This window comes from Cinclus cinclus, chromosome 4 (genome assembly GCF_963662255.1).
Source record: "Cinclus cinclus chromosome 4, bCinCin1.1, whole genome shotgun sequence".
NCBI classification, from domain to species: domain Eukaryota; kingdom Metazoa; phylum Chordata; class Aves; order Passeriformes; family Cinclidae; genus Cinclus; species Cinclus cinclus.
In genome coordinates, this window is record NC_085049.1 from 36,495,107 (window position 1) to 36,567,195 (window position 72,089).

Below are 72,089 nucleotides of genomic sequence, written 5' to 3' on the forward strand. Positions count from 1 at the left end.
TTGATTCAAACGAAACGGATCTCACATCCTTTCTATTAAACTGAGAGTTGGCATATATTTCTCTTCCCTCCCTTCACCATTCCCAGTTAAGAAGCATTTGCACTCTGGCACCAATTTCTGTGGAATTTCAATATGGCTTTGAAATAAAATTGATTAACATTTTCTCTTCTGAAAAACTTTCTTAACATCCCAACAATTATGGGAAATTAGATTGTATAAAAAATACTTTTGGTTTATTTCCCAAGTAAAGTAATAATGCAGCATAATGAGGGGTTGCGCAAGGGATGTCTAGGAGTACTTGGGAAAAGCAACAGTCAGTGAAGTAGAAAAATGAGGGAAGAAAGACTGGATTTCACAGCAAACTGCTTCTATCGGATTTCATCTCTAGATATTACATTGATATTTTATATGCATAAAAATTATGTTCCATGGGAACACTATGGGGTGAATTAACAGTGCATTGCACGTGGTTTTAGGCATGCAAATGACAAAAAATATCAGATAAATATGAAGAAATTGTGTCCCTAAACCACCATGTACTTAAATGATTGACAAACAGGAACTTCAGTAAAGAATTTTAAAACATACTACATTTTTCAGGAAGACACATATGTTTTGCTAAAGGTGCTAGTAATGCTCTTATTTTTGGTAATGCCCTTATTTTTCAATTATCTTACAGTGGTATTAATCTTCAGTGTAAGAGTGATAAGCTTTTTTTTTTTCTTTTTGTTTTTTTTTTTATTTTTTTAATATGAAAAAAGCTAAATCCAGGGATTGCATGGTTCCAGGGACAAAGTGCCTCTCATGTAGGTTAGAATTATACCCTTGCACCATGTCAGTGAACTTCCAGTGAAATGGGAATTGCAGTTATTTCCAAAGCTTCATAACCATGACACCAAAGAAGCACAACACTACAATTTGCAATGAAGACAGCCCTCATTGACAGTTCTAAGCAAGTGACCAACATTTGAAGGAATGGAAGCACTGATGCTACGAAAATCTGGGGAAAGGATGAGGTTATTACACCGCATGTGCAGTTCCCCCATGCAATATGAATTGCATCCATTTACACAGATTTGCAAGAGAGCTGGAGAAGGACTATTTACAAGGGCATGTAGTGACAGGACAAGGGGTAATAGCTTTAAACTGAAAGAGGGTAAGTTTAGATTTAATATTAGGAAGCAATTCTTTACTATGAGGGTGGTGAGACACTGGAACAGGTCGCCCACAGAAGTTGTGAATTCCCCATCCCTAAAAGTATTCAAGACCAGGTTGGACAAGGCTTTAAGCAACCTGGTCTAGTGTAAGATATACTCTTCCCTGACAGGAATGTAGGAACTAGATGATCTTTAAGATTCTTTCCAAAACAGATAGTTCTATGGCTCTGTAAGGTACTTGCAGAGTAAGCTCTGATTTAGACTGTTGTCAACACAGACTGCCAGCATCACTCAGTATCTGGTTTCATGCACAGTCAATGCACAAAACAGTTTAATCTTCCATCTCAGTCTCTTGTGTCAGTCTTGTGTCACTTGCCTCTATGAAGAAGACTGATATAAGGCACAACTTGGGATAGCAGGATGCTACTAATTCACTAGACCAAATCAGAGCCTCAGAAAGATTGACCTAGCATCCCCTCTTTAGAACTATTGCCAACCAACCTTCTGCTTCTGAAAATATCTCATTTTGAGCTGAGTATCACTGCTGAGAGGACTGAAAAGCATGATTGTACATGCTTTAATTAAAGGTCACAGGTCTGACAGGCTGTGACGTTATCTAATATATAGCTTTTCCCTTAGAGTTGCAGATCACCCTTTTGTGAGGCTGTGCTTTTTCTGAGTTCTGAACACTGCTCCCAGTTCACTGACTCACGCCATTGACGTGATGGATCCAAAGTAGTGCTGAAACTTTGTGAGAATGCAGTAGCTCAGCTCCTGCTTGTGCCGGGTCACTGCCACTCTTCTTTTTTTTTATTTCCTCCTGACTGAATCAGGTTTATGAGACGCAGCTGGAGTCTGTGATAAGTCAGAGTGAGAAATCTCTCTGATACAGGAATGAACAGACTTTATGCCAGAACTTATCCCTCTTCACCCCATTGTCTGTCTTCTCCTTGTTGAACAAGTGGCCCTGTCCCTTCCACATACTCAGTGTGGTGACTTCATCTGTGTAAAATCTTGTTTTTTCAGAAGTCCTGTTGGTTCCCACAATTTCCCTTACACTGGTGTGAAAATTGCATATTTAAAACAAGCAAACAGTAGAAGCTTGTGGAGCCTTCCAAATCCAAGTCCAAAGTAAAGAGAATTCTCATAGACAGCAATTCAAAGGACACAGAAGAAAGGGGGTGAGCTCTTCCACTTCTCACAACCTCTTTGGGCAGGTAGCTGCCAGAGAAAGAAGGTAGGACTAGAATCCTGACATGGCACAGAAAAATTCCACAAAAGGCCAGAAAGATTCTAAGTCAGATGATGAGATAAAATTAAGGAAAACTTAGGAATGTGTACCCACATGCTGCTGTTGTCTTCTCTCTCTCTTCACTTCAGCATCCCTGGAAAGTCACATTAACCTTGACCCTCACTGGTTCATGTTCTACAAATTTGGGAGCATTTCTTTTGTTATCAGCCTTCAATATACATGCTGTTCTTACTTCTCTTTCCTTCGTAATGTGTCCTTTTGACTCCTCCAATCAATCAGTGTCATTGGATGCTATTAAAATATTCTGACCTGATCTGAAATACCTGTAAGAGGCTAGGATAATAAACAGCTGTTGGATGATCTGCACTGAACCAGGGCTAACACATTTTGAATTCTTCTTTTATTCAAAAATATGGTATTGGCACTTTTAGGAACATGGACATGGTTTGTTTCACTTGTCAAATGAAGTATTTGTCAAAATGCCAGGTATACTGAATGTGTTGGATGAATTTCTGCCACTTAGTTAAGAAAACAGGCAGTTCAACGTAGCAGGTACAGGAAACCCTGCATTTAGTCTGTTTCGTTTGTAAGTCACAGAACATAAAAATTCATCAAAGTATATTTGAGGCTGTTGTCTTCACTCATATAGGCACAGAGGGCCATATTTTTGTCCATACTGGCTTGCACTCTTCAGTAAATCCTGGATGCCATTATTTTGCAATACGTATGTATAGGTACTTTGCCAGGAAGGGTCAATCATTAATATGGAAAAGTCTTGGGTATTTTGTTAAGATGCTACAGAGAAGTTTTCCATTCTGTAAACAAAAGGACAGCTTTGTTTTCAGAGTAGTTGTAATAGTTTTCTGGAAAAAAAGTTACTTTAAAAAAAATTCTGCTTTCCAGAAGAATTAAACTTTTGTTTCTTCTTTCAATATTTTTCTGTTGTAGGGTACTATTTAAATCACAGCATAAATTCACAGTAACATCCACTGGCCATGTTAGGCCATATTTCTTCCTTGGTTTTTCAAGTGACAGTATTCTGTGGAAGTGCAGTTAGAAAAATTAGCCGTTCCCATTGCTTTTCGTGTGCATACATCAACCTGCCATTCTAGGAAACAATTCACTGGTGTGCTGGATGCTGGAAACTTGCCTTTGCTTTTGTTTGCTAATAGACTACTTTATTAATTCCAAAGGTTTAGCGAGCACCTTGGTTTTTTTCCAGCAGAGTTTAATTCATCTGTTCTCATTCTATGTGATAGATGTCTTCTGGTCACTGAAACATAGGACTGTGCTTTTACATTCATTGCCCATACTAATTATTTTAAATGTTTGATACCCCAAATGTAGAAAATGTCATTGGTCTCTGTGGAGTTTGTCAGATTGCACACTGATGGTGGATATTAAAAAAGCATTTGGGCATGTTCTGAGTCTGTAAAACAATGTATTCACTGTTACACATTGAGCCTGTTTTCTACTGCCTTTCACAGTCATTTACATTGGCATGAAAGGTATAGCTGATGGCCATAAGTTAAGAATCATGCTATTAAGGAAAAAAATAAACCAAAATATGAATTTGACAAATGAAATTCCAGTTTTTGTTCTCAGAGTTATGACCAAAGTGGGTTTTTTCTGCCTTTTTTTTTCAATTTTCTGTTTTTTAGGTTCTTTTCTTAACAAGCTACAGTGCTACTACACTCATACATTCAGAAAGTCAGGTGCCTAGTGGACCAAATATTGTCCTGAAATTGACTATATTCTGAAACAAAGAGAAAAGAAAATAGGAGAAAGGAAGAGTGACAGTCTGAGTGTGTTTATGAAACTCATTTGAGAGGCAGAGGAAGATCTCTTATCTGGCCCCTGACATATTATGTATTTGGAGTGAATAGAGAAGGGTGTAAAAGTTTAGCTTTTACTGACTGTGAGTTCCAAAGCTTTTCAGAGAGAGCAGCTTATGCAGATCACCATGCCTGGGAAATATCACATGACCTTCTGGGTGGTACATCTTCATTAAACTGAGGTTTAAATATTTTGGATATAATAGGAATACAATATAATAGGAATAAAATATAATAGGAATATAATAGTCAAATGCTTTGAAATGGGTAGAAATTATGAATTTTAGTTTAAATGTATACACACCAAAAAAAAATTTGCACTATTTTTTCATCTTACCTTAAGGTACAACAGGTTTACTAAAGTCTTAATGCCTCTATGCTTGTGATGCACAGTACTCATCAAGCTGGCTGCTGAATTATTTCCTTATAAGATCATTTAACTTCAAAACTTCGTATTATACAAGTCACGTGCTATGGTGATATTCAGAAGGGAATTGTCACTTTCAGGCAACTAATATCAGTCATTCTTCTATCTATATTTGGATTGCAGGCTCAGGAAAGTGTGATGGCAGTTATTAACTGCTCTCAAGAAATCCACTTGCAAGATGGATTTATTTCTTGATTAATGATGGAGATTATTCAAGTATTAATTCCAGTTTTTTATATCGCAAACTTGATATCATCCTTGTTCTCTCCACCCTTAAAATTACTATGATTACTCTAATTGTTAGAAAGCTATTATTTGATTCAGATTTGCAAAGTAATTACCAGCTAGTAGCACATCTGCCATTTCTCACTAAATTTTGGTATGTATTGTTGTATCTCAATTAACAAAAGATCTACTAACTGAAGCATTGCTGTACGAATTCTAGTAAGGCTTTCAAGCATGACATAAATTTTGTCCTGATTGATTCTGACTCTCACTGTGTGCTCTTTAATTTGTTGCTTTGCATTTCAGAATTGTCTGTGAACCTGGTGCTTGATGTTTTAAACAATGATTTCTTCATCTGCAGCAATCAGATGTACATCTAGAGGTTTTAACTGACGGAGTATCCTTTATGACATTATTTCTACTTCTGCTTCATGAGTTGTATTCTCATTACCTTTTCTCTTTGATTGTGTCACAGACTACATGGATTAAACAGAATTACAGTTTTTAATCTCATCTTTTAGTTAGTACTACTAAAATGATGGGATAATTATCTGTACATATCTAAGTTTTCTGCCATGAATCTGAGGAGCAGTCAACATACCAGCTATTAATACTGGAGCATCATTGATGTGCTTTTTTGCACCTGCTGTACTTCCTATATAGATTTTTCACGTGGTTGCAAAGTTATGCAATTTTAAGATGAGATTGTGAGCAATCATAAATATGCACAAGTGTTTGTGTGCACACCCAAATACACACACACATACTTCAAATGTCTGAAAATATTTCAGTATTAGATAAACAATCTCAAGAGCCTAGTATTGAGATGCTTAAAATGTATCTTGTACTGAAAATATACTTAGTTCAGTTCATGTGCAATATCACTTGGTTAACGCTGTAAAACTCTTCCAGATTACCAAATTCAGTTGACATAGGTTTTCTCTAAAAATGCTCTCATAACTATTTTTAGAAACTATTATTGAGTTAAGTTTACTGTAGGTTGAGCTAAGAAATCTGTCAGGCACACACTAAAATTAGTGCAGAAATAAAGCCTGCAAGCCTCAGTCTTACTTACTTTATGGTCTGTTTTTTCCAATGAAATTAGTTACTTTTTTCATGACAGTTGATAGAATCAGAATCAGTAACTATAGCTTCTTTCTATATTGTTCTTTCAGGAGTTAAAGTCTTATTCCTGTATGTTGACACAAGCATCACTTTGTCTGTGATGAACTGGGAATACTGGGATCCAGGGTTCTTCTCTGACAGTGTTAGCTGAGCCATACATAAGAAAGGAGCACAGTAGAGAAACAGGAAAACTTAAAGTGGGAAATTCAGATTGGAACTGAAAGACAACAGAGGAACACAGAAGCAGAAAGACAAAGTAAATGCTGAAGGAGCACAAGGAGAATGAAAGGCTGACATACCTAATGCCAATGACCAGATCTTCAGTTGTACTGGGAACAGATAAGACACATAAGAGGAGTCATTCAGGGACATCATACCTCATGTCCTATTAAACAGTGTAAATACAGACTAAAAGAGTTTTAAAGGTCTCGGGAGTCTGACCTCCAACTTTTTTCAGTCACATCATCTGCCTCAACATATCACAGCAGTAGGGTGGTCTATGGCTTCTATGAAGGCTTTCAACCATTTCAGTAGCCTCTCCCAGGACATTTCTCACATGCTGGGATGCACCTGGTCAGGAGTTGGTATTGGAAGAAAGGTTCAAAACTTGGTCTATAGTACAAAAGTTCTGTAGTTTGACTGCCTGCATGATCCATTTGGCATGACACTACCCCTTACACAGAAAGAATTAAATTTGCAAGTGGTTATTGCTATTTCAGGTGTAATAGAGATCAGGAACATTTTTTACTTTTTTTTTTCATACTTTTAACATACTCACATCAGATTATACCAATCTAGGAAGATCCTAATTAAAAACACACTTCAAAGAAATTAAAAGAATTAGGTACAGGGGGGCACTCTTAAATCAGTCAACCATATCTCTGTCTTTTATTGATCCCAAAGTGTTTCTGCATGATTGGGACATTTTCATAATCTCATTTCTGATTACACCATCTCTCAAAGAAAGTGTGTTTCCCTTTTTTTCTTTTTTTTCCCTCATGGTGTCACTACAGGCCAAACCTGACAAATTCTTTATGCATCGATGTACCTGAGCCTCAGCACACTGGATGAGGCATTTCTGTTCTGCTGCCTCCAAAGGTAGTGTTCTATAACCTGTTCAGGGTTTACAAGAAATGGATAACTGTTGGATGAGCATGAGTCAGTGTGCATTAAGTGAGTGGTTGGAGGGCTTGCAGGCTTCCCTTTCAACAAAGCTTTCATTTGTGCCCCTGGACCGTGGCTATTTTCAGTATGAAAGAGGGCAAGACTCAGAGTCAGAAGTCTTGCTGGGCAGCAAATGTACCAGAAATAAAACTGTACTAAATTTCTGTGCTTAGCAGGCAGAGCTATCTTAAAATTCAGTTTTAGGATAAATATTTGCATAATCTGGTAGAGGCGAACTGCATAGTTAGTTGTTATGTGGCTTAAAATTGTTACCTGTGTATTGTTACTTGAATAAAAGGTTCTCATGTTCAGGCCCTGTTCTCTTACTGCTCCTCATTAAGGCATAGTTTATTTAAAGTGTTAACAAATGTTCAAAATTTTATTTAGTGCACAAAGAAGATGAAAGCAATTTACAGTTTTTATTTGTGAAAGCATATGTGACCTCCATCCCAGCTATTTATGTCATACACTGGCATTGTATCTGTGGACTCCTAAAGTAGATCTGCCATAAAAAGATGACCTCTGTCTTATTTATGAGTGTAACAGAGGATTATAGTCAAAATACTAAAATTCTGGTTTCCTGATACTTTTATCAACCCCAGTAACACATTTCAACTGGAAAATGCTGAAGTTGTCAACATGCAGTTTTTATATATTGTGTTCTTGTTGGATTTTCTGTAATTCTGCATCTGTAACTGTTGGTTTTGCTTCTTAGGGAGTCTCTTATACCATAAGTACTGCCTCATAAATTCCTGTACAAGCATGTAATTAATCTGTTTAATTTTCAAGAACATTTCTGTCTTCTCATTAAATGGTAATTTCCTGTATCAGAAATATAATGTCCTCTCTAATCGGAGGATTATATTTCAAGATTAGAAAATTACTCATTTTTCTATGCTAAGTGTATTTAGGGGTTTAGAATTCAGGTAAAAATACACAGCTTGATTTTTTCTTATTTTTTTTAAATTTTTACATCAAGTTGTTTTCAAATTAGTACTTTGACATTTTCAACACAAAATGACATACTAACCCTACTCCCTCAGCTGAAATGAAAAAAAAAAACACTATTAAGACTGCAATATCGAGCTTTCAGACACTAGGGCAGGGGAAAAATAACATCTTTTCTCAATAGTTTATTCATAACTTGGCCCTTATCTCAGTTGAAGGTATTAAAATATTGCCTCTAGTTGTATGAAAAAATCTGATATTTTGCCATATTTCATATCCAAGGTGGGCCTTTTTTCTATATTAATTAAAATCATGCAATGAGGAAATGATGGGTATTGGTTGTTAAATAACTTCAAATTCTATTGGGGTTTACAGGAAGAAATAGTGCTTTCTATATTATGGCAGTTGCAGTTTGCTTTGGAGATACAGATTTGCCTCTTTCAGCTGCTGCAGGACAATTTATCAAAATTGAACTTATCAAGATGGTCACGTGTCTCCATGTTGCTTTGTGTCTTGGGAAGATTCTGAACACTCAGAGCTGAAAGCCCGGGCAATGGGAGCTCAGCTGCTGGGCTTTGAGAACAAAAGGTGCTACACAGTGATGTCACAAACCTGATGTCCAAAGTGAATGTGTACGGTTGACCTTAGACTTTTAGGTCTGTGCTTCAAGAAGTTCCTCATCTCTCAGGTTATTTCGAAAGTAAATTATATTATGGCTTTGAAGGATAATAATATAATAGTGATGGGGTAATTTTGTTTTCAGAGCAGTATTTGAACTGTGCACAGTTAGCCATGTATACCTACTGATTGATGAGGACAAAATAACTGCATATTACTTTAAAAGAATCTTCCTCCATTGTGGCCTGCAGTTGCTGTACAAACAAACAAAAAGTTAAAACACATTGAATAAAACAAAAAATTTAAGAAAGCATATGGACAGCTATATAATCATAGTGGAAATATCTAAGATGGGAGTTCTCATTCTATGGTATGTGTATCACTAGTGGTATGGAAATTATTTCAAAACAGTCTTCCAATAAAATCTCAGCACCTGAGCAGAAGAATGTCTCCTTCGTATTAGTTACTATTATTGCATTCCCACAGGAAACTGGAACAAACTGGAAGCGCGTGTAGGGATTGGTGCATGCCACATTTCCACCATCATCACTAATCTGGTAAAATACAACTTTTTTTTCCTGAGCAAACTAAAATGGTTAGTTCAGGCATAAAGGATAACCTGGTAAGTGATAGGTCACAATAGCTCACACAGAGTGTCATGTTATACACTTCAATACCCTTCTCCAACTCTTGCTTAGCAGGGAAGATGAAGTTAAATGACATTGTGTCATTCTGGGAACATCCTCAGGTGTACTTCACAAGCTTTTGCCAAGTAAGCCCAGTGAGAACAAACAGGAAGAACTTGTTGTCTTGTGTAATTTTAAAGCAATTTGCTGACAGCTAAAGAAATATGAATATTAGATTTTATCAGATACATGAACTATAGCAGGCAGAGACTTTTCCCACCTACCACTCATCAAACCTGCCCCCTTATCCTTAGCTTTCATTCTCGTCTGGTTATATTTGCCTGGCATTCACAGTTTGTGTTCCTTAGGCTTCTCACAGCTCCTTGATCAACATGTCTGAGGTCCTTGTCCCAACTCCAGTTATCTCTATTTCCTCTAGCCAGTCTCTTCATCCCACCTTCACCCCATCTCTCTCACCTTTGTCCAGTGCTCAGGTTTTGTCCACACACAGGGACATTTCATGACTGAGGTCCTGCAGTGCCTTCATCTGCATTTTCTGTCAACAAGTGTTTCAAAGGAAGTTCTAGTTTTATAATTCAACATAGCTGGGTGTTTTTCCACAAAAATGCTTGTTACACTTCCCTGTGTGAAACTTCAAAAGTTTCTGCTACCATGAGGTTTCGGGATAGATACATACCTTTTTAAAAATGTATTTAAGTGAGCACTTTATGACATCATATACTCTGTAGCTATGTACAAATGTATGTATAAATAGGACTACGTAAACTAAAAATATAGATATAAGCCTAAGCAATAGGTAAAAATATCAGAAAAATTAAAATTTCTTAAATAGATTATACCCAGCTAATGGGTAAACTGGTAATTAGCCATGTTGCCTTTAAGTAATAATTTAAGTAGGTTAATTAATATGTGGCCATGCATTTAAAAAGCAGATTTGAACTTAAAAACATATTTTAGATAATATTGCAATCCTATTTCACTTGGAATATTTTTTAATCTGAACAATTATTCAAACAAGAACAAGTATGCAACTTAACAGTTAAATATATATAAATGTACAGAGATTTTTTATCAATACAATACATCAGAATTAATAGTGGCAAGTGAGTACTAATCAATGTATAATATTAAATTAATAGTAGAATAATTCAGTATTGCCAGCAGTATGGGAGGTGATAAGTATAATTTCAAAGATATTCTCAAATGACAAAGGAAAAATGTATTAATCCTTCCTATTCAATATAATGTAAAAGTAAATATATGGTTGTACATATTTGAATATATGATTATAAATACACATACATGTGTATTAATTTGAATCCAATAGAGCAGTAGTATACAGTAATATGATTAATACATAACAATTAAAAAATAATTTCATAGGGCAGTCAGTGTGAATGGATTTGTTTTTATACTGAGGTCATCTATGCATGGCCATTGACTAGCAGAATTATTAAAAATTCATTATTATGATTTCAAAGCTAATACACTTAGGTAATAATCATGGATAATCAGTGGCTTATATAAGTAAGCAAACTCTTCTTCTGTCATACACATATACAAAAATTCAAAATTGTGCAACAAATATTTTGTATCTTAACAGAGTCCCAAGCTACCTGTGAAGTTATTCAAGCACTTCAAATCTTTCTAGTACTTACAGATGTGTCTGAATGCTTCACTTTGGTCTTGTTTTCGAGAAAAGGCTAAAAGGGAGTTAGGGAAACCTGGCTGAATATTTAGGAAAATATTCTGCTGCATAACTGAAGTGACAGGAGATCCATAAAACCAGTTCCCAGAAGTGCCATGGGGTTTATCAGTCTGTACTTGAGGTGAAAACTTCCCCATTATTAAATCACTGCTTACATTTTGATATTCATGCACAAACTGCAGTCTGCCAGCATACAGAAGTTTCCACAGTGGATCCAGAAAATAATGTGTCTGGTAAAGCCAATTTGGTGCTGGGCAGGAAGGATAGTGTCCCCATGGCATGAAATAATTCCCAGCAAGGCAGTGCTCTACCTCCTTTTGGCGCCCTCGCTTTCGTGACCTTCGATGTTGCCTGAAGTCCCCATGAACAAAGTCATCCAAGTTTGATGGATGAATACTCCAGTAGTTTCCTTTGCCATCCTCGCATCTTCCCACCTTGATGAAGCAATCATTTAGTGAAAGGTTGTGCCTTACACTGTTCCTCCAACCTCGACCTTTGTTCCTGTAAAAAGGAAAATTATCTTCAATATATTTGTAGATAGCAGCTAAATTCAGTTTATTTGTGGGGGAAGAAAGTATCGCCTTTGCAATCAAAGCTATGTATGACAGAGGTGGTTTATCCAGAAATTTTCTTTCATCCACAGTCACAGGAAGATGCTTTTTGGCATGTATATGAGAGCTGGAAATTCGGGGTGGAATCCCTGGAGCCAGTTTTCCTTCTTCTCCTTCTTCTCCTACTGTACAGATGTCTAGACTTCCTTCATTGTTTTCAGAAGAGTCTTCACTCATAGCGGCCTGAAACCCAGCATTTATTTTAAGCGTTCTGATATTTTACTGCAAGTAACCTATGGAATAATTGTTCCACTGAATATAACCAGCAGGAAAAACGAAAATTGGACTTCAAATGTGCTGCTCTCACATACCCAGATTTCTATTTTATACTCAGTTAAGTCAACATCCTTAACAACGAAAACTGAACTGCCTATGTTTACAAAAGTCAAGGTGCAAGTCCTAACTGAATGAGAAAAAAAACCAAACAAAATAATTATACTATGTTAAGTATGAAGATAAACAGACCATGACGTTAGCCTCTCACTTCATTACAATCTGAGAAAACACCCTTCAGTGTTCCCCATTGAAACATAATGATTAATGAGAAATTTATGGTGCCTAGATAGAGTTGCGAAAGGATCAGACTCTCCAGTGATATGCAGAACAAACTGAAACCAACATGTTGGTTCCTGTGTTCTACACTTAGTCAAACATGTTGCATTTAGTACAATAAACATTTGTTTTACCTGCTAATAGCAAGTACGGTGTGAAAGGAAACTACCTATCAAATTTTATAGCTACAGTGTAGCTATTCTTGGTGAAATTGAATTAAAGCACAAAAAATAAAAAACCCCAAACACAAATTGCTCCCCTTTTTTTTCTTATTAATTCTCTGACAGCAACTAGCTTTCATGCTGAGTTTGCAAGTAACCAGTTCTGCCAACCCAAAAAACTGCTTGAGAGAGCAACTTCCACTCAGAGCTAGAGTGTTCTGTGCTCACCCCCAAAGCACAAACTCTCAATTGAACTTTGACATGGCCCTGAGTCTCCTGAGGTCTGACACTGTCAAGGAAATACAGTCACCTCATCTTGGGAAAGGTTGCCCTGAGAAGCTGTGGATACTCCCTCCCCTTAAGTGTTCAAGGCGAGATTGGACTGGGTTCTGAGCACCCCGGTCTAGTGGAAGGTGTCCCTGCCCATGACAGTGGGGTTGGAACCCCGAACCTTTCCATGATTCAGTGATTCTATGATCTCACAAGATTAGTCTTGGAAGGTTTTTAAATGTGTTGAATAACATTCTAAAGCAGAACAAAAGAACATGGTGGAAGCTTTGAAAGAGGATGTATCTTCTTTTGGATCACTTTTGATGTTCAAAATATGTATTAAAAATGAGGTCTATGTTTTGAAGTATAAACAATGCCATCAAAGATTTAACTTTACAAGGCTGAAATTAATGCTGTTGTTCAGGCTCTTTTGGGTTCTGGAAATAACACTTGGTTGCTCTTTTCAGATGCTAGTTCTGTTAAAGAGAGAGGGACATTAGGCTATTTATTAAAATGATCCCTTTCCCCTGATCTTGAAGTTCATACCCTGACTGATCATCTTGATTGGGCCCTTGTAAGCCTTGCCTCAGGGTTTCAAATTGACCAACCAATGTTTCAGCTGGTAGTGTGATGTTTGCAGATTAGAAAGCAAGACTCATAATGCAATGCTATAGGTCACATGGGTTATCTCATATTTCTGGCCCAGAGTAGAATTGCCACCCCCTTGCTTCCAAGATCTAATAGAACACTTTTCCAGTAATCATTGTGAATGGGGTTTATCTCATATTTTAACAGCCTTGGCTGTTCAAAAATCCTAGTGATGACATGATGAAATATTTACCATTTTTTTTTCTTGGTCTTCAATCTCAGCAAGCATTTATTTTGAAAGCATTCATTTGACCTGCTCTATCCCTACTAGAAATTACCTGCCTGGAACATCCTAAAGTTGCCATCATCTTTCTGTTACAGGTAGTTTTTCATAACCTTCTGATGACTAATTTACCCAGTTTTTTCTCCTCCTCTCATATTTGCAGATGAATGGTTGCCAGGTCATAGCAGAAATTATTGAGATTATCTCTGAAATGTATGATCTGGCACATTCGACTTTTTATGACAATAATGACATTTTTAATGTTTCAACTTTAAGCAGGTTATACCTAAAGGGGTTTCTAGAATAATAATATAAAAAACATGATTGTAATTCAGAATACCAGATTCTCTGTATCAGATTGTTTCTTCTGAAATTTGTGTTTTCATGAAACACTGCAGTTGTAGACTGCAGAACGAATGATGCTACTGTGGCAAGGACTGTGTGTTCTTTTCCCCATATCTCCAAGAAAGAAACACAAAATCAACCACATGTTCTGATATTTTAATAGTGACTTTGTAAATTGAAGTATTATAAAGAAGGACAAGGCACAGAACCCAAATTTTAAGTGCCTACAAATATCCAAAATAAATTTAGGATAAAGAAAGCAATCTTAGAGTTTTCAATTTTAAGGAGATGCTTTCAGAAACTGAGGAAACTGAGGTTATTAAAAGAAGCCAGTCTGAAGAGTTAGAAATCTAAATACAGTAAATACCCAAAAGTCAAATGCATGATACTTGAACTCAAATTCTATATAAGAAGAAAAATTGTGTTGAAAGGGCTCCATTTCTGAACAGATGAACAGTTCTTTCAGTAAGTAAAGGAAGATCCTACAGGGAATGAAAGATAAGAGGGTGAGCAAAAACCCCTACATTTGGAAGGGCTGCAAGTCCTCCAAGATCACAGTTTTTGTTTTTCAGATATGCCCCCAAGGAACGTATTAATCCCATACTCCTGTGTGTCTTGCTTGTTCCTTCTTTCTGCACATTATTTCTGGAGTTAGCTTTTATTTTCCTCTGAGTCTTATCATTAAAGATGAAAATTCTTCTCTTTGCCCAAAACAAGATTCCATCTAAAAAAGTAAGGCAAGTTCCCTGTTTCATCCTTAGTCTTTGTGGGAATCCTCTTGTCACTCTCTGAAATGTCTGCAAAGTTCTCACATTAGAGAAACAATCTTCACTGGCTCAATGTCCTGTTTTATCTGAAAAGAATGAGAGACAGGGGAAGCATACTGTGTATTCTTACTATGAAGACTTTTTCCAACACAGGGAAGCAGATTCCTCTTCAAATGTCTGCACACACCTTTATTTATGCACCATTTTTGTTGCCACATTCTCTTCAAAGCTGCTAAAACACCGAATGGTTAGAAATCCAAGATTTTCCACAAAGCACCATAAAAAGAAGGGGTCGGCTTTATCAGTCAGACTAGTAAAATAATTTATCCTGTAAATTTGTCAATAAATGATGTATTCTTGCAAAGATGAATGAGGAAAAAAAAAGACATTTGGAAATTCTGTTCCAGTAATGTAATCTGTTCTGAATTTTCATTATATAAGGATTAGTTTTTTCCTCTGCCCTTAATTTCAGTTAAAGAGAGTTTTTCCAATGTCTTAGCTTTGATTATATTAATCCAAGCTTTACCCTTACAGTAATTCTAATGTTTCTTTTTCTATACATAGATTTACAAGGCCTGCAATTTTTCTTCTTGGTACTGTGAAAACAAGCACAAGTTTTAGGGAGTGGTCTGGTTTCTACTTTGGGTCACAGAGTAGACCAGTTGCCGTCATAAGAGGACATTTTGTTAACAAGTCTGACAGCGCATACAATCTCTACTGAAGAGCACAAAACAATTGAGGACAGCCTTTGTCCTCACTCAGCTTTTATTACTAAAATTTAACTAGTCATTTGGAATTTAGAAGAAAAATCTTGTTTAGTTGTAATACTATCTTTTCTTCCTTAGCCCTACATACTTTCAGAATTAATTGCTGCTTCAAAATATCTCTCAAAATATGCCTCCAATATTTCTTTTCAAAGTATATAACCTTTAAAATATTTCTTCTACCTTTGGGTCAGCACTTTTGACCATTCAACAGTCAGCTAGAACAGTGTTCTCTGCAAGGAGAAAATGCATTTATGCCTTATCCTAATAGATTTATTTAATAGCAGTGCAGAAAGTAATACATCTCATATTATTTGCTGAAGTTGTGCAGTTTTCTGGGGCACTGGGGAATACAGTGGCAGGAACCAAGTGGAACCAGATTTTATACTGCTCATCTTTAGTCCATTCTTAAGACATAATTGTTTTCCACTTGATGCAAAGATACAACTTCTTGTCTTTCAGTTAAGGCAAAGAAAAAACAACTGGTCAGTGTTAATAATAGATATGACAAAAACATTTGACTGTAGATTTTGTTGCTGTGTTGCGTGCTTTTAGGTCCAAAGCCTGCTAATTCTGTAGTGTTTTTCCCTGTTCAGTAGAGAGGCTAACCCACATAGATCTGTCTTATTTTTTACATATTTTTAATTCTATCTGTTGTTTCCACTGTTACTTAAACAGTGTTTAAGAATACCTGGAAACTATTTGTCTTGATTCAACATTTGGTTCAAAAGAATGAGGCTACAGTAAAGAAGTCTTTAAAGAAGTTGTCCGGTTAAAATGTTCTAAAATAACCTGCTGCTGTTATGCTTTGAAAAGAAATAGCTACTCTGTCATCTGATTTAGGTATTTTAGGTCACCACTGTAAAAGATTCAGAGTAAAAATGATATTATTTTTAATTATATTATTATTATTATTATTATTATTATTATTATTATTATTATTATTATTATATTAATTATATTGTTGTTGTTGTTGTTGTTATTATTATTTTCACAGTGTTAATGCAATCCTTATTAGCATATGTGTGCTTGATTGGGTGTAACTGTACGTTTTTAATAAAAATATGTGTACTTCTTTGAAAAGTTTAACTCAGGGTAAACTGTTCAAACAGGAACTAAATTAAATGGACAACTGCTATAAACTTCTTCCTCCCTGCACTGAAGAAGATGAAGCTTGTAGATAGTTTTCAACAAGAGTGGTTTTCAACAAGAGTGTGGTCTCCCTCTGTTCCCAATTGTGCCTGTTGGTCTCCCTCCTTATAACCATTGGAATTTCTTTCTTGTACAAAAACAGAATCTTTTCTCTCTTTCATATTATTTCTTGTACAACATTTTTTTGTTTCCTATTTTAACTGCCCTTACTAAGCACATGCTCTTTCTCTAACTAGATTAGAGAGACTAAAGACTTTGTTGAACAGTGGTAGCACTTAGACTAAACTAATAAATACACCTTTTCTCATCTTTTATTCCCATCTCCCCTGTTTATTTACACCCAGAACAGAAGTAAAGGATTTGAACTGAGTGAATGGCAAGATGGATAGAGAGGTACAGAATAATATCCATTAATTAATGGCACTGACAGTAATTAATTTTAACAGAAATATATCTTTGAATATGTCTTTGTTTTCAGAACATTTTGCAACCTATCTTTCCTTCCTAAGTAGTCCTTGTCATAGCATGATGGAATGCAGTGATTTTGTTAACTTGGGCATAATATCTAGTCTAATAGCTGCTGAAGCCTATGGAAAGGTTCTACCTAACTGAATTAGTGCTAGACTGGGCTAAGACAAATCACTGGTTTCAGCAAGCGTTAAGAAAAGAAAAATTGCAACAACATTAATCAATAAATTAAAGCTCTCTTTAACCAGTTTTTTAACCTATTTTCATGCAGTCTAGAGGCAAAACTGACTTTCACAAGTTTTTCTGTTTTTCTCCTTCCATTTTCCTAGAAATGAATCTGTTCTCAAAGCTTGCCTTGGTCCAAGATGCACCCAATCACAGCAGGTTGGCATCCCTCCTCTTGCCTGCACCTCTAGCCTCCATGTCCCACCATGCTTAATCAAGGAAGTTACCTTCACATTTACATTTGTCTGTGTAGCTTTTTGTAAGAAATATATTGAATGGAAAAGAGGAAACAGATTTTCACAGAAACAGGTGTAACAAATACGTTAACAGTGTCATAAATACATTCTCCTTGTTTGCGTAATTCCTGCAGTAATATTTTCTTAGATTGTGTTGACAGAAGAAATTGACTTCCCATTAGAGTAAGAAGTTTAATTTTCCAAACTGTGCCTAATTCACACAGTACAAAGTCAAAATGCGCATGTGGCAAATTAGCTCAAGCTCTATGCAGAGCCATAAGCAGGAGCAGGTAGACGTGGTTCTTCTGGAATCCCCCTGAAAAAGACTTTGGATTCTTCTGCAGGGAAGTTCTGGATATCTCATTCCTTTCTTAGACAGTCATGAACATGACTAGATAGCACTACTATCTGTATTTAAACAAGTAGTCTTGAATGCTTTTACAGTTACCCTCATTAACAAAATGCAGCATTGTAAAGCTCTAGCTCAAAGTCAGTAACATCCCTGGAGTGTAGGAGTTATGTAGTTTAAGGTAAAAAGCTGTTTTTAAAATCTCTTCTGATATTCTATTGTCTCAAAGTATGATTAGGGAATCAGGAATGTTTTTGCAATAGCAGGTGGGATGGCTGTTGGAGGGTTTTTATGGAGCATTGGTAAGACCTGGACATGTTCTCATGGTGCAAGGGGGGTGCTTCATCAGAAAATATGATTTGTGGTAAGATGCTGTTTATCTTATTGCCTGGAAATAGACATACCCAGATGAGCTTTAAAGTTACCAGTGGAACTACAACAGGGGGAAGGATTCCAAGTGTCCTGCTTGAAAAATTTGGTTTCTAACCTGTACTGAAATCTGCGATGATGCTAGTAATCCTATCAGTCTCTGGCATGGTTAATTTCAAGATAGTCTTGTTATATATCTTAACTTGTACTGTACTATTAGATTACAGTGTAGGCTTACCCTTTGATCTAGGCAAGGGAAATAAGAAACATTAAATGATGTGATGGAAAGAGGTGACATTTTGAGTTCAAGATCTTTGTTCTATAAAGACTGAATCTTTCCATACATGGAGTGCCATAAAAGTGAAAGTCAAATGCTATCTGAATAAGTTGATTAAGAAGTCACTCTTTCATTTCATATCATGGGAAGCTGTCTTGCACAAGGTTTGAACACCCTTAAAGAAGTTTAGTGTCTTTCTTCCTTCTATTTGTAGCTGTGTGAAACAGGTTTGTGTTTCAGAGTTGGCTGATAAAGTTAATTTTTTCAGTTGTTTTTCTCTCCCTTTGTCTGGATGATGCTAAATGCAATTTAACACAAGATGATTTCATAATCTCATCAATGGTGAGCTCAGCCATATTTAGAATGGTACATTACAAGTTCATTTCCAGTGTACTCACCTCAGTGTTTTATTGTATTCCTGGTTCATTGAAGGAATGATGGGCAGTCCTTAGCTAGAAGAAGCTGGCATAGTCCTAGTGTCTGGCTCACTGAGTCTGCATGGTATAAAGTCAGGACAGAATGTGAAATTGCATTTTATGTCTGGTAAAAAAGGCCTTGAAAAAAAAAAAGGAATATTTTATCAATATGAAGTATACATCTTAATCTGAGATTAATAGTTCCTCACTAGTGCAAGATGATGAACCTTTTGTGCAATGTAAGTTGGTCATCTTAAAATAGGTTTGTGTAATTTAACTATACAAAGAAGACATTTAAAAACTTCCTTCTTTGCATGGTTAGCAAATAGATCCACATAAAAATAGGGAATACAATATTTGAAATGTATCACTGAAATTGTAACATCTAATACTGTCAGATGGAGAAAGGCCAACATAGCTTGCACACCATAACATCTATTAATAGATCTGACTCCCTTTTGCAATGTCAACTGTAACATTAATCCTTGTTTTAAATCATAGTATCTCAAATAGCAGCTGGTACTAGTTGTACAGTTCTCTTTCAGTTTATATCAGAGAGCCCAATGGAGTCTTTTGAAGAACCTAGTCAGGTTAACAGGGCTAACTTATTACAAGTCCCCACTGGAAATGATTTCACTTCAGAGGACGAAGATGTTAACATTGACATTAAACTTCGTTTCTCCCCACGTCCCCGAAGACGGAATTCTTCAGCTTCAGAGGAAGAGGAGGCAGATACTCCCACCAACATCTCAAGAAAAGTTTCATTTGCTGATGCATTTGGGTTTGATCTTGTGTCTATTAAAGAGTTCAATATCTGGGAATTTCCTAATACAGGAGAAGAAAATTATATAGAAGATGAAGTTTTCCCTCAGGATGAATATTTTTTGTCAGCGCAGTTTACATTACCTGCTTCTCAAGAAGAACTTTTACAAAAAGTGCGAGAGCAGAAAGTAATGTTGGAGTCAGTCCTGCTCCAGCCTGGGATTACCTCTATGAACGGCATTATACGAGTCCTCAATGTATCCTTTGAAAAACAGGTGTATGTTCGAATGACATTGAATAACTGGCTCAGCTATTATGACATCCTCGCAGACTTCATGCCTAATTCCTGTGGTAGTGAAACAGATCAGTTTTGCTTTAAGATTTCTTTGGCGCCTCCTTTCCAGAAAGATGGAATTAAGGTGGAATTCTGTATACGCTACGAGACATCAGTTGGTACCTTCTGGGCAAACAATGATGACAAAAATTACACACTAATTTGTCACAAGAAAGAAACTGTGCCCAAGGTGGATAATAAACCCCAGAAAGAGGTTACAGATAGGTGTCTTAAAGGCTGCTTAAAGACGACACCAAGCAGGTGAGGTTACAACTTAATTTTTGGTAATTTAAAATATAGCTGGATAATTCTGCCTTTCTATGTATGCTTACTCAAGTCAAGACTGCCCATGTTATTTTCTTCTATTTTACATTTTTTTTCTAAATGAAAAATTAGTCCAAGACTTGTTTTCAGTAAAGTGTTTGTATATATCAGCCATTGGTTTTCTGCAGACAGATAAGTTGGGATCATAATTCTATGCATGCTATTAATTTGAAAAGTACTATGAGGGTCAATAACCCCTCTGTGCACTGTATACTGATTCTGATCTCTGTAGGATATAAACTGAGCTGATGTCAATGGGAACTTTGTTCCAAACTAAGGTATCTGTAGAGTTAAAATAATTTGCATCCACTTCCTTTGTAAGTGAACCAAAAAATTTAAAAGCAAAGCAAAAGCTGGGTTTTCATGCAATTTATTTCATGGTTCTTTCCTTAAACACAATTGCTAAATCAGAAATGGCACTGCTGGTTCATGAAGCAGAAGTGGACAACTTAGGAAATAATCCAGCAATTAAAATAGCTGATACAAAATTTTCTGCATGTGATTGGGCTATTCTGCAAGTTGTATATTAGGGCAATAATTCCTTTTCCCTGCCACTGGTTCATACTTCTCTTTCACAAATGGTGAAATGAAGTATATTTTATTAGGCAGAATTGGTAATACATTAAAGAAAAAAAAAATTATAGAATTTATCTTCTATATACTTTCTGATTAAATATAGACAAATAATAAGTTAATTATAAAGTGGCAGTTGTTAACTTATACTTTAATCACATACAGAGAGACACTTACTAATAGTAATTTCTGGCTCCCTACTGTTAACCTTTTTAGCATTTTTTTAGCAAAAAATGTTGCATGCAAAAATCTAATTCTTAATTATTTTCCTCCCCAAATTTACTATAAATCAGTTGGACTTCTGCAGAATTAAATCTGTATTTTACCTGTAATGTCCTTTGCAGTACTTGGATGTCAGCATTAAGTTAATGTTGGGTTTTTTAATTTATATTGGGGTTTTAGTTTCTATACTCTTTCCAAATAAGACAGCGCTGATTGATTCCACTGGTGCTCTTCCACTGGACTGAAGTGGTAGGGAAGGGGGGACAGAACTGCAGCAGTGGTGGGATATTAAGCAAGTGGGACACAGCCAGGGCTTCCTCTATGCAGAGCCTTCGTTCCCAAAACCACACTTGTTGTGCTGGGAACCTCTGTCAGCCTTAATCACACATTAGCCCTGTGAGGAGACTTGCATAATATGGATTAGTGCTTGTATCAACACCACAGGGTAGGAGCCACCCCAAAGCTAACCCAAGACCTGGTTCATAGCCAGTCCACAAAGCTCTCCTGACAAGTGTTCCTTGGGCCAGCTCTGGAGCCCTCATGATGATACTTCCATGAAGGAACATCCCATTATGCCAGAGCAGAGGGAACAATGCTTTTAAATATCCTGTGGTAAATTCCTGGCATTTGTGTCTGGTTTTATACATAATTTCTGTGTTTTAAGGAGTGTCACATGACCCATTCTGGATACGTAAGGTAACCTGAGATACCCTGTAGAAGGGCTGTGATGTCAAACACCATAGGCATGTGCAGGCAGTGTGACTCCCACAAGGAACAGATGATGGACATGGAGAGCTGAGTCTCAGTTTAGTGAGCCCTGGGCTTCTAAATGTTTTCAGGAATAATCTGAAAATCTAGGTACCATTGGCATCTAAGGTCAAATGACTCCTACGTGTTTAACTCCCTAAAGTTTCTCATGACATGCATAGTGGTAGCAAAAGTTGTAGAAGCCTTCCCTCTGGCAGATACTATTTTACTTGGATATAATAAATGATTTATGTGCAAGTCAGACAGAGAGCTGTTTTACAAAATGGGAAAGGAGATGATGTGTCTTCCTCTCAGTATAAAATTACTTTGTCTCTAATCCAACTATAAAGTTGTCCCCCTCTATGTCAGACTGAAGAGGAATGCATATGTGTGCATGTGTTCATACACACATGTATATGGATGTATGAATGTATGTATACATTAATGTGTATATTTGTTCTTATAGACACATACACACATGTATGTTTAAAATACTTAAAACAGAGTGGTCAGATTCTCATCTACTTTAGGATCTACTACACATTTCTGTCAAACAGTTAACAAGCATGCACTTTCAAGAATCTCTTTAGCGGCAGAAAAACGTAGAGAGACCTTAGAGAAAATGCAAAAAATGAGCTGAAAGTACCTTTGGAATATTGTTTGAATGGTCACCAAGGCTTCTTAAAGACAGTTCTGGCAGTATGTAATCCAGGACTAATTTTATGCTACAGGGACTCCTTTGACTTCACAAGAGTCACAGCTTTTGCCAGTGTAAATGAGGTCAGCATCGGGGCCTTTTGTTTCAAAAGAGCTAGGATGCCAACTTCCATTGCTCACTTGTTTTTCAAAGTGTCTTTGTACATGTTCCCCCTTTGAGTGAGGAGGAACACCCTGCAGACATCTGCAAAAGTACCTCATTATTCTCCTTCAGACCCTCATTAAAACTCCTTTGCTTTGATATCTTGAAAAAAGCACAAGAAAAACAAACCCCCCGAAATTGGCATAGTGAGGTTGCTGATGTGCTGTTACTCCTTCATTTCATGTTGAGCAGTGCTGCCCATTTACCAGCTCTCCTCCACCAGTCCATCTCTCTCTCTCCTCTTACTTTTAGTTCAGATGATAAACTCTGCAGCTTTATATGTGCTGTTCTGGGTGTTTATAGAACATTTAGCAAAGTGTGTGGGGGTCCTCAAACAAAACTAGCTTGACCTTGGAGTTGCAGCATTGTAAATAGATAGTAAAAGCAATTTTATTTATGATCCTCACAATAAAGTGACAGGTAGGGAATATTGCCATCCATACCCGTGAGTTGGACATCTTAAACTAAAGATTTCTTTTTAACAATCTGAATAGAAGGATAATTTTAAAGGACACTCATTTAGGTCTCTGTTTCAAATTTAGAAACTTGTAGTAACATTTTAATTTTTTTTTAACTCTTGGCTCTGAGATATTTATACTTCCTCTTAAAATGTGCAATTTACCTTTACAGTTAAAAAATGAGACATGAAAGGATCATGGTTTTTTTAAGCAGAGAGTCTGATCTACTCTAGGGCATATTTGTGTGGCTCATTAAATGTCATTAGCAAGGATTAGTTGTGTTAAGTGAAAGGAATAATATTCACTTTCAGAGGAAGTTACAGGGGAAACACAATAATAAGACTATTTCAAGTTTCCCTCAAGAACATGATCCAGGACTAAGATGAGTGAATGAGAGAAATAGGCTGATTTCTGACACCATTATTAATAAATACATTTTAAAAATTAACTCTCAAAAGTTGCACCTGAAAAAAATTTATAGCAAAAAGCAAAACTACATCAAATAATTAATGCTGAAAACTGTCTACATCTGGATATTTGGAACCACATCACTTGAAAGTCTGCTTCTTCATTTTATGTTTCATTTGCTTTTGCTTCCATGTCTAGGCATGAACAAATAGACTTCTCTTAAAATTACATAAAGTATTTGGTACGAGCTGTATTTTAAGAGCCTGAAATTATTTCCTCATAAACTTTAACAATTTTTATGGCTTACAAAAGTCTTCAAAGGATGCACAGGAACAAAATACAGTTTGGGAAAATAATGCTTAAATTAATTTATGCTTGGGTCTATATGAAATTGTTTGCTTAACTTGTATATAATAATAAACATACTTCAGAAGAAAAATTGACTCCCAAAATTCTAAGACTCACTGGAAATGGAAAAGCTTCTACCAATAAACAGGTGCAATTTCCATCCTATTTATATAAATATATACACATAAAATTTTTTATTTATATATATATAAAAGTCAGAAAAATGTAAATTAATTGCATCAGATTCACTCTTTTCTCATTTTTTGACTCTCATTCTTTTGGGATATAGATAATGATTCTGAACATGAATTCTTCCCAGCCCTCAGATTTAGACCACATGATTGTATTGTGAACACCAGGCTCCTGCATTGGTCTGATCAGACAGGAACTGGTTGGGTGATGCATGACGCACACTCCTTCAGATTACGCTGAAAGGTGAAAGAATTATGGAAGCCATGCCCCTGTCACTGGGGATGCTGCATCCCATTTCTCTGCTTGGTCTTGATTTGCCATCTGTTAAGAGCAAAAGTGACAGCACCAGGAAAAATGGCTGATAAGCATGAGAATTGTTTTACAGAAAAGTATCATGTGTTTGGACTTCTGTCCTCTGACAAGGAAGAGGAAGGCAAGTATTTTTGTCACAACTGTTAGAGTTATCCTCCTATAGCTCTCTGAGCCCACAAATATTTCCCTCTGAACTGATCCCCAATTATCGCTGTGATCCAGATGATATTGATCCTATGTTTTTTTTGGGTTTTTTGTAATTGCTAAACTGTACATTTTGAGTAATAGTACATCAATTCGCTTCCCTCCATGTTGCCACTTTAAAATACAGCACAGAATAGGGCAATGGCTCTTACAAGAGCTGCTCTTCATTGCACAATGAGAAAAAAAGAGATGAAAAGCCATGTCCGTGGGCTGCTGATGCCAAACTTGATAGCACATATACTGAATGGTCTCTAAGCAACTGTCAGTGAGAAAATTTCTTCTGTGCATGAGTACCTTTCCTTCTTCAGCTGCTGATCATCTCCTTTCTGACGGGAGGCAAAGAAAGTAAAAGTTGCTGAAGATGCAGCTTGGCAGGACTGCACCATGCTCAGTCATTCTTCCCAGGTAGATGGCAGACCAGTGTCTAGGTTGTGCTGAGAAATGCAGTTTTGCTTCGGCTCCTCTTGGCCTTTCCCACAACCTCATGATCTGATTAAAAAAAGAAATCAAAACCTTCTGACAAAGATGTTTGGAAATAGTCTCTCATGCACTTTGCTATGAGGAACAACTGTATTGTTCCCATCTGGTTCATTTAAAATATGGCATTTAAATTTTATTCCCTTTTAATCCTTCTTCTGATTGTGTGTCACCTCAATCAGGAATGGAAAAGAAGAGCAGGAAAGGTGTAAAAACATATATCTTCTTTGTGCACCTCTAATCTCAAGGTTGTTTCTGGAATTTTAAGTCATGGGTTACATCCTGATCAGCATACAGATATGGGATTTGACTAAAGTTTATTGCTATTAATAGGAAATGACTGCAGTCACTGTTTTTACCAGGAGAGCAGCTGCTAGAGAAACTATCCATTCAAAAGGAGCCAGCTAAGAGGGACACTCTTCTCTCTGTTTAATATGACAGTATTCCCAGACCTTCTCTTACCTCCTGGTCATTGCCAGTTATCTCAGTTGTATAATCAGGTAGGACTGGCATCAAAATAAGACTTTTCCACATATTCGAAGACCATGATTATCAGGGACACAGGATAATTATTTAAAGTGCTCTAAATTATATTATTCACACAAGCAGGATAAAAGCAAGCTGTGGAACTGAGTTTGACTCAGCATTAAGAGTGCTTAATAGCAACTCTAGGGTTATCTTTTGAGGAAAATGCTGCAGCCTTACTCTCCAAAGTAATTTAAAATAAGCTAAGATAAACCAATTGAAAAATGTTCTATAGAGAACAATCCTACTTGGCCAGAAACTACAGCCAATGTTTTTTTTCTGTCTGCTTAATCATAATATTTCAAAATCTGGGCATGTATACTCTTTGAAATATGACACTTATTAAAGAACCTAAAGATACATATTTAGGTTAATAGCTTAGGTATTTGAATGCAATCACAGAAGTGTTAAAGAAAGAGGTGGAAGATGTGGACGAGAATGGCATGTACAGACAAATAGATATGTTCTTCCTGTGGTCTCCTAATTGGAGACTACCTGAAAGATAAAAACCTGTCACATTTTTGCTTTTGGAATTGTGCCACCCATCTTCCATCCATTTATTGCACTTGAAATATTAAAAGGAGCTTATAAAATGTAAGGGAGCAGCACATGACAATAACATGTTGCTGTACTAACAATCCTAGTGTAGTATTTACACTGGAATTTATTAGTATCAGTGGTTTCTCATTTATTTCCAAGTTCTACTTTAGAAACTGCTCTCAGCAATGCTACAGAACAAAAATTTGTGTTCTGTTGTGTGGGTAATAATGGTTGCTACAAAGCTTTTTTTTTTTTTTTTTGCATGAAATCATATAAAACCTGTGCTCTGTAATCTGGGTGTCATTTCTCAGCGTGATAAGTACTTGTATTATACATGCATTGCTTGGCTTTACACTTGTAAGACTTTTTTCAGTTACTATAATTTCATCAACTAATTTAAATATGCCAATACTGTAACACTGCTATGACTGACTCCTAGAACTTTTTAATTCAACTACTGGCTGATCCTGCTATAGGCACAATAAATAATTTAATGAACATCAGGAGTCTCACTGAACTTTGTAGAATTCTTCTTGTGTAAAACTATCCTTGAATGTTAATATTTACAGGACCAGACGTATTTTCAGATTGCTGGTTAAGGACCTTTGGAAAAATAGAAGTACATTGCTAAATGAACTCCTGTATGTTCAATGATTCTTTTGTTTAGGAGGACATCTATTTTGCAAATTGATCCAGGCTGTAAATAACCATTTCGATACTCTCTCCTGTCTACCATTCAGGTACTAAAGTTCATAAATGTTCAGTTGGAAAAAAATTGTTCCATTACATTAACCTTGACTTTGCTAAATGTTAGTCTTGAAAAGATGTTTAAAGTTAGTGCAACATTAGCTGAGAGCACTGGAGTCATATTTAATCATTGCAATGACCACCAGTGTCATTCGAGCTGTTTATTCTGATTATGAACTTTAAGCTGTGATCCAGTCCCAGCGTCACAACTCTGAAATTGAAGCAATGGATTCAGCTGCAATGTAGGCCCAGAAAACCAATTGCCCATGGTATTTTTAATATTAAATGTGGATTATCTTCTCATCTACAAAAGGTGGAAAAAATGGTCCAAACAAATACTTTGAAAGTTAAATGAAGTCCTTACCTTAGGGCAAAGGAGAGGGTAAGACCTTTTAAACACCGTGGGAGAATGTTAGAAGTGGCTATTTGATCCCTAGACCTTCAGTGGCATGCACAAGAAGTATTAGTTGACATGCCAAAGCATAATAGGGGGCTTGGTTTTCTGAGTGTCTTGCCACTCTCCTGATTTGTGAAACCAGCTGATACTCTAACACTAAACCTGAAGATTTATTACTGCTGGTTACTAACTGCAGTCCTAAAGGGCACTGGGCTACACAATTGAATGTGAACTAGGCGAAGTTGGCAGGTACTTCTTACCTTACTTAGGTGCACCAAGTGGGTTGGCATTTACATTCTGTTTTGATGCAAAATTGTCCCTGCAATAAATTTATAGATGCTAGGTGATAAATATAAAATATGCTAGACTGAAACCTGTTATGTTTATGGTTCATGTTATGGTAGAGGGTTGGGGAGTTTGTCAGTCTCTGCAGCTACCCTAGTAAATCTGAACCAGTGTCTCCTAGGTTTTTTCCATGTCTTCTTGATAGATATACTGATATCTATCACACAGCTGTCTTCTTGCTATGTGGTAGTAAGCATGTGAAAAATGAAAAAAGGTTGCAAAAGTCTTTTGTCATGATAACACCTGGAGTTTTCATCCTATGGAGACACTTACTGAATTTACAATTGCTTTCCAAGATTTAGATCTTAGTTGTCCTCTCTTAAGAAAAACTGTCTAAAGTTTTTTCATGTGGTCCCCCTTTCTGTTCTCCTCCCCAGGAGTGGTATCTTAGGACATCTCAGTGGTATCTTACCTGACTGCCATCTATCTCTCTACAGTCCATCTAAGACACCACCTTGTATACGTGCCTCACCACACTGTAGGCAGCCTCTTAGAAAATACTCTCTTTTGACATGCCAGGAAGAGACTGCTCCTTCTCTATTTTTGCCATGTGACATTCAGATAAAGACCAGAGGAAACATAGGTTAATGTTTGTCTGCTCTCAGATTTACCCAAAATAGACAGAACTTGAAAGTTTCTCTCCTCCAATATTTTAAAGCAGTGGGAAAAAGAAACCGGAGAAGAACAAAGGGACACTATCCCCAGATCCTTTCTACAAAATCATTTTGATATTTGATCATGCCTTTTCCAGAAAAAATAGTGATCTATGAAGTGTATCCTCTTACATTAGGCCAAGCCTAGCTCTCAGAAAATGTGGCTGCTCACTCACCTTTTCCCCTTTTTCAACAGCTTGGCCCTGGAGATAGATATCCAAATAGAAAAACCTTGCATTACTAATTTCACAATGGATCTCTCAATAGACTTTCTAACATTGCCCTGAAGAATCTCTTTGAAAGAGGTTCTCTGTTTATGAAACACTTTGCCCATTCTGTCAAAGGACTCAATGAATTTTCTGACCAATCTGCATATAAAACAGCTGTGTAACACTTCTGAACAGGTACTGCTTCAACATTGCTACATGGATACCACAATAAGGTACAACAATAATGGCAGAGCTATGAAAGGATCTGAAAAAAGTGACAGTGTTCTTGTTTATAATTTCTATAGCTTAATTTGTGGTAAAACTGATTTATTATGCAATGGACTCTTCTGCAGTCTTCATACCTATAGTCATGTGATTTAGGGATAGACAGTGCTACAGTAAAGGTTTGAGCCTGGCACCAAACTGGTGTTGGACTCCTGGTTCAGACTGAATGGTTTTGAAATATTCAAATGGACAGATATACACCTATATATAAAGAAAAAAAGTATGAATGTTTTGCTATTAAAACTCAAGGTCTTTTTTAATGAGCTAGAAAATAAAGACTAATTTCTTGGGACTTTGTTTGCTTTGAGGCAATGATTATTCTCATCCCAAGTCAGGCCAATGCATTTTGTTCTGTGCCACCCATGTCCCTGCTTCAATCATAAACTAAGACTGAAAAATGAAAATATTAGTAATTGGAAAATATAATCCCCTGGATAACACCAATCCAATAATCTTAATAAAAATAGATTTATTACAAACATTGTCAGAGTCCTACTGGGAATTATCTTTGCAGAAAAAAAATGCTAAAATTCCCTTACAGCTGCTCTCTTGATCAATTGTCCCCCTTGATACTATTAATCATAATAGCATATATTGCTTATTCTGAGCATCTTTTTCAACTTCACTTTCCAAACTTCTTTTCTAATTTCTCCATGTGTAGAAGTTATTGACAGTCCTTTATTGTCCTTTTTCAGGCTCACCTTTTCTCTTCTTCTGGTAACATCCCCTTTTCTTAGGTGAGAAGACAAAATCTAAGGGGTATTTCCTCAAGATGTAGAAATACCACAGGTTAATATTGTCTTCCTCAAATTTCAAACATTTAAGTAGAGGGTATTTGTGTCTCTGTTTTCATTCAAAATGTTTGTGAAGTTTGCTTGACGAACTCTCCTGGAAGTGAAGTCTTCTATTGCCAGGGTAGTTTCCAAACAGCTGCTGCAGTGCCAGCCTCCCTTGCCATGACAGCCTCCCTTGCCATGACAGCCTCCTTTGCCATGACAGCCTCCTTTGCCATGCCAGCTGGCAAATGCCCTCACCTGCTGCTCTATTAATGAGTGCACCACACCATCTCCTGCCTCTGTCCTCTTGCCTGACTATCAACAAAGAAGCTAATTAGTGTCAGTCCCATTTGTTGGGTGACACCTATTTACTAAGAACTAGGTTGAGCCTTCTCTAACACTGCTGCTAGTTGAAGGTCATACAGGAAAATCAGTCTTGCCTAGATTCATAATCAGGGCTCCTATTTTACATACAACTCCATATTAATAGGATCAGCTGTAATGGCAATATTTAAAAATATTATTCATTTATTTCTGCTTAGTATTCACACAGCTTTTCATTTATAGATGATGATCTTTGTCTGCAATTTTTGCTTCTGAATCTTTTCCTTTGTGGTCTCAATCAGTTTTGAATCTAACATAATTTTAATTTATTATTTCCTGCATTGTTTACATTAAATTATTTTTCTGTTGTGCTTCTATTTTCTAAATACCTTCTGAAATAAAGTAATTGTATAAACAGAAGGCCATGACACTGCTACACATGACATATAATAACAGTGTTATGGTTCAGGTATGTATAACATGACATCTCCACAAGGAGGAATCATTTGAAACCAAAACACTTTTAGGTTGGAATTGGCCATATTTTCAGTAAATCCACCTGAGAAGTCAAAATTCTGGAGTGTTCATTAGGAGCCCAGAAGTGAGGAATGGTGCTGGCTGAGCTTCAGTTGTCCTCTGTTTTGTTGTCAGCATGGACAGCAGTTCTCCACATTTCACCCATGCTGCTCTGTGCAGGCTTGGTCTGTCTCTAATCTGTGCAGCTGTTGGCCTCTGCTGCACTTAAGATCTAGTTCCCAGGAGCCTGCCTTGAGTTTTGGAAAGAGGAAGTTATTTCAGCCTGAGGACGCAGGCACTACTCAGGGCCACCGCTCTGCTACCTCCCCAGCTCTGCTGCCCAACACCTCCTTGAGCTTCAGGGCAGCTCCATCAAATTCTAACACACCCCTACCTCTTACTAAGATCATCCTCTTTTAACAGTATGTAAAAGCCTGAAAACAACACAGAGCATTTCCCTGAAAAGTGTCTTAGATGAGTACTTAGTTTCCTTGCAACTTGCTTTCAGTACCACTTCAGAGCTTTTTCCAGCTTCTCCTGACTAATGGGTTTGGTAGTTTAGAACTCAGGAAGGCTGCTCACACTGACTGCCCTTTGCTGGTTGCTGCTTTTGCTCTGCTGCTCACTTTATCCTCTCCTTTAAACCCTGGGAAGACCCTTCCTTGTTCTGATTTTATGTGCCCAGTATCTCTGCCTTCTTGGAGAGCTGTAATTCTGTGTCCAGCTGTTTAATACTCTGCCTAGGGTCTAATATTAGATTATTTTTATATATTTATATATATATATATTTATCCTTTTATATTGTCTTTAAAAATAAAACCTGAAGACTATTTAATATCCTCAGGCAGTAATGTCTACTTGAATTTTCTTTATATATACACCATACTTTATTGCAACATATCCTCTTGAAGGGTGCACATCTTTTTTTTAATGCGCCCTAATCTTCATACACTCCAAATCTGGTTTGAATTGTTGAAATTCTTTAGCAATCATAGCAATAACCTTTTACTGTATTTAGATGATTTCTAAGAAAAAATATATTCCCTTAATTTCTGGCAAATTCTTATCAATACCTTTATATACAAGTTGCTATAAAGATTAGCTATTCTTATCTAATTGTTTCTTGGAGTTTAAGACTGTCTCAGCAGGAGTTGCTGAGGGATGAAACTTCTAATGATGATTTAAAGCAGTGAAGTGTGTAGGCTGAAACTGAAATAATTATTGCTGTAACCCTCTAAGCACTCCACGTTCCTCAAGAGAAAATACTTTGTTCAGAACAGACCCTGAACAACAAAATGCGAAGAAAGTAAAATAATAAAAAACCCCTCCAACCCTTGAAGCAGAATGATAATTTAGAAATAGAATCAGTATAATGTGAAGATGTTCTCAACAACTGCTCACAAATGCATCAGACATCACAATTAAAAGGAAATAATAATTATGGCCCCATTCTAAAGTATGGAATATTCTATTCCATTCAATAAGTCATGAATACTTTAAAACCATCAGTGTAATCTACAAACCTGTATTTACAACATTAAACTGGATGTTCTGCCTTTTCAATAACTGTCATCTCATCTCTATTATTTTCACCTCAGACTCTAATTGTTTCTTTTATAGGAGCTAACCTACCAGTGTCCTTGGCAGTACAGTTTATGGCTCATGCATTTACAGTAATTGTTTGGGCAATTTGCCACACAGTATAACAATCTTCACATCACAATCAGGTTTTATAATAAACAGCATTAGTTGTGAAAAATACAAGTGATGCATGATTCTTATGGTAGATAAAGGGCACTGAAGATGCCCTTTAGAAAAAGAAAGGAAAACGCTCAAGCCTTGAACTACTTGAGAAAAATACTGATGTCACAATAGAGCTAATTAATTTGATGGTACAAACAAGAGGGGGAAAGGGCCTTGCATTCATTAGTGTCAATTTCAAATGAGAGCATACTGTTCATAAAAATTATATTCTGCCTTCGTTTAGACAAAATACGCAGGTAAACAAATAAGAAGCACCAGGTCTGGTAATAACAATGATTTTGCTCCTTAGCTTCACCAAGGCTCTTTCTTCTCTTATAGACATGGGGAGCCCAAAGCCTGGGCAGATACAACTTACAGGTAGAACTCTGGAGGAGTCCAGATCCTACTGCCCACCAGCTGGTTTACTCCAGTGAGACCAGGACTACCAGGCACCACTGGGCACTGGAGTCTCTGTGCATAGGACTGGTGTGCCCTGGGAAGGTCAATGTGTGCTTTATGGCTTCTCTCCGTAACACATAGGCGGAGGAACATAAACGTGTCTCACTGTATGAGTCTCTGCTGCAGATATTTTGTGGCCTCTCAGTTTTCAAGAGTCCTGAAATAGGAGGTCAAGCACTGATCAGTGGTGAGGCCACTGGACACACCTCTAGCAGGCAGTTTTCCATGTTAGAAATTCTCCAGAGGATAAATAATATATTTGCCCTCTTAAGCCAGTACATAGACAGATAATTCTCAGCTTCCCTGTCATCTCTACATCACATTAGGGACCCTTCCTAGGTGGTGCTGGGCACAGAGAGGCACAAAGGTGGCCTCAAGCCAGGGTTGTGCCTCCTCTTCCTGAGATCAGCTCTGAATTACCTGGCAGCACCAGGGCTGGAGACTAAGTACAGCACGTGACAAGAAATTGTGTTTGTGGTTGTATTCATAAACTGTAACGTCAGATTCTGAGAAGACAGATATCAATTCAAATCAGTAGGGAGACTTGTCCCTGTAGTGAGTTTTGAACTGAGCAATATGGAGGCAAGGAATGAGTTTGTCTTTACTCATTGAATACTTAGTTCATATATTCAGTCAGTGAGCTAAAATAAAATTAACTATGGAGACACCATCACAAAGGAAGTAAAAGTCTACACCTTGAAGGTCCACATCAGGATCCTTGGTGGCTCCCAAACCAGAATGAAGCTCATATTTTGACTCATTTTGTGTTTTTTTTTTTGTTTGTTTTGTTTTTTTGTTGGTTTTTTTTTGTTGTTGTTTTTTTTTAGTACCATGGGTTTTTTGCATTTTTCTCTCAGTGTGAATCTCTTTCGGAAATATTTCCTCCCCTGTCCAACTGGTAATTTAGGACCCATTAAATTAAAATAGATTAATATTAAAATTGTTCAATTAAAATAGAGCAATATTTTAAAGCAAGCCAACTGTTATGGGGGTTATGTTAGTAAAAAAATACCTTGAATTCTTATTCTTCTGAGCTTTAACAGACAATTGAATAAACCTTTAAAGCTCTGCTTAGAACTTAACACACACAAAGTGTTTCTTAACCCTCTCCAAAATTTCTTCTTCCTGAGAAATTCATTCTTGTTGCATGTTTGTGGATTTTGAATGATATTGCATACAATATTACTGAATTTTAGAATTACATGTCAAAAACCCTTTCTGTAGTTTCTCACCCAGGTCTTCAAGATCTTTTGCCGGCTTTCTACTTTTGATGTGTACATAAACATTTTAAAATAACTTTTCTTTTTGCTTGTTTAAATGCAGATATTTTCTTTCTCTGCTTCCTTCTAAAATTATTGTTGTTAATGATGCAAAAATAACCAAAGTAAGCTGCCTGCCCTTCCCTCCCCACATTCCCTTTCTCAGCTCTGTGGGGTTACAGTTCTGTGCAGGATTGCCTGTTTGGTTTCAGTGACAGCTCAAACAGGAGTACTTAATTGCACTAATTTCTAATTTACTTTTTGCTCTTCTGCTTCTCAGTAAAACACTGCTGACAAATGTAACTGCTTCACTTCAGGGATCTCACATGTTGTTTACATCCCAGTGGCATCATTCTTCAGCAAGGCTGGCTATTTTTGGCACTAGATCCAAAAGCACTAGTTATATTGAAGCCTGCTGCTGTATGAGGTTACTCTTAGGCATAGAAATCTGTCCTGAAGTTAAAATATAACTATGGTTTGGTTAGCAACTTCAGTCTTGCCAGCTCTTTTCATGAGGACATTTTATTTTCACCTCAATTTCAACTTCAATGCATTCAATTCTATCTTCATGGTAGAATTTTGATGTGTTTCAGTTTTGAATCTAAGGTAAAATTCAGAAGCATGAAAAAATCCACAAAACCTAAGACTATTTTAAAATAAAATAGTGCTAGAAACTTTTTTCCCTTTTACATATTTTAACTAAATATCTGAGAAAAAAAATCTTTAAATATTTTAACAACCTCATACTTCTCTGAATTTCAAACTAAATAATATCCCATGTTTTCTTTTGCAGATGGTACAAAATTGATAAGGTTGCATTAATTTCAGAGTTTTTTCAGGTGAATTTTCATCTCTCCATACTCTGTAATGCAACAATTTTAGCCTTTTTGCACATTTTTAAAAATAAGTACCTACGATTAAGATAGTAAGATCCAGCATAAGTGGATGTAGCACAGAACAAAGTGAACGGTACCGTGAGTTATACAAACATACAGACACAACTTTAGCCAAATTTTGGTGTGTGTATTAAAATAATGACAAGCTATGATAAACCCCTCCCATTATGAAGAAGTTTCTTACTCTTGGCTACACTCCCTAACCTATTTCAGGCCAAAACATCTCCTGTTCCATAGTGAAAACTCCATACTCCATATACTTTTCACTCCATAGTGAAAAGTATAATACTCAGGGTATATAGCTGCAAAGGAGCATTTGAAATAGGGGCGGGTTGCAACTATGGGTCTATGAATTCTGCTTCTCTTGGGAAATGTGTTCCATGATCTTGTTCACAAAGATATATTCATGTTTCCATATTGAGACTTTCTTAGCTCCTTATGTCTAACAATTGCTCTGACAAACTACAGGATATACTTTTCTAATGCTTACAGATTTTCTTGTAAGTTTTCACAAAAAATGTTTTTGCAAACTCTTTATATCAATGCATTAATGGTCTTGCTGCTTTTTTTTTTCTTTTGAGCATTTACCCCTTTGCTATATCAATAGCAGTGATTCTCTTGGACTTTATTTTGTTATGCTGAAAATAGAACTGCTCAATCTGTCTCCTTAGTTAATAGAGACTTTTCATCCTGCCAGTCTTCCTCTGGTCCTCTTCTTAACATGCTTTAGTTTGAATCAATCTTTCTTGGATGTTGTAGACAAATGTTCTAGAGAAGTTCTTGTTGGTGCCTGCTGCCATAACATGAACATTTCTTGGAAATCTTTCATAACTGGGATTACCTTCCCTGAGACATTACCGCTGAACTTGATTTACTTTTATATCGTAATATCTGCTTCATCTCACACCAGTGGCTTGGAAGTGGTTTCTGGCAAAAAAACCCTCTGACTTTCTTGTTTGCCTCTTTCTTCTAAGTTCTGAGGCCTAGTTTTGTGGCAGAAACTCTTTCTAGTCCCTAAATGTATAACCTGACTCTTCATAATTTTGAATTCCATCCCTTATCTATTATTCCGATCCTCCAGGCCACCGATTTCTTTCAATCCTCCTCTGTGTTGGTGATGTCTCCCAACTTCCTCTCTGCCACGGATTTAATTTAACTTTGACTTCTTGTGCTTTGGTCTGTAATAACATGACTGAGTAAGTCTGATTACATGACTTGTCCTCTCCGATTCCCCAGCCATGCCTGCTAGCTCCACAGCCCAGCTCCTGGGACCCTGCTTGGCACTAAGCCCCTCTCCCACCGCCCAGCTCTTATGCTCAACTCCCTCTTCTCCCGTTTAATTAATAAATTTCCCATGTGGCTGTACAACAAATGCTTTAATGAAGTCCAGATAACTGATTTTTAGACAAGGGAAATATAGTAATCTTATCAAAGACAGATATTATCAGGTGAGTCTGCAATTTTTATGCCATTTTCCATTTATCTATATTTCTTCTCTCATTTTTGTTTTAAGTTTATTGTGAAAACTTTTTGAAGACACCTGGGCCTGTAGTTGCTTTGACACAATTTTTCTTCTTTTTCCTAAATATAGCTCTTACTGTTTCTACTCTTCTGACACTGTTACAGTATAGCACCACTTGAATAGATGTGAATAGCAAAGGTTTTAAACCAATATGTGTTTTCTGCTGATGGGTCTCTCATATTTGGGTTGGAGATTATCTGCTTCTCTTAATTGAAACATATTTAAATAACAAGTTCTGCTCCCAGACTCTATGAAATAATAAAATTTTCTAAACTGCTGTTCCTATCAGTTATGCCCTGCAAGATTTCTCTTCCTATAAGAATTTGCCCCACCACTAGCACTTTAGTAGAAAAGTTTATGGGAAGTCTTTTTTTTGTGGGTTTATATATAGATTATCTGAAATTTTGATGAAACCTCACTTCTAAAAAAATCTTATTTAACACAAAAGGGCTAGTTCAAAAACCTTGACATGTCTGAGTTTATTCCAACCTTTATGAAGTGAAAGAAATACTGTTTATTGATTAATTTTTTTTTCTTGTCATTTAGATATTTACTGTCTACTCTTCACATCTTTAGGGTTCAAGTTTAACATTCGTCTCTGGGATAACAATTCCACATAACTTTGGGACTTCTGAACTCCTTCACATAATGTCAATCACTTTTTCAGTCTTCTCAGTCCTACTGAATTCATATTTGTTCTTTCTAATGCAAAATTACAATGATAACCTGTTTTCAGTCCTAACTTATTTTTATAACTCCATACAAGTGAGTGCTAATTTCATCAAGAATTAATCATATGAGCATAGGTTTTAGCTTTTTTTAGCTGGTTCAAATTCACAAGTTCCTGGTATAGTCTATGAAGCTGTGCCCCATTCAGCTGAATGAGAAAAAGCAACAGAGCATCTGCAGGTTTATGGCTACTTATGCTGGAATGGAATTGCCTAATGCGACGTAATGGATTTTTTTTCTAGTTTGCATAGTTGTCAGAATACTTGGATCACTTAAAAATAAAAGTAAACCCTTTTAAACAGAATACAAATATGTCTCTCATCATATAGGCAAATTTAGACCATGCTTCAGAACAAAGTGCAATAATTAATTTCTGAAACAAAAGCTTAATTAATATTCTAATTTAAAAATATTCTCATGGAATTCTGATACTCTGCTGGGACCTTTTCAGGGAAATATGGAGAAAAAAAATTATGAACTAGACAAACACCTTCTAATTTCCCGTTTGATGAAGGGGCTATTTTTTATTGTCTTTTTGGAAGTATTTCAGTCCTTAGGATACACAAATAGGTCTGAGATTGTTCTGTAGTTATATGCACCCATAGCCTCAAAATGCCATTTCTTAAATTGAAGTAGTGATATAAATTACATTTGTTTTATGCTCCTTGTGATCCTCAAACACTGCAGTATCAATATCCTCAATTTAAGCAAATTTTATATTTCTCCTGAGAATAATTAAATGAGGACAGATATTTCTATCGAAAATTAAGCTAAGTAAAATAACTTTTACATCAACATTCCCTGTACTCAGGTATTTGCAGGGCTGATATGCACAAACAACAGGCTATAAATCAGAAATCTTTATGAAATCAAGTGCAGTAGACAAAAAAAAATATGCTACAAGCCCTGCAGTCTAGGTGCAAGGCTATTTTTTACCTGCGTTGCTGTTGTGAAAAGAAACTTGTGGACCAGGGCTCCAGATGTTACTAGAAGAAAAGGAAAAATTCAGCTCTAATCACAGCAAAACTGAGGGGTTCAGATCACACATATATTGAGTGTTACAGTCCCAGCCACTAAAATTCCATAACATTACATTCCAGTTTGAATTTAGAGTTACAAGGTGAGAGTCAAGCAGCTTTAGATAATGGCCACAGGTGTAGGTTCCCTTTGTGGCCAGTCTATTTCAGAGGTAAAGGAGTGCCTTCAAAGGATATGTCACTCCATCTTACCCATGATTCCTGTGTTGGAGGGAATGAATCTCCTTTTGGAAGTGATAATATCTCACCACGGATAATAGGGGTGATATACCGGACTGCCAGAACACAGATGCTTAGAACAATAAGGCTAGATAAGGTAACAGTATCCTGGCACACACCCATAATTATCTATTTTGAAGCATCTTTATTTAAAGGTTTATAAAATAAATACTCATCCTTAACATCCTTATTCAAACACTGTGTCTATATTTTTGCACTGAATTTTTTTTAATCAAAACAAGGTAACACGGGAAATGGGGCAGAATTCTGTTTCCCCTTTCTCCAAGGTGCGAAAATTAAGCTAAAGAGTAAGGATCCTGCTTGTACATCCAACTCCATTAGGAAAAGGAAAATCTGCCATCCAGTTTTTCCTCAAATGTTCTGTATTCTTGTAATCTGGTTATTTTTTGCATGAATGATGTACAGTGGGGTTTTTTATCACATGAGGGTGTGATAGAAGCCGAAAGCGGCATGGCTACTTGGATGCCACAGCAGTTGCTATGAACTCTAGCTAGCAGTAGAATATTAGACTAGATATAGGCATTGACAGTGCCCCTTCCCAGGATGCTTCTTGAATGAAAAAAATTGTCAAACCCTTGTTCCTTTAAGAAGTACACAGGAGCCCCTTCTAGCAGCAAATGGTGCCATCCCTGCTTTCAAAGAGTTGTGGCATCCATTTGGCTGAACACTCTAGGTAGTCAGCTATGTTAAAAGAAATATAGACATTTTAGGATGCTCTTTTTTTTTTTCCCCATGCTGGAAAGCAGCAGAAGGCTTCCTGCTGGGCCCATGTTTTGAGATCATTGTTTTGGGGTAGTGATTCAGTTCATGTGTTATACATGTCTTGGCTCCTAATCTAGGGCTTTTGCAGATGCCCTAATAGCACCTGAATGTTTTGATGCATCTGTGTCATGGTTAAACCCCAACCTACAAAGTTTATCACAGGTGAGTGAAAAAGATACAAAAGGGCAGAAGAAACTAGAAACTGGGAACTAGATGCAACACTAAGCCAAGCCTTTGAACAGTAAAAAACCCCAACAAACCCACAAACAAAAATCAACAAACCTCCTTAAATCCCTATGTATAAATAATAAGCACTAATGATTTACCTTAAAACCTCCATAAATCAACTGAAAAAAGGTGAATCTGTCACCTTCTTCAGAATAAAAGATTCAGATTATAGCAACTACAAGAGGGGAAAGTACAGCTCAGTGTGAGTGGAATAGTCAAAAAATACATGGAGGTTATGCACACACCAGAATTCAAGAGTGACATGACATTCACACAGATTGCAAAAATATTTAGCATTATTGCAATTAATAGTGGAAAATAATTGCTGAGAGAGCATAAATCTTGTGCTTCAAGGACAACTTCTAACTAAAAATGTCCCAGAGGAAATTTAAGAGGGCAGTGCAAATTACTCCAACTATTTTCTTACAACAACTCTACATCTTTCCCTAACATATCTGACAGTGTCCAGTGTCAGAGATCAGATGCTAGACTGGCAAGAGGTTCTGTGTGTTCAGGCTGGTAAACCCTATAAAGACTGGTTTTTAAGAAGTTGGTGACAGTAGATGTCTATGTTCTTTTAATAGAGTATAAATTTAGCATCCTCCTTCTGAATTAAGCATTTAGGTGGCAGAGTTAATGTTATATCAATTTAAATGAAAGACACTAGGAGAAAATAGAAGGGGAAAGGATTAATATTTGAAAATTAGAAAGTAATTTTCAGTAACAGAGGTGGACGGCTGGTTAAAAATCACATAAATTAAGGTCTACAGAAAAAAAACTGCTCCTCATAGACAAGTCATTAGGAGTGATATAATAATTTACATTTTACATAAGTGACATTCTCTTAACATTTTTTCCTTTTCCACTAAAGGTTAGATCCCTATAAGCACACAACTCAAAGTGCTGGGACTTGGCAGTTCGATTGATATCAATTGATATTGATGAGGACTGCAGGCACTCAGCATCTCTCTGTAGGTGGGTTTTTTGTGTTGAACCTGGCCTTTGTTTTCACAGACAGCAAAGCAACAGAAAAAATTGCACTGGCTGAGGGAAGCAGAATTCATTCCTGCTGGCCAGGCATAGTTTAGCAACAGGATTTATACAGTACGCATGCAGGGAGAATATTTTGCTTTATTTCAGGTAACAAAGATGCCTTTTCCCAGCCATCTCTGTCAACATACAAACATTTGAAAAACACAAGCAAGAAAGAGCCCTGGCCTCTTGACACATATATCCTTCCAGACCCTCGCCTGACCCCAAAATTATGCTCTCCTGTCACTGACCCATCTAATCACCTTTGTGCTGCTATCTCAGAAAAGGCCTGGGAAAACCCATCAGATTTGCAATGTTATCTGAAGGTCAACACATTCTCATTTTCTTGGCCAATTCTTTCTTATGACCAAGCCTTAATATCAGGTCGCTCAAAAAACGCTACATTTTATGTAGCTGTGATTTTCAGAATTTCAAATAGCATTCCAAATGTTGTGCAATTAACTAGTAGTCTTTATATTTGAGTCTAAGGGGAATTAGAACAATAATTTTTGCAGAATAACACAAGAAGTTTCTTTTTGTTTAACAGAAAAGAAGAAATATTGGCAACGTCTGATGATGGCACACGGAATAACTCAAGGACTTCAGGTACAACACCCGGTTTAATTAGTTCTTCCTTACTTTACTGCACATGCTAATTAAAAATAGTGTAACAACCGACCTCATGGAAATTATTCAACTGTTTTTTTAACTCTTCAGACACAAACATCCCGGAGATTGTTTATTCACAAGCAGAAGACAAAGACACCAAACTAGCTAACAAAAATATAAAAGAGAAAAATGCAGAATACAACCAGGGTGATCACAAAGATGATGAAAAAGAATTAGAGTTGCTGGTAAGTGTTATACAATTATATCTACAGTATTAAATGATTTGAATCCATTTACGCTTCAAAGCTGGTGAAATGCCCCCTTTTAGCAGAGCTGACTGATGTACTAATTTACAAATGTAAAGCCTTGGTCTGTACTTACACTGAATCTCTAACTGATTCAACAATAGAAGGTGCTTTGATTTCGGCATAGTGCATCAACTTTTTACGGTCTTAAATTAATGAATTCGCCCTTTTACTTCTTTACCAGAGGCTCTAAAAGACAGTTCTAAGGAATTAGAAGGGTAACATTTTAAAAAATCTCCCCTCCTTGTCTCTAGGATGGGAATATTTTTAAATACATGCTTTCTGTTTGTAAAATTTTTGTATTTGTAGTAGTGTTTGCTTATGAGATTTTTGAAATGATAGCTATATGAGCACAGTAATTATATATATATATATGTTAGCAGATTCTTCTTTATCAGTATTTTACATTATATTTTTTACAATGAATTTCACACTTAGTGAACATTCAATCTATTTGGATTTGCGTGCATGAGCGTGTGTGGTTTGCCTTACATTTTTCAGTATGAAAGAAAAAAATGGCAATAAATGAGACAGATACAGCAATCTATTATTCCCAGAGTCTGTTTTCAGCTCATATCATTTGGGTGCACAGATTCATAATCATAGATTATAATAGCTATCACCTGTAAAAATGTGAATGCTGAATCAGACAAAAGAGGAAGATGGGAAACCATGCTTTCTTTCTTGTTGATAGAGAGAAAAAAATAATCTCATTTGAATATAAATTTTTCTTTTCTTTTGCTTTAAAAAGTTGAAAAATGTTGCCTATTGTGGGACTTTTTACTGCTTGGAAGTCAACATTTTGGTTCTTTTTCCTTTATGGCGAAAAGTCCAAAGGAGGACCTCTAAAATCCCTTGTTGCTCTCAGTCCACCCTTTTACAAAAAAGAGGATCAAATATAACCATTTGTTTATCAATTGCCAGGCTTGTCCATACAATAAATGAAGAGGGAGCTATAATTTAGATGTTAATTTGCACTCTGCGCTCTTTAATGAATTAAACAATGAAGGCTTATAATACATGGAAATACTACCAAATCTTTGAAACACACAGGCATTGGCTCACAAGACAGCTGTGCAGTTGACAAGTAACATGAGCCTTATGTGAGAAGAAGGGGAAATCGTAAGATTTGCATATAATTATTGAGATCATGCAAATGTCAGTTATGAGGAGGGGAAAAAAACACAGGCATCTCACTGTTAAATCCTGACAGTTGGCATCACCGAAGAACTCAAATACACTTGAGCACTGGTTGGCAGAGGGTCATTAAAACAGAATTTGCAGAGACATTAGCTCCCTCACTTTTCTTTGAGTGACGTTTTACTATTAATAGTTTGCAGAGGCTTTGCAGAAAACATATTAATAAGAGAAACTGTAATGGGGGTATCTACAGCAAGTGCAAATGTATAAAGGGGTGCCCAAGAAGCTAGCCTCTAATTGATCAGCTAGTGCTATCTGTGTGACTGCTAAAGTGAGAAGAGAGTGCAATGACAAGCAGGCATAGCTGAATAATACAATATGATATTTGGAAGCTGGGAGGGAGAATGATTAGTTTCTGGCCTTTTACTTTGCTAATCTCATTTCCAGCTCATGTCTTACCAGATTGTCTAAAAACAGTTCTGGTTTGAAGCCTGTAAAATGGTCTCTGAGAGAAATATAACACAGATAATCCTTACAGTATTTGTCAGTGTGAAATGTGCCTTTGTTTTACTGGACAACACTGTATATTACTGGACACTGATGTACTGTATCAATGCCCTCATTTAAGCACCATTCCCCCTCCCCTCACCCCACAGCTTCCTCTCTCCAAATCTAGAATCAAATGTATAGAAAACAAATTAGCCTGCCTTTAAGGGAATATCCTCTTCAGATTTAATTTGTATAAAATCCACTAGCAGCTTACTGAACTCATGAATAAAGAGAGAGGGTTCTGAGAACTATTTTATTTCCTGCTCCTTTCAGCACCACCATAAAGCTCATTACCCATGTTAAAAAATACATGCAATGCAAATTTTGCAAATGGTTCCGAACATGTTTCCATAAAAGCTTTGTTACTGAAAACAAAACTTTCCATAATGAAATCCTGCCTCCTTCATTTGACGTATTTTTGCAAAGCACTTTTTGATCATTCTTTTCTATTCTATTGTTTCAGTTAAATCAACACTTCACAGGAGCTAGAGGTACCTCTTCCAGAGATGAAAGGAATTTATATACAACAGAACCAATTAATTTTCCATGTGAAACTGAAAGATTGGTGAAAAAGCTAACCTGTATAGAAAGAAGCAGTGCCTTACACCCTTTGCCTATCAGTTCCTCATCTGAAAACACTTCACATGCAATAGGAGAAGAATTAAAAGATAAAGCCAAGTATTCTGTAAGAGATAATAATAATCAGCTATCAGGGAAGGAAGTCACTGCTGGCTCAGTAAACAGCTATGAGTGGTCTTTGGAACATACTGGTACCAGTGAAAGCCTTCTATCGGCCAAACATTTTCCTCTAACAAAGCAGAATGAGGCTACCAATATTATGGTTACTGGCTCAAGCCGACAAGGAGAGAGGCACACAGATAGTTCAAAAGGTGAAATAGATAATGCCTCGGGAAGTAAGATGATGGAGAGGTTATTCATCAGTGAGGATGCTGCTGGTACTTCAAAAGGGGCCTGTGAAATGAGACCAGAAACCATTTTACCAGAGCATGATGAATCTACGCAATTTAACGCATGCATAGCAAGGACGCTGGATGGCAATGCTAATCCAGCTCTGGAGCATCAGGCACCACAAATGTCTCTCCAAACTTTGGATTCATTGTTGTCAGTTGCTGACAAAAATGAAGGAAAAATCAAGATGATTGAAAGCAAAGTTCAGGTACATTTAAGAGGAGATTTATATGCTGGCACTTTTGCACATGCTGGTGTCTCAACAGATTCAACACAAAAAAAAGGAGTTGGTGAAATGTCAGAAAAGAACACTGATTTAGGGAAGCAGAAGAAAGTCATTGAAGTAGCAGACTTGGCATCAATTGGTGAGGAGGAAGCTTCCAAGCCTTTCAAGTCACACAGGAAACACAATGCCACGACCCTCAACCCAGCACCTCTGCCAGCTGAGAACAACAAGCAGGCATCCAGGGCCACCAGGGTGGATGAAAGGCAACGTGAGGACACTCAGGAACACAGCGAATTCAGAAGGTTAAAAGACAGAGAGAAGACAGAGAACACAACCTTCATAGAGCAGAGGTGGCAAGAAACAGGGAGTGAGGTTCAGTGGAGAGCGAGAGGGAGCATGGAACCTCAGACTGTGACTTCCACAAAGGAGTTGTTTACCTGCCAGGAGGCAGAGAGTTGTGAAAAGTATTCTGTCTCTGAGCGAGGCATTACAGAGAAAGCAGAGGCAGGTACAGCTTATATAATTAAAACAACATCAGAAAGTGCTCCAGAAAAAATGCCTGGCAGTGAAAAAGCAGTAATTGCTAAGCTACCTCGAGAGACTGCACTAAGTGACAGGCCCACAGAGGAAAAGGAAACAGCGTTTGATACACATGAAGGGAGAAATGATGGTTCACATTATGCTCTTTGTCAACTCAACACAGTGGGTGTATTATATGACACTGAATTTGAAAAGGAATCAGTTTTAGGTATTTATAATGCATGCGTACATGAAACACTGCAAGGGGAAACGAGGTCTGTATGCAACAGCAGGGAAAAATGTGCCAAAGCACAAGCAGACAATATTCTACCTGTAGGAGAAGCAGTAAAGACTTCTGCTACAGGAAATTTGCAGGAGGGTTTATGTTCAGAAGTACCTGAAAGTCCCCTGGGCACACAGAAGCGTCTATACCATGAGAAAGCAGAAGAGCTCTACAGGGAAGAAAGCCATGGTGATACACTTTCCTGTTTATGTTCTAAAGCTGAAACAAAAATGCCACCTTCTGGTACAAATACTGTGCCTAGTTACCATTATAAAAGCTCTTCACTGACTTCTTCAGAAGGGCCCACTGTGGAACCAGGCACGGAGCACCTGTATGGATACTTTGAATCCAAAGTCATTGACAAGGCTGCTGCTGAGTCAGGGTGCAATTTAAATCTAACAAATGAAATTACATGTATTAAGAAAAGCTTCTCTCCTGACATTGAAAATGGAGAAGTACCTTCCTCTTCAGACACAGCAATTTCTGGAGAAGGAATAGGAAGGAATATAGGTCAATTTTTCCAACAAGAGAAGTCATGGAGGCCAGAGGTTTTAATTAGTAAGTCTACCAAAGAAAATGGAGGAACAGACTCTCAAGCTGACCATTTAATAACTGAGGGGAAAATACAGAACTGGCTTGGTGACTCACAGAAAGAAAGCCAATATGCTTCTGATTCTGCAGATATTTCTAACCAGAAGAGTGAAGCACTTCAGTTACCTAGTGAGTCTCTAGGTTTAAAACATATTGCTTTCAAAATATTATATTTCTTATTCTTTCTCCTATTTGCTGCAACACTCTACCACTATGATTTGATGGTCTGCCTTGCACTCTACCTGTTCTCCTTGTATTGGCTATACCACGAAGGAAGAAGAAACAAGGAGTCTATCAAAAAGGAATAACATTGACTGTCAACTGTGCTCAGGATCCATGGTCAATAATCTTCAATTCCACCGAAGCATTTTCACTGTTACAGAGTTTATTCTCTGTTAGAACCAAAGCAAGATTTTAACAGCAGCATCTTTTATTAAGAGATTGCATATGAAGTTGAGCCTTCATATGAGTAATTAAACTATGCAGGACCATTATATTTGGATCATTAAATACCTATATGAGTATGAGTTCTCAACCACATCTAGTAAAAATGAAGTACAGCTGTTGCTTCTTAGCAGGATATGAAGAAGCAATGCTTCATGTCTCTGTAGTACTTAAACCACCATTTACTTGCTTTAATTTCTTTTGCATTAAAGCTTCATATTTTTCTGGGAACTTTTTTCCTAAGAGTCTGTGTGGTACGTAACAACACAAGGAACAATATAAAACCTAAGTCAGTATTTTGGTGCTGACATTGCAGTAGATAATCTGCTAGTAGCCAGTGCTCTAAGCAACACATCTGTTGATAGTTTAATACATTTTTCCAAACTTTAATTTCATTATTTTGACTTAGAGCTTCAGCAGAACTCCCGTTTGAAAAATGTGAGGCTTTGACTTCAGTAGCATCATGTGACTTCCAGGATGTAACTACGTAGCAGAATAGATGTGCTGTTTCCACCCTGCAAAGATTGAAGGTCACAGCCACAGGCCTCTTACAGATCAGTCACATGCACAAAAGGTTTTGGGTTTCGCAAATGAGGACTGAGTAACACGACTGAGAATTTCATGTATTCTGGGCAAAGCCCTTGAGTGACATTCTTTTGTCAGAATTGCTTGAGCATATCTACCATATATTAAATAAATTTTACAAAGGAATGCTATGGCTGTGTGGAGTATGTCTGAATTAGATTTACTTGGTTTTTTTTCTTATGGCTTGAGACCTAGAGCTAAAAAATAACACCTAGAGAAAGCCCTGAGAATGGCTCTGCTGGTCAGTGAGGCTTCTTTGGTTTGGGTGAGGCAGAAAAGATGAGTATCGGCCCTAAGGAGAGCCCAAAGTGATCCTGTGCAGCAATTCTGTGGGGCAGACACGTGGGTGACTTTGCTGCTCCAACACTGCTGGTGTCTCCCACGTAAGACCAAGAACAATTTTTTTCCAGAAGGAAAAGAATGGACGGGTTATGATGCTCTTCAGCCATTTCGCAGAGGATGGTCACAGACGCTATCGCAGGTAGGATTGAAAAGAAGCACCAAGACTGCATAATGTTGCTGAAGCCACAGAAATTAAGAAGAAAAAGGAATTGTTTTAAAGCTCTGTTTGTTTCACTTCCCTTACTGCCACTTTGAAACACCATAACAGTGAAAATCTTGGTTGCAATATATGGCTGAAGCTATGTAATAGCAAAAATGCTTAGCTGTTAGCTTAGCTCTGAAATAAATGTTTTAAAGTCCATGTAAAACTTATTCACATATTTCAGGATAACAGGACACTGCTGCAGGTGGCACCTTGGTGTTTCTGCTCTGCAGGGGGGTAAAACTCTGAAACATTTTCATTCAGTGAGGTGAGCAAGTATGTGTGTGATCTATTGTTATGTATTTTGATGGCTGGATGCCTTGACAACTTTTGGCAGCAAGCCATGAATTAGTTATAGCAATGGACTAGAGGTATTAAGGAGCTACACAGAAGGCTGTGTCCAGGGGTTCAAAGGGTTTCAAATGAGGAAAATATTCATTGAGATAAAAAAATTAATTCCATATGCATTAGGAGATGAATCCAATAAAAAGCTTAGGCTTAGACTTAAAACAGGATTGAAGATAAATCAGTATAAGTCCAAAGTAATGACTGCAGACCTTCCTTTATCTGGAGACAACAAATGCTGAAAGAACTTATATTTTTCATGATGTTTATACTTCTCTAAAAGGCACAACATGGCCTTACTTCTGGTAGTTTACTTCCTGCAGTGTCATAAGTCCCTGGTCTGAATGGATCAGATTTTCAACTTCACTGGGATAGAAACATCAAGAATTGCTTTACTTCCCTGTATGGTGGAAGCTCTGAAATAGCATCTAATATATTCTGACAGAATCAAGGTCCTCTGGTAGATACAGGGATTAAAAAGTGAAGGAGGCATCCTGCACCTGTCCTGCTGAAAGTGTCACAATGCAGTCAAATACCAGATTCCTCAAGAGAGAAATCAAAGACATTGGGCATATTTCAATCTTACAGTTAAAACAACCATGTCAGAAATTAGAATCTTTAGATTCAGTTAGCTGTTAAAAACCCCTACAATCTAATTTACCACGTATCTCTTTAAAGCAAAATTCATAAACTTCATCTTCACACAATAAGTCACAGGATTCAAACTTATGTTTGAATACTTTCAGCTTTAGCAAGCCTGGGCCTTTCATCCAGGTGAATGTATTTGAACCATTGGAGGAGTATTATTGTGAGGAGGACTGTGGTCACCAGGGTTTGGGAGAACCACCGTACATGGATGAGTTCCTACTTTCTCAACTGGCTTAAACTGAATATGGTTCTCTGCACAGAACAATAGATACTTTTTCCCCCCCATTTAAGGCTAGAGTCTCATTTGATACTCCCATCACAGAGGAGTTTTCTTTGCCCAGAACTTGTAATGTCCATGTTTTAGAGAGGCCTTAATCTGACACAGTCTAAATCCCTAAGCACCTGAGATAGCTGAAGAACTTTAAATGTCTTGGATACATGCCTTATTTTAAGCATAGATGAACAGTTTAGTCACCATGGAAGTAGAAAAGACTGGTTGTGGTTTTTTATTGAATCTTGGGGTTTCTAAGCAATATGCATTTTAAGAATCCTTTTGCTCCTTCACATGGAAGGATAGACATCCTTGAACCATAGTAGAACCATGCATTTGTGTGGTAGTTATTTGTATGTAATCTGCAAGGTGAAAACTTTGTTTCTCATGCATTTCAACACAAAATATTTGGTTCATTGTCAAGGGCTCAGCTCAGCTCACTGGAGAGCAAGAAAAGGGGTTAGGGATGATTGATGGGCCCAGGATCATGGGTGGAGGAAAGTCAATGAATTGAATCAGTCTCTGGACAAAGGCAGAAAAATGTTACAGAGAGCTCAGGAGAGTTAATTTGACCTACAAAAAACCAAAAAGAACCCCCCAAACTCCCCCCCCCCCCAAACAAACAAACAAACAAACAAAAACCCAAACAAAAAAAAATACAAAAAAAACCCCAAGGGATAAATAGGGAGGATCTATTAATACAGGCATTCATTAAAAATTAGTGGGCTTTTAATAAGTGTCATAATATATTTTTTAAATAATTCCTAAATATCAGATAACATTTAGCTCAATTACTTCAATTTCTACATAAAGTGTGCTTTAAACAGCTGTATTCCTGTATCCAACAGGTTAAACATCTGGGTTTTCCATTTTAACATGTACAGTCATCCAGAGTTGGAATTTAGGGTAAATATTTGAGTATTAGGATAAGCATATTTCATCTACACACAAGTGGAATACTGTTAGCATTTCTCAGATTTGGATTGGGATTTTATGTTCTATATTTAAAATATTTAATCAGCATATCGTACCTCATGATTGCAAAACAGGACTCTAGGTTGATCTGTGAGCACAGGTGCCCGAACTTTAAAGTATGTATGTACTTAAAATAACAAAGCAAGTAATTTTATCTTTTTTTTTATTTATCATTTGATAAGGTATCTTTTAAAAATCCTCTTACTTTTGTTTCTAGTATGGAAGAAACACCTTTATAACATTGGCAAAATACTGGGTTTTACTTACTTCAGGGAATAAGTGGTCTGTTGTGCTCTTGCAATAGTTCATATTTAGCTTGCCTACAAGGCAGCAGTAACATATTTCTAGTTAATACTTTAATTTCTAGTAGATTCTAATTATTTCTTCAAGATATGCAACAGAAGGAAGGTGCAGTCCTAGATGGTAGGGTAATCCTGTGGTCACAAAGGGTTGGGCTCTGGTGCAATATAATGATCAAAAATAATATAATCACAAAAGTTTTCCTTGCATTATTGCAAGGTATATGAGGTGTATCTACATTCCATATCATGGGAGGCATACCCCATGACCATTATCCAAATGGTATATATAACAAATGAATTAATTTTCATATTGTGACATGTCTGATCTGTTGAATTGTCTTAAATATAAATTCAGAGCAGAAAAGAGAGGAGTGAGAAGAATTTCTGCATTCAGATATCTTGATAGGAGGTAGTCAGAACAAGCTACATCATTAATCACCTTAGTACTTGTTGTTGCTAATTACTTGCTGGTTCTTATCCATCAGTGACTTTTGACTCAACAGGGGATAGGCTCTAAAACAAGGTACAACCTTTAAAGGCCTAGTTAATACTGGAAATGAAAAAATAAAGAGGACAGAGTATGAACTAGATCCCTAAAGGAAGGTTAATATGATAACGTTCTGAGTTGCTATACTAAATTTTATATGCCCAGTGGTATCTACACCCCTGAATAAAACACTTAAACTGTCTAGTCATTGTACATATGAATGAGAATCAAAATGGACAATGTGCTAAATATGGAACTGCCAAAATTTTGTAATAAAACCCCTGATGACAGGGTTAGGTCTTACACCCTTGCCCTGCCAGTGAGATTTAGTTACTGCTGGGTGGCAAGGACATGCTTTTTTCAGGTCAGATTCCATATTCTGCAGCCCCCTCATGCACTGAGGTACTTAAACAGCTGCCTTCAGAAACAGGACACTTCGCAGAAAACAAACCCAGAGTTTTGGGACTGGATAAAGAGAAGGTGTAACCCTTTAAGCCATAGATTAGAGGAATATTTTAATATAAACTTTGTTCCAAGAATAAATCATGCATTGCATGTGAAATTCTATTTAGCTAAAGTACAAAACCAATGCCAAGACCTTTACATCTTCTCAGTGAGGTCTACTTCTACCTTAGACTATAAATTTACTTTTCCAGGCCTACAACAGTGCCTCATGAACCAGGATTGGAGAGTTGTTCTGGACATGAACTGAACTTCTCACTTAGACCTACAAAGGTGCTAAAATCCCAGCACATTTCCACTTCAGGTAATCATGTCCTTTTGTGACTCCCAGATGAGCTTTCTAAGACTTACAGCTTTTCTGGGAGCACTGTCTGCAAAGGAGACCCTAGAGATATATGGATAATGACAGGACTCAGGATGTTTTTCTGATCTAGGAGGTCTTGATGCTGCTGAGGGTTCAGAATTCAGGTAGGTGTCAGGGGAGAATTTTTGACCAAAACTACACATGCCTAAGTGAGAACAATATTTGTCAAAAACATGGGGAAATTGAAGGGAAGAGATAATTTCTGCACTCAGAATAGGCATGACCTAGGTGAACTGAGATATTTAACAAGTGTGATATATGTGATTTGGTGGTACCTATGAGATATACGTGTTCATGTGTGTATGAGTGGCTCTAGGAAAAGGGAATGGAAAGGTGACAACTAGATTCCATAGAAGAATGGAAAAGAAATAATAAACATAATGTCTAATTGGAAAGTTTCTGAACAGCTTTCTCTAGAGACATGAAAGTTTAATAAGTTCTGAGTATGTTGGACAGATAACACAAATAAGGCATTAGCTATATAAAGTATAAAAATTGAAATACATGCAAACTTCTTTTTGTAACTTATCAGCTGCTGCTTAATGGAATTGTAGCAGAGAATATCTTGCCCTTGACCTTAATATTCAATGATTCAAGATTAGAGCATCTTTCTGAGGAAACACAGGATGGAAACCCTTGTCAGGACATTAAAATCCTCCGGGGGGCACAGCCTCAGGCTGGAGCCACAAACCTGCCTCATGGCTCTTTATGCAGTTCGCTCCCCAATGACATGAAGCTATGTGTGCCAGGAGGAAACAAGAGTATGTGTCAGCCTGTGCTTATTAGTGCAGAAGTACAAAACTATCTGTAAATAGTTAAGCTCCCACAATCCCTGTGTTGTCTGATATAGTTCAGAGCCATGTAGGAGCTTCTTTGATTTTCTAGCAGTATACATGGCTGCAGGAGGACATTTAGATTCCTAAGGACCACAGGGCATGAGCATGTCTTGCGTATATGTGATGACAGGGAGATCATAGAGCACACAATCTTATTTAAACCACTACACGAGCTGTATCTATGTGGAAATTTCTGATCCTCTTTACCAGTGATTTTTCTGGAGCTGCCAGATGCTTGTGCTCCTGGCACTACCTTCTCCAGTGGAGGACAGAAGGCAGCTCCATACTGCAAATTTTCCAGTGTCTCTGAAGGTGAAATGAGAACTGCTGAGGAAAAGGCAAAAGCTACCTTACTAAGTAAGTCCCCTTTATTAGTGAGGAATCCTTTCTGCTTTTAGGGCAACCACAGACAATTAGGAGTGGCCTGAACTCTAAAGACAAAAAACAGTGACTGGCTTGGGGGAAAGTCTGGATTAAACTCCTCAGAAACTCATTATTTGTTCATACAAACTATGTGCCTGTCTGTCCCTCTGTGCTGTGAATGAGCTAAGATCTGTGACTGATAAAGAACAAGAGTAGGAGGCCTCCTGCATAGGTTTCATACCTCCTTGAATGGTCTAGGCTGTTGAATGGCTTGTGGCAGACAGGCACTCTAAACAAAGCCTGTGAGAAATGTCTCAGCAGTCACAAGGGATCATGGCTTGTACCCATCTTAATTTCATGTTTTGGGAGGCAGAAATCAGGCTTTTATAAGAGCTTTACAAGGTTAGGTGGGAAAGAGCTACTTGATAAATTACTGGTTTATCAAGCAGTTTAATAGAATTTTGTGATGTAAATTTAGTGTCTAATCCCTCTATATAATGCAGCATTTTTGTAGAATTATGTCAGAATTACTAATAAAACTTATGGAGTAGATGAAAGAATGAAAGATAAAAATAGCTGGAAAAGAGAGGGAGACAGGGAGAAAGCAAGAAAGCAAGCAAGCAGGCATGTGCCTGCACTGTTCCATAGTAGACAAGAGATTTATAAATGGGAAAATTATGTTTTCTAAGTTCAGGTTGAGTTTGTGATTACCACATGACTCTTCCTCAAGACATGCTGCACTCTAGAAAGGGGCACAACAAGCACAGCCAAGTATTTTCATTTTCCGTCTTTGTATATTAGTAACAAAAGAAGAATCAGTATTAGAAAGGCATTTAATAAAGGCTTTGTTCCTGGGGCCAGAGCAATCCCTCTGTTAACCTTGCAGGTGAGGTGGGCAGGCTGCTGTAAAGGCAGTGTTGGGAGGTGTGGTCAGGACGTGCTCACAGTCTGCTAGGCTGGGATTTGGCTCTGTGCATTTAAAATACACCCACTCACCTCACGTGGCCATTAGCAACCACTTAAGCTGCCTGTGCCCTTGCCTTCAGTCTTATGCTGGTCTGCATGGTAAACTGCATGTACAGCAATTCACTGTGTTGTTCATTACATGGTATATAATTTGGTATAAAGAATTGTTTAAATAAGCTTTTATTATCTTGAAATTATCAAACATTGGAAGACTTACAGTGTAAGAAATTCAACACTATCAGCTGCAGTTGTGACCTTTTAGACTAACTGATCTGAACAGACTTACAGCTGTAACTGTATATCATCATAGACATCGTAGACATATCACATGAGAAGCAAACATGGTGTTTTTTATAAAGTGTGTTGTCTGATACTGCATAAGGCAATAGCATGACTTACCATGTACTTTCCTTTTAATTCTGCAGAAGTCAAGAATTTATACATTCAATAAACATTGATTATAAATTAGATGAATGGCAACTGTAATCTCATTAATTATGTTTTTAATAAACCAACGCTGAACTGTGTTCAATTGTGTGGATACAAAGCTGCATTTTCTACTATGCACTAGGCATCACCATTTTCATGTTCGTTTCTTCCATGAGATATTTAAGCCAGTCACATTGCTGTGGGCAAATTTTCTCCACAGTCCACAGGGCTTGAGGCAATGGACAGCTCAGGTGCCGATCAGCTGAAAGTGCAACCCAGAGCCATCAATAACATTTCTATGCTCACTATCCAATGCAATGGAAAATGAGCTGTTTCAGAGTGACATCTCAGAAAACCAAAGGGTGTAGACTCATCCCACTTTTGAACAGACAAGTACTCGGTGAATTTAAATAAATTCAGCATTGGGTAGAAGTTGTAGTCACGTGTACACAGTGTGGCTGTTGTGCCAATATACTGGTGAGTCTTAGCCCTAGAGACCTTCCTGCTCCAAACTCCAGGCTGGGGAGGACTGGGCTGCCCCACTACTCCTCTGCACATCTGCATTTCCTTCTCTGGGGCCACTGAGAGGAAATTACACCAGCATATGTCAGGTCTCCTGATTAGGGTGACCAGGAGACCATAATAAGGGGCACTCTGGACCCTGCCTTACATGATTCACTGGATTATGACTTTGGCCTTACATTACTCAGATCCACTTGGTTCTTGTTTTAAGAACTTGAGACCTTTATTATATTTAGGTTAATGTTATTTGGCCACAGTGCATAAGAAGAGACAGTATTTTGAAAGAAAATTTAATGGTAATCAAAATTAAATTAGTAACAAAATCTTGCATCTACCTTTCAATACCTATCTCATCTCTTTTTGACTTTACTTGCCTCTTATCTAGCATTACAGCTATAATTAAGACAACTTCCTTTTTAGATGCCCAGTTGGTGAAAGACGACTGGGGATCCAATTAGAGGAAATAAAAAAGTTTTATTCACATCCTGATGTAAATTATAATGGTACAGAAATTGTAGAATGCAGTGGCTGGCCCCTGGATGGATTGAAGTTGCCATACTCAAAACCTGTTTCATGATGATTCCCCAGCCACAGTCTGCAACCATAGCTCCTGCCAAAGGGTATGGAATGGATGATGGAGCACTATGGAGTGACTGTGGGCAGACTGTTGGAATCTTTGCAGGGAGGTACTTTGCAGCTGAGAAGTTGCATAACACCTGCCAACCAGGGGAGATAGGAGATGTCTTGCTGTTGAGCCAACAGCTGTAGCAAAATCACTCTTCCCAGATTATACCTTAATTGTACTCTTAATACACACCTTCATCCCAGAGTTACCCACCTCCAAGGTATGACCACCCTCACTGGGCATGCACTGTGTATTCCTTTTGACTGTACATTTAAAAGTGAAGCGAGTGAATTTTACACCCATCAGCAAACAAAGAATGTATTAATAAAGTCACTCAAGTTCCACCTAAACATAAAGAAATAGTAAAAAAGTCAGTTGATAATGGGGGGAAATTAGAGAAGGCTCCATTGCAACTGCTGAGACCAATCAATGGGCTGAACCTGTCTTCTTCCTCATAGGCATCCCTATTGGCATCCCTATCCACACTAAATTATTTTATTGGAGCTTGTCTGTGTGTTCCTTTGAATGCATTTTTGCAGTCAGCTACTATCATCGATAATCTTCAAACCTTAACCTGCCAAAAGTTTATATAAATAAAGAGTGTTACTCTGTTAGTGTGAGTCCTCCACAAGCAATGACAGCTGCTGGCAGTGGGTTATACTCAAATAGAGAGGAAGAGCCACTGAAGGGTCATAAAGTGGAAAGACCTGCTGAGGGATCTCCCTCATGCTGTTGGTGTGTTTCCCTAAGTCCATCAAACCAGCCTCTGATCCAGCAGAACTACTCAGTCAAGGGTCTTCCTAACAGAATGCTGACAGTCTGGTTGGGCACAAGGGCCTTGCCTTTCCTGACAAACAAATTAAATGCTAAGGTTCAAGTAAACCTCCCCAGACTAAGGGTCCAGGAAATCTACCCTTTTTTGCACATTCCCATTCTTTAACACGTATGTCCTTTAAAATGTTTGTATTCCACAAGCACTCCCATTTGACAATTTGACATTATAAAGACTGCATTTGGGTTTGTTTTTTTTTTTTACTTCAGCTTAGTAAAAAGACATATTAATGCAAATGTATGGCAGATAATTTACTTATATACAAATAAAACCATGCCATAGAACAAATTACTGTTACATTGGAGGTAAGCAAATAATGGTTGAAAATGGTCAGCTGCCAGATAAACTGATGCTGGTAGTCAGGCAGATAGAGCTTTGCTAATGTGAGTCTAGATAGAAATGACTACGAAAAGCAGAGAATTCAAACTCCTGACCCTGGAACACCTATGGAATTGTTCATCTTCTAAAGGTACAGTCCTACAGTTGCTGACGTTTTCAGAGAGAATGTCTCTAACTGCAACATTTAAAATAGTAATTTCCCCTTCAAAAACCTACCTTGCTGTGTTCACAATACTTTTCCTCATGTGTGGCATTTCAGACAAAGCTGTTTATTAATCACTCTATAATTGCCCCTCCTGGCATGAAGTATCCTGCAGCTGTGCAGAGATGCAGGTGTGCCTAATCAGTGCACTGCAGGCAAGTGGAGGCTTGGTCTGCTCGTACTCTGGGTCAGCACGAGGGTGCTCTCCTGATGGGCAGAGGTGGCTGAACACACTGCCACGTTTGATCAGTGGGCCCTGCCTGGGATGAACTACTCTGAGCTACTGAGATGGGAATGCAGTCTTCGGTTTGCACAAAGGATGGCACAATGAGCCCACATCTCCTTGGAGGAAAAAAAGAAATAGCTCATACATAAACTAGGCAATGGTGAAGGTGCTGAAGAACTGAAGGTGGATGGATAAAGTTAAGCCAAGCAAATTGCTCCACAAATCCGAATCTGAAATATATGATCTTTAGACAAATTCTTCACATAGATTTGTTCATAAAATCTTAATTATTTCATATAAATAAAAAAATGTGTAAAATTTAAGTTTCATTATATCATTTTGTAATGCCACAAATGCAGTTTCAAGAAACTGGTGAAAATTTCATAGTAATGCTTAGAATTGATTCACTCAAATTCATAGTGGAAAATTTTTCCATTAAAAAACTGGGGATTAGATGGCAGTGATTAAAAAAATAAAATTTCTTTGAAAACCACATGCCTAGGATACAACCTGTGGAGCACATATTTGTCACCTGAGATTGACTAGAAGGTCTAACACATTGTGTTCTAGGAGGCTTTTGATAAGTTTGGCTACTGCTTTTGCTATATGCTACAGTGATAAACCATTTTGTTATACCTTATTAATAGCCTCTCCTTACTATAAGTACTTGTGCTCTGTATTATGAAGACTGTATGTTTTGGGCTGAATATTTTCCCATATCAAAATGCTTCTGGCTGCAGCTACATATTCATCTCTTGTAAATGAACAGAAATTAAAAATACTGAATAAAATGACAGATACAACAAGGACATTTTCTGAGATGCCTTCCTGATGCCTAGGTGCAGCAGAAACCTCCACTGAGCTATGATTTCACAGAATCACAGAATGAGCTAAGTTTGAAGGGTCCCATGAGGATCATTGAATCCAACTCTCAGCCCTGCAAAGGATGTGCCCAAGAGTCACACCAAGTGCCTGAGTCTGCCGTCCAAATGTATCTTGAACTCTGAAAAGCTTGGGGCTGTGACCACTTCCCTGGGGAATCTGTTGCCCAACCACCCTTTTTCTTATATCCAACCTAAACCTTCCCTGACACAACTTCAGGCCATTCCCTTGTGTCCTGTCACTGGTCACCACAGAGAAGAGATCAGTCCTTGCCCCTCCTCTATCCCTCTTGAAGCAGCTGCAGAATGCAATGAGGTCTCCCTCAATCTCCTCTTCTCCAGGCTGAATGGACCAAGTGACCTCAGCCACTGCTCACACAGCTTCACTTCAAGGCCCTTCACCATCCCCATTGCCCTCCTTTGGACACTCTCTCATAGATTTATATCTTTCCTTTATTGTGGCACCCAAAACTGCCCCCAGCACTGGAGGTGAGGCTGCCCCAGCTCAGAGCAGAGCAGGACAATCCCCTCTCTTGCCGAGCTGGCAATGCTGTGACAAGTGCTCCCAGGACAGGGTTGGTCTTCCTGGCTGCCAGGGCATTGCTGACTAAATTCAACTTGTCATAGACCAGGAACCCCAGGTCCCTTTCTGTGGCATTCCATCTAGTGTTTCATTCCTCAGTCCATACATACATACAGAGCTGGTGCATACCCCATCCCAGGTGCAGGATCCAGCACTTTCCCTTGTTGAACTTCATATGTTCTCTCATTTGTTGAGGTCTCTCTGCAGGGCCTCCCTGCCCTCACAGGAGTCAACAGCTCCCCCCATTTTGATATTGTCTCAGAAATTGCTGAATATCCCCTTCTGTCCTGCATCCAAGTCATTCCTGAGGAGGATTAAGAGCACAGGGCCAAGGATGGAGCCCTGTGGAACCCCACTAGTGACAGGTCCCCAGTCTGATGTCACCCCGTTCCCTGTAACTCTTTGTGCCTGACTCATGAGCCAGTTGCTCACCCATCACATAAAGTGTTTATCCACCTGGGGGGTGGACACTTTGTCCAGAAGGATCCTGGGACAGATAGTATCAAAAGCTGTGCTGAAATCCAAAGGGATCACATCAACTGGCTTCCCTTGGTCAGCTGGTTGGGTTTCCTTGTCATAAAAGGAAATCAAGTTTGATAAGCAGGAATTTCCTCTCATGAAGTCATGGTGGCTATGACCGATGACTGAGTTGTCTTTCAGGTGTTTTCGATACCTCCCAAAATAACCTTCTCCATAACTTTACCAGGCACTGAAGTAAGACTGACAGGCCTGTAGCCCAGGGTTTTCCTTCTTGTCCTTGAAAATCGGGACAATGTTTGCAGGGTTCCAGTCAGTCAGGGCCTCTTTGGTTTCCCAAGACTGCTTAAAAATCATCAAGAGAGTTTCTACAATGACATCGGCAGCTCTTTGAGGATTCTTGGATGAATCCCATCATTCCCCATAGATTAATAGGGATCCAGCTGGAATACCAGATCCTGCACAGTTTTAAGTTTGACTGGGAGTTGATCATTCTCACAGCCATGATCCTCCAGTTTAGGACACTGAGACCCCCTTGGTCCATCATCCATGTTGAAGACTGAGGCAAAGATAATGTTAAACATCTCTGACTTGTCCATGTCCCTGTTTGTGAGGTGACCATCCTCATCCTGTCGATGTTAATTTTGCACCTGGCCAATTGGCATTGATATATTTGGAAGAATTGCTTTTAGTGTCCCCTGCAGTTCTGGCAGCTTCAGTTGAGTTTGCCTATACCAATTTTCTCCCTACAGTGGTAAAACAGTGTCTCTGTATTTGTCCCATGTTACCTGACTTTGCTTCCACTGGGCACCTTCCTCCTTCTTAATTTGCCTTTTTTCCAAGGGAAGATTCCTGTTCAGCCAAGCTGACCTGCCTCACCTGCATGACTTCCATCATTTGGGAATTGCCTGTTTCTCTGCCTTTAGGAAGTGATATTTAAGAAATGACCAGAACTGATGGACTTCAGCACATGAACATTTTTCCAGGGGACCATACTATTTCCCAGAGCAACCTGAAATCTTCCCTCATGTTCAGAAGCTGCATTTTTGCTTCTTTGCCTCCTGCCAAGAGGTTTTTAAACTCAGTTGCTTTGTGGTCACTGTGGTCCAGATGGCTGTGAATCGCTGCTTCCCTCAGGAGATCCACTCTGTTTACAAGCAGATCAAAGAACTGAGAGGAAAGCAAAAGCAGAACAGAGAAATAGAAAGGAACCATCACAGCATAATCCCACTGTACCTGAGTGGATTTCTTAACAGAAATCCCCACCTGTCTTATAAGTATTACTTAGGCCAGCAATAGCTCTCCTGTTCAGGATCTATCCTGCTGCAGAGCCTAGAGGATACGGCAAAGGTTGGCTGGATTTGGCTGACGAATCCCGAGGTGACTGGCTCTGTCTTTTATTGAGTGCAGGCACATCCCCTAGTTATTTAAGTGACAAGCAAGTGTAGTCTACAGCCCCAGCCAGACCAGCCGGGATGAGAAATAGTTAGGGTATAAATGCAGTAAACTGCAGTGGAATTGGTTCATTGCTTCGCAGCATATATGTAAACTGTTCATGCTTAGGACTGCATTTAATTGAGAGTTTGAACATGTCTTGGAACACCAAAGTCCAAATATTAAAGTCTAAGAAGTAACAGCTGTGTTTTTAAAGGTAAGGATAGTGAAATCAATGAAAGATGCTTAAAACACATCTGAATTGGGCCTCTTAGATTTTAATAAATAGATGCAATATTTTTTTCCTTTTGCAAAATACTTTCAGAGCAACTACTATATAATTTTCATTTTAAAACCTAAAGAAGTTTCAAGGTGGAAGGTTGTACTAGGGGCAGTGTGAAAGTGTCAAACCAAATAGGGATAAATATCTGTAAAATTTGCTGACTGTTTCATCTGCAGGAAAGAGGGATTGCAGGCTGATGGCAGCTGACAGGAGCCAGAGCTCAGGGATGTGCTATGTGACTGTCCCAAGAGCCAAAATATTCTCTGACATCTCTAGTAAAAAATTACCATCATTATTGCAATCTCTTGCATAGCACAGATCATGGAATTTCAAATAAACCATCCAAGAATAAGAGACAGTGTCTTTTAAAAACAGACCTGCTCTTGATTTAAAGAGAGTGAATGAGAATGCTTTGTATCCTTTGATAGTCTGTTCCAGTGGCTAATTATTCTCATTGTCAAAAATGCATGTCTTTGTTCCTTATTTGGATGTATGCTAATTTCAAACAGGTGTTTTCTTTTGATTGTGCAATTAAAACACTGTAAAGAAATCTACAAGGCACTTCAGACAAACGGAAATTCTTAAAAACTTCTTCATTGTAAAACTTCACAATTGTATAATTATGATAAAACTGTTTTCCACTCACCCTTTAGCTGGCTTGTAATGATTTTTCAAAGAATTTGGCACTTTAAAACTATAATTAGGATGTAAAGTTGTAAGACATTTTTATTTGTATAAAAAAATATAGATTTTACTTTTAATTAGGAAAAATACTTTAAGGTAGTAGTTTATTACCACCTTAACTGCTATAAGGCTACATTTTTTCCAATTCAAATAAGACTACCCTGTGAGATAAACCATTCTGAACCAACCCCAAATATAAAGCTAGTTTAAGGGTTTTGCTTCTCAAAGAACAACAATGAAAAATTAAGTTATAATTATTAAGACCCCTGTGCTGTTGTTACACTGAATACAGTCAGAGTACATGCCTGATCCACCTCTCCACAGCCCATGATGCACTTTCCCCACATCCATGGTCTTGCAACACTACTTTGGCCATGGGAGAGTGTGCTCTGTGAGTTCTTGGCAGTGCTGCTGCTGCCCGCTGGTGCACACCACACACAGCCCCCGGCACCAGCTCCAGGGGATAGGCAGCAGCAGAAAAGGTAGGTGCTGAAGGGCCAGAAGGAGGCATGAACATCAGCCAGGGGTGGCTGTGGTGGTGGTGGTGGTGGTTCAGACTAGAGCCTGCTGGAGTAGCCCAGCTGGAGTAGCACCGGCCCATGTGATGGGAGATAATTCTTGTGGCAGTGGCGTGGCATGGCAGGAGAGCACTATGGCCTCAGTCTCTGCCTTCCACAGGTGCAGCTGGGGAGATGAGGAAGTTTGGTGTGCTGTTTGATGTCTTTATTAATATGGGTTCTCTCACCAAAGCCCAGCCTTATGTCCCCAAGTGTGTATCCCAGCATATCTCACTGTGTATTTCCTTTGTTTTTCACATGTATTATTAGCAACGAGAGCTTGAAACATCTCAGAAGGCAGCAGGACTCTGAATGTAGCAGAGTCTGCCTCCCAGGGTTAAAAAGAGTTCTGGACATACAGGACAGGTAGTTTGGACTAAATGTAATTTGTATTGCTCACCCCTTTCCTTACTGTTGCACAAGCGGTAGCAGAGAAAAAGAAAAAACAGCAGAATAGGAAGCCAAAATCTACTTGGTTAGAAGTATTTCTTTAGTTTCTTAAACTTTTGTGGGAACTTAGATCTGCTGCAGCACAAGGTTTTGCAGCAAGCTGTCAAGATGTGACTTTAAGCTGCCCAGTGGGAAGAAGTGATAGGGAAGCTCACAAGTGAAATGTCAGGAAAGACGCATAATATTTGGCACATTTGTGAATATGCCTTGTGATTTGGGGTGCTGAACTGAAACAGAATATGGGACAGATATCTTTGATGGACACAGGAGCTGCTTTTCAAAATAGTAGCTGCAATGTCTCATATGTGCTGGTCATGTTATAGTCAACAGGACACTGGGGTCATGACATAGCACAGAATTTGCACCTGTGGTGTCTGCACAGAAGGATCCACAGATGTGCTATTCTCGCACCTGTGTATATCAATTGCTTTTCCAAGATTCAAGATGTTAACTTGTATAAAATTAGAAACAAATAAGTTAATGTAGTGAATAGTAATTGCAAAATTCTTGAAATATTACAGTTTCCACTGACATGACAGCATAAATTGAAGTTTGAATCACTGTTTTAAAAGCAGATGTTAGTTATCACATTCGCTATTAAGTCCAAAGTGAGTCAAGCTAAATGAGAATGAGATTTACAGATAGTTTTTAAAATGCTAATCTTTAATTTATTGTTATTTTTATTTCACGAATTATTGTCCCATGCTGCTGTGCTCAGAAAACTTCTTTTATAAAAGTATTATCTTGTTATGATGAGAGGTGTTTATCAGTCACACTACAGTGAGAAAAACAATACTCTATTTGTCAGTCCAGGGGCACCGATGTAGCTATAGAATAGAGCTGTGTCCCAAGCACTGCATGAATCTTTAACAAGGCTATCAGTACTCCACTTAGATGCTATAGTTATGGTCACATTAGGAATAACAGCTAAACCAGCTAAATGTGGCTTCCAAATCATTATTGCTAATGCTTATGGACTAGATTTGGCAGAAATAATACAAATTGAATTTTAAATGTCCAATAAAGTCAGGCTGAGTTGTCAGTGAAAAAAAAATTGCTTTTGACCTTGTAAAGGGAGCACATAATTTTCTTTTGTGAATTTATTCAAATTCTGAATTTAAAATAGCATATGTGCACCTAAAGCTGCCCACAATAAAAATAAGAATGTAAGAGGAAACTAAGAATTGGTGGTATGGTAAGTGATGCAGGTTTCTGAGGTCTCATATATTCCTCTCACAATCTCTCCACCATTACCTCTAGTTCTTTTTTGAGTTAGACAAAGTAAGTGAATTCTTCATCATTGTCTTCTTTATGTTATAGTGAGAATCAATAAATTCCCATTAAAGGGACTGAGTTTAACTCACTCTTTAATCCTGCCTCATAGAGATTCTAAAATATTATCTTCTTTCCTTTGTCAACACCTTTAACCATGCAAAATGTAGCTTATGGAAAGTGGGACTTATACAGAAAAGAAGTTGATGGAAGATTAGGTGAGTGTTCACATGCAGAAAAATCAGAGTTCATTGAACAAGTCTTTAAAAAAATCTGTGGTTGGACCAATTGCAGTGCTTGTAACTTGGAAATTTTTTTGCTCAGGGACCTGATTTTCTCTGTGTTCATTTTCTTTCCCCAAGAAGTTTTGTTACTTCACAGACCAAAAATGTTCATACTTGCATGTATATAACATTTAGCAATGTTTTTGAAATAATAAACTTTGAATATAGACAAAGGAGTCCTCAATGCATGAGACCAAACTCAATAAATCCATACAGAGCAGCTCAGAATGATTTTGTTCATGTGTCCCAATATTTTTTTCCATCAATAACTGACTTTTTAGTGAAGAGGGAAATAAACACTAAGTTCTTCGAAACATCAAAGCATTGAGCAACTGTAGCAACTTTCATCACTTGTAACCTTGTGAAACATATTGCAATTCATTTATGTTTTCCCACCCAGGCTTTCAGTACTGGGACTCACAGCAGTAGGTGTTCCAGATGTTTGAACAGTACTGCACAGACTGGCTATCACGAAGGTCTGCTTCTGTTTGACTTGGTGTTTATTTTGGCAAAAACCTCTAGAGTTAATGTTTGGTACTCTAAAACAACTTTAAAACTTGCTTGGGAGTGGACCACTCAAGGTATGTACAAACATATACAGATCTGGGCTGGAATACAGCTCTGATTTGGAGCAGGGTAACTAAATGTACCTGAGCTAATAACCTACCTTGGAATACAAATTGATTTTACAAACTTGATTTGGTTTGCACCCATCTACTCAGATGTAAAATCAATTATCACTCATACCAGCGTCTGCCTGGAATGCCAGAAAAATAAATAATTTGCTAAATGAACTCAACTGACTGCACAGAAAGATTATGAAGAGAGGAGGGAAACATGAAGCTGGGACTGTGGAGAAAAAGCAACCTGCCTTTCCAGAAGCAATTCACTCTAAAACCAGTGTTTAAAAAAACCTGTCAGCATGGACACCTAAAATCTTATATGTAGTGAAAGGTTTAGTGCAATGTTACATGATAAACTAAGCATTTAAAAATAAATTCATGGAAGGTCTTAATGAAAAAGTATTTTGATTTCCTTGAAATTGGTATTTTTAAAACCTTTAGGATTCCAGCTTTCCTAGAGAGAGAATTTGCCAGAGTAGCCGTAATTTGCATTTTATTTCTGTGGAAAGTTGGTGAATTTGTAGGCAAGCCAAGTCACATACCCTAACTACTGAGTGATAGAGAAGTATGTATAGAGCTTCTTGTCTCAATAATTCACTGCGGTACCAATCCTATTCTGTAATGTTAATGGGATACTGTACAAGACTACAGTCTATAGGAAACCACTCTTAAATACATTAATCTCCTTTCCATCACAACCACAAGAGAAAGACAATAACAGGATGGATTTTATGTCTATTCAGTCACATTTTGTGCACAAAGAGAATACAAATATGTTGTTAGTCTTGCTCTTTATTAATTGCCTCACTACCTATTGACTCAAGACCAGGTGGTATATATTCAAAAGCATTAATAACGCCTTTGTGTTCTAGTCAGTCTTCCTCAGTCTTTTAAAGGTGATAATTCCTTATTTCAAGTCAATATTACAACCACCCCTACATTTATTGTAGCGTAAGAGTAAAAAATGTTTATACGTGGTAGTACAATGAGCTGGTTTAGTCCAGTGTGTGTTGAAAGAATGGTTATACCCATGCCTGAAAATCAACCCCGTGTGAAGGGAGGCACATCTGGGGCCTCCCTACTCTGACTGCTTCTGTGTGGGATGTGACCTACCAGTGCCCTAGGAGGAGCCCATCTACGGTATCCATACTAGAGACCAAGAGAAATTGCATCCATCCAGCTCTTGTCCAAGTTTAAAAATAAAAAAAAAAGAAAAAAGATTTGCACCCAGGTTGGAGAACTAGGAAGTGCTACACACCCAGCATTTTGATTTTAGTTAGAAAACACTGGGGACTGAAATAACAGGAAGAGTCAATTGTGGTGGTTGGGAGGAGAGAATCTCACAGATCTCAGGTACCTTGATGGTTTTGGCATACTGAGAATTATTCTGGGACTACTGTTCTTTGCCATGGGCTCTACTTATACTTTAAACTCTTTGCAGACCCACTAATTTTGCAGTCATGAACTATCATAGCACGACACAGCACTGCTGCAGGCAGATGGTGGCGGCAGGCTGGGGAGATGTCTGATGTCCAATTCTGTATTTCTGTTCTTACTCACACAGCCCAGCACCCATTTTAGAAATAACAAATACATGCAGGCTTTGTCACAACTGCAGTGCCTCATTTCTTCACCCTTTAGGCTTCAACTTGCCTTTAGGTTTTTTTGGTACCTCAGAAATTTTCATCTTCCAGTCCAATACTTCTGGCACCAATTCACTGCATTCACTATGGTGAACTAATAATCTGTTTCTGCACTTGAATCCTTCTGTCCTTGAAGGCATTATGGGGCAGTTTAGCCATTTATCAGTCTTTTAAAAGCACAGTATCATTAGTTCCACACAAAAGCATACTGGAGAAGCAATGGCTTCCCATCTCTGAAATAATGGGCAACCAGTGCTTGAGGTTGTATTAGAACTCAGATAAAATAGCTGAAGAGACTATAGGCACTGTGTTATCTGTTTAAGACAGATGATAACAGCTGGTTTTACTGGTTTTCTTCACATTTTTGGAGTTTCTCTGGCTCCCACAGAGCTAGGAAGGAGCCTTGTGTATCTGCCAAAACCTGCCAGGCTGGGCAATCTTCTGGGCCTGAGATGGATTGTGTGACCAAATAGTATTGGGCCCAAATTAAAAGTGTCCTTGCAGGGCAAGTAGAAAGTACTGTGGAGTATGAGAATATTAGTGGAGCAGCATGGAACCTGTTCAGATCCTACATGTCCAGAGTAAGTAATTGTAGTAGGAGCCAGCTTGATTCCAGGGGGATCAGCTGAATGTTGCTGTCTGTTGTGTCTGTGTGTGACGTTTGTGAGTATTTCCAGCTCTGAAAGTGTCTTGGAGGTTTTCACTAGCTCATTCTCCATGGAGCCAACTAGACTTTTTTATTCCATCTCCAAGCCATATGGACAGTAGTCATATTCCCAAAACCACATGGCAATGCTGGAAAGGGATGCTCTCCCATGCCTGCTGGACCAAAACTGTCACCCACATCTGGGGCATGGACAATCCTCAGCCAAATTCTATCACCATGGATAAAAATACCTCCAAAAAAATTTCAAAAATCATAATTTATTAAGTTCTCTCTTATCTTTTATAGCCTGATAAGTCCAAAGTATTTCAGGTATGGCTGCACTATCTGTTTGTTTCAGTCTTGTGTTTTCTAGGTTTTGATGCTCTGTGTGTGACAAAGGACACAATTTAATGCCTCTTTTGACTTTCCCCTATGTAAATATAGGTGCTTTCTCTTCAGGAAGGTGACTTGCTATGACCTTTTAGAAAGCTCATTATCATTCATCTTTGGCTATTTGGGATTTGCCTTTACTTACTCCCTGCTGTCTTTAAAACCTGCAGTAAGTGCTCTTTGTTGTGGCCACTCAGGCAGCAACTCTAGAGTTTGCAAGACTCTAAGGACAGGTTTGTAGTACTGTGCTCATGGTGTGTTCAAGTATTCTTGGGCTCTCTAACACAGGTTTCACCCATTTCAGAAACATTTCACTCAGGCATCAAAGTAGTTAAAACATGGTCTTTAAATTGGAAATACAGCTCATGGGGTGTGGCTTCAAAGGTAATTCCAGTTTTTATCAATAAGATGTTTAGTTTAGCACTCTGTTGTTCTCTGTAAGCAAAACTTAATATAGTACTGTGTAAAACAAATTCAGATATGGTGGAAAAGTACAATCACTGTTCCAAAGATAAGGAGAAATGCAGTTTCATGTGCAATATTTGTATTAAGACCTATTTTCTGCCTTTGAAACAGCAGTGGGTCAAAAGACACATAAAATTTCTTGAAGTGGGTAATTCACACATCCTTTATGGTTATTTTCTGTATGGAAATACCATAATGAAACTCATGCCAAAATATTACCCTATTTTGGCACGTTTGTTTGAAAATTGTGCTGCTTTAGATTGAATAAAAATTCTGAAATTATTCCTTATCGAATTTCTTGATCACTGTACAAAAGACTTAATGAAGAATCGAAATAGAATTGTATGTTATAGAACACTACTTGTCTAAAACCAGTTTACAACTACACAGAGTATAGTATATATACTATGTGTGTGTGTATATATATATATATATATATATATATATATATATATATACACAGCATATATACTTCCATCAGTATTTAAGTTGTTGCCATGACACATTTTAGATACCATCAATCAAGCTGAAGTTTGCCTTATGTCTCTAGGATATTTTAGAAAAGGAAAATAAAAGTAGATGTATGGTGCTGGTTGTTTTTTATTTCCCATTTGATAGTCTTCTTCACTAGGTGATTCACATTGGGTGATTGTCTTAATTAGGCTATTAAGAGCTTTACCATTACATATTTTCTGAGTTCAAAAAGCCTTCAGAATATATGGAATCATAATTCAACAAAATAAAAACTGTACCACAAAATCTAATTGCAGTATGTACAGATGAAACAGTTATATACATGAATAGAGGGGGCATGAAGATTGCCAGAAAATATGATAAACCCAGTTTTAAGTAAAGACTCACAAGTGATTATTTCCTAAGTGAGATTAGGAGGTTTCTTCATGATGGAGGATGTCCTGTCTAATGGCTGATCATTAAATATCCTGTTTATTCATAGAACATCTATAGAAGAATATCTATTTCCACTTAGGCTGGTACTAGGAAAAACAAAACAAAACAAAAAAAAAAACCCCACCAGAAGATTCTCCAGAACTTCAATTTTTTTTTTTTTATTTTATGAGTTCTTTTCACTAAAATGAAAGCATGTCAATGGAAAAGTAAGAAAACCAATCAAAAACAAAACAAAAAAAATCCCAAAACTTCAAACTCTTTTCATGTTTGAAAGATAAATATAGTGAAAGTATGCTGATTTTAGAAGTTACTTTGTAAGGACAAAAACAACACGTCTGCATAATGTCTGCAAGCTTTTCCAGCATCATGTTCTCAACTTCTAAGACAGGCATTAATGGCAGTGTGGCCAGGGTGTGAATCTACAGTAACATTATGCAGACAAAACTGAAATAAACATCAACTTTTTTTGGTAAGAACTATTTTCCAATCAGTAAAACCCAATAAATGGTTAGATCTACTATTACTATGGAACTGAAGAAAAGATAAAGGCAAAGAAGTTTTTCAGAAGAGTTGGAGGCTGTTGAATCCTCTCTTAGCTGTCCTCAAACTCTTCTTAGTAAGGGCTGCTAAATATCAGTGAAACAAATGTTCAGTTCACAAATAAGGACATGCTGTGAGACCCTCCATTAACTTAGTCTCATCTAATTAACACCTAGCATCTGAAATTTATTCTCCCCCCATAAGTGTAGTGGAACTATTTTTAAATAAAACCCAGGAAATCTTGAATTATTTTTTTTCTATTCATTTCTATTCCATGGAATTTTTGTACCCTGAAAACTGTTACATGAAACAACTATTACTCATATTCATACTCTTTAATAGAATTAAAAGGAATATCAAGAGAAGAATTAGAAATTTTTGCACAATTTAGAGCTAGAAAATATTCTACAAACAGTGAGATTCTTTTCAGAAACACAGTTTTAAGTACTGCTGATGTGCCATATTTCATTTTTCTAATCATTCTAAGAAATGTTAGGCTACCCTTTGAATACATGCTGGGGAAATTTTTCCACAACTTTTTCCTTTTATTAATAATATCATTAAAATTAATATTTTCAGACTATTTTCACTGCATTAATATGTTGTTTTCCCTCAGTGTGGGTTCTAAAATGGAAAAAACCTATGGTAGTTTGATAATGTTGTTTAAGCTTGAAAGGCAGAGAAAACTTCCACAATAAATCTCACATCATACCCTCAGCAGACAGGATATTGTTTGGGCTGGCTTGCTGCACTCTTAATGGAGGGGAATGCTGTCTCTGTGTAGTCCCTCTTCTCACATATCTGTCTTAAAAATAACATCAGTAAAGACGTGATATGCCAGTAACATTCATTAGGCCAGACCTGAAGCAATTCAGACTGTGGATAAAATTTCTAGATATTGAAAATCAATCTAAAATTCTGACACTAAGTAACACACACATTAGCATAATAATATTTGTATCTGAAAGGTTCAAGCTAGAAGTGATGTAATTCACTGGCTGATGCCCACCTTGATGGACAACACATAAGACTTTCTGATCAGTGAAACAGGTAACTCACTTTCAGGAAATGTGTCTGGTTGCTTACACTTCACATTTTTCGGGCATGGAAAGTCAAAACCTTGAGGAAGAAATTAATTCTTAATTAAAAAGTAGAAAAAAAAAAGACATGCATGTTTTCTGCATGCCACCTTACATGAGCAATCTGGCACATTTTTTTAATATATATTTTAGTGACATTTGCTGCAATACAGCCTGTACTACAAGGAAACTAACAGCGTTTTTCATATCTAATCGATACTGTATCAACCCAGTTCAAAGACAAGTCAGATGAACAATACTTTTAGATGGCTGGCACATTATGCATTCTGGAAATTCTAATTTTATGTAAATTTGTAAAATGTATGCATGTGCCAGAGTTTCTCTTTGTTCATGCACTGTTTTAGCATGTGTAAGTAGGAGAGGCTGCCATACAACACGGGTTGCAAAACAGCAGATGGGGGTGATTTAGTCTCTGAGGAACTCTAATTTCCTCTGAAAAAGTACTCAGGTTTGTTATTTTATTACTACGGGGAAATATATATTTTAAAATATATTAACAATTACTGCTTGTCTAGTTGGAAAATATCTCAGAATACCTTTAAGAAATAGTTCTCTCTGTGGACACTAATTCCTCTGTAGGAGTCCACTGTGAAAACGGATTAAGCTAAACTGGAATAAACCCCCGAAGTCTTAGTGTTGCTGAGCATCTACAGAGAGACTTAGAGCATAGCAGTTATTGTGCTTGAAATCCATGCCCTGACATATTTTGTTGTGACTTTGCCGTACAGACAGACCCACACTTTACTGCCTCCAGACGCAGTTACAAATTATACTACTTCTTTCTGCATTTGCTGATAAAATTCTACACTGAAGACTGATTAGGGGTGACTAAACTTTGCAGTCAGAAGTTGAATAGTGCATCCCTGAAATACTCATTTTATGCAGATTTAAAAAATAAATACATTTACAATGGTCTCCTCTTTGTTCTGGCATGTCAGATTAGTGGTAGATGCCACACAGCAGGAGCTAGGAAATTCTGTCTGAAAAAGAGATGAGGTTTAGAGTAATTTTAGTTGCTGTCAAGACCAGGGTTCCCAAGTAAAGGGACACGTTTAATACTGTTGTAATCAGGATATTTTAAACATTTAAAGAGTTCATGTTTGTGTTGTCAGATTATTTGCTGGAGTTTCATATCCAAGCAACTATTTGCAAGTGGTGAGGGTATAGGAAGAAAAGAAGGTTGTAATTATTGTGCTCTGTTGAATTACTTCAGTCTCAAAAAAATTGTGACTAACACAACTTAGATGTGTCAAACTGATATTCCTGAAGTGCTCATTTTGTTTATTACCTTTATGGTACAAAATACAAAGGTGGCTCTAGGTCTTCTTGGCTGTTGGATGACTCACCACTTGCCTGAGTTTTTTCAAAAGTTCCCACTGATTTCAACTGTACAGAATCAGAATATTTATGAGAAATGTATGGTGTCCAGGAAAACTGTGCTTACTTTACAGGTCTACAAACTTTGCATTTTCTAGAAAGCCAAGATTAAAATAATACTATATTCAACTGAAAATCCATTATCTGTATGCATTCACCTAGAATCATCTGAACGTATTAAGTAAGAAGAATGCATTAAATGTCTTTGGAAAATACTTTTCATGAAAAGAAATACTGAAATATTTTCCAAAAAAACAGTCACAAAATTTTCTGTGGTGATGAACCTTTAGTGATTAACAGGCTGGCTTAGATTCCAGCATAACCCTACTAAGCATTTATTGGACTTCTGAGTTTTGAATTCATGTGTTCACTTGAATGCGTTTTAGCTCCTTTTGCTTAGATCAGCCATATAGGATTGCTCTTTTCCTTGGCCTCTGGCCCACATCTAGCCCTAGAATGTCTACAAGGTACATCTCCAAAATGAAATGAAACCCAAATAGCCAAGCAGCTGAGGCCCCAGGAACAGGCCTGCTAAGTTTCCCTGGTGAGAAAAGCATTTCTTCCTCAGAGTAACTCTTTCATGGAGGCTTAAAAATATTCTAAGGAAATTAGTTTTGCTTTGCAGACCTCAAGGATCACTCATACGGAGTCAGCCACCACATTTCAAATAAGGTATTGCCTTTCAAGAGAGTATTATATTTAGCAGCTATGGAAGTATATGGGACCATTTTCATCTTTCTTTTAATGTGCAGATGTGTATAGCAGGATCCTGATCCTAGATCTTATGTTCTGGTGGATACAAGGACCCCACTATCCTTATTTTGTCCAGCTATGAAGAAATAAGTAGTGTACTTTGGAGAGAGAGAGAGAGAGATTCAGCCCATGGGCTGAGATATGGAAGTGTTTTCATTTTCACTTTTCATTGAGGATTCTATTTTATCCTATCTGTTGCTCCTTATAAATCATACAAAGAAATTTGAAATCTGATGCTTGCTGCTGTTGGCATTTGAACCTAATGTCAAAATGCTTTTGCTGCCTTACATGTGAAGTAGACAACCTGTGTTGAATGTCCTCAAAATAGTAATTTCTGTAGGCTTTAACCTTTATCATACAGAGCAATCTGGGTTCAGAAGCATAGATAAACCAAATA

The 72,089-nt window shown here is 37.5% G+C and overlaps 1 protein-coding gene across 1 annotated transcript; it reads left to right on the forward strand.

Moving 5' to 3' along the window:
• The first annotated feature begins 19,502 nt into the window (after nucleotides 1-19,502).
• Nucleotides 19,503-45,882, forward strand: PPP1R3A (protein phosphatase 1 regulatory subunit 3A). Its single transcript, XM_062491097.1, has 4 exons — nucleotides 19,503-20,296; nucleotides 40,931-40,989; nucleotides 41,101-41,237; nucleotides 43,450-45,882. The coding sequence occupies exons 1-4, from the start codon at nucleotides 19,503-19,505 to the stop codon at nucleotides 45,880-45,882; spliced, it is 3,423 nt and encodes a 1,140-aa protein (XP_062347081.1).
• The last annotated feature ends 26,207 nt before the right edge of the window (nucleotides 45,883-72,089 follow it).

What these genes read in the sequence shown, in the direction of transcription:
- PPP1R3A (XM_062491097.1), top strand. Translation starts at nt 19,503, where the DNA reads ATGGAGTCTTTTGAAGAACCTAGTCAGGTTAACAGGGCTAACTTATTA. An exon ending in GAATAACTCAAGGACTTCAG is followed by an intron (nt 40,990 to 41,100) that starts GTACAACACCCG and finishes TTAACTCTTCAG; the next exon opens with ACACAAACATCCCGGAGATT. An exon ending in AAAAAGAATTAGAGTTGCTG is followed by an intron (nt 41,238 to 43,449) that starts GTAAGTGTTATA and finishes CTATTGTTTCAG; the next exon opens with TTAAATCAACACTTCACAGG.